General features: G+C 45.5%; 2 protein-coding genes across 2 annotated transcripts in view; both read right to left on the bottom strand.

The window, feature by feature from the left end:
* The window catches only part of LOC146197468 (uncharacterized), a 10,841-nt gene extending 8,170 nt beyond the window's left edge, over nt 1-2,671 (bottom strand). The window contains exon 1 of the mRNA XM_084599299.1: nt 2,515-2,671. Within this exon, the coding sequence (XP_084455425.1) occupies nt 2,515-2,622 (108 nt within the window). The 5' untranslated portion in view covers nt 2,623-2,671. The remainder of the gene's footprint in view (nt 1-2,514) is intronic.
* A 36,617-nt stretch (nt 2,672-39,288) lies between these two features.
* Nucleotides 39,289-62,432, bottom strand: per (period circadian regulator). The gene is made up of 21 exons (XM_084596483.1): nt 62,236-62,432; nt 58,891-58,985; nt 58,631-58,717; nt 57,952-58,063; nt 57,809-57,854; nt 55,621-55,796; nt 54,287-54,365; nt 53,155-53,261; nt 51,786-51,939; nt 50,796-50,925; nt 49,680-49,797; nt 49,531-49,568; nt 49,244-49,362; nt 48,598-48,710; nt 47,958-48,193; nt 47,001-47,322; nt 45,909-46,097; nt 44,577-44,806; nt 43,471-43,800; nt 40,678-41,088; nt 39,289-39,632 (listed from the first exon to the last, which is right to left on the bottom strand). The coding sequence occupies exons 1-21, from the start codon at nt 62,315-62,317 to the stop codon at nt 39,579-39,581; spliced, it is 3,228 nt and encodes a 1,075-aa protein (XP_084452609.1). The 5' UTR covers nt 62,318-62,432; the 3' UTR covers nt 39,289-39,578.
* Between the last annotated feature and the right edge of the window lie 9,657 nt (nt 62,433-72,089).

Genomic DNA, 72,089 nt, shown 5'->3' with positions numbered 1-72,089 from the left:
CACGAGTCGGGGCTGCATTGCCTCACCTCCAACGATGCGACAATAACAAGAGGGCAATGCGGCAGCCGCGTTGTCTGTACTTTCTAACCCAATAAACCACCGATGTGTGCTGCATGCGATCGAGCACGTGATGCAAAGAAAATTAAATTCTCATTTTGTCAGAACTGCATTTCTTCATCGAACTCTCAAACCTCCTTTCAAACGAGGCCGGCTCTGGCAGAGACAGGCAGATTATTTCGAAGCTAGCTTGGGAAATCTCAAAATTACACAGAAATTCCACGAAGCAAAATTGTTTCACGACGATAACACATGTTCAAGCATAACGATGAAGAAGAAGCAAACATGCGTTAACCCAGCCCACATTCAATACACTATGCGCACAAAGATCCTCTTGAAATGAAATCACGGTCAACGCACGGCATATGCAGTCTGACGCTACTATTTCCGATTCCGCAACTTTTTAGCACTCCTGGAACAGTTTGAGATACAGCTGTCATAACAGCGTTGGGCAGTCGTTGCGCTTTCACAAGCACGCGGTTTTCCGCGACGCAAATAAATGCGCGAGCGGGATGCAGATGCCTCACTTACGCAGGAACGGGTGTAGAAAATCAAAAGGAAGCCGGTTTGTTCGCAGGATACGCAACGGTCGAAGCGCGCACCCCCTTCCGCCATCGAAACGAGGGCATCGCGCGGGCAGCAGCGAGTCAACGACATCGGGCCAAGCTCTTCTTAAATGGAATAACTACAGGCGGTCGGAGCAAAAACCTTTCCATACTCGCAGAGAGAACGATTTCGTGCTCTTCTCTCCATGAGATGTGCTCAGGGCAAGCTGTCAGTATACGAGACGGAAGGATGGCATTCACTTAGCTTGTACGGGCATGCGCCTCGCTTCCAAGTTTCTCTCTGCGTACCATTCGCGCTAGTACTGAACGGAGAGACAAGGCATAATGATGAAACTCACGTTACCGCAACCACAACCAAACAAACATAGCAAGAGCGATGATAAAGTCAATGCTTTGTATTCAACAATAAACACGAAAAACCTTCATAAATGAACAATCCGTCACTTTTTCACCTAGCGGTTAAGTCATCCGCCTCGAGGTTGAATTCTGAGTGCCGCCGTGTGCCCGCCAATGATTCCCCGCAGCCTCCCAGATGAGAAGCGCGGATGCGCAATCCATTAGGCCATGCAACCAAGATTACCCGACAAAGAACGCACAGCTGATATAAGAGAACGCTTTTGAAACGAGTAAAACCCCACAATCTCTCTTTGAGTAAACCCCACAATCATTGAGTTTTCTGGATCGGCTGAAACATGGTGCGAGCTCTCTTTTCAAGGAAAGTTAGTGCATTCTTTTTACAGACAGGAACGCATTTGATGAGAAGCAACGCGTCAAAACAGGGCAAAGCTGAGACGATCATGTGTATGCATCTGCGTCGTTTCTTCCTTGGCTTGCTTTTATGCGCTGTATATACATATCTTATTCTGGTGCCACCAGCTCAACTATACACACTGTTGGCCTTTGACATCCACGTGGAAATGCATAGGCCAGAAAGGCAATGTAAACCCCAGTTGTGGTGCCATTTTTACGTTACGTCTTCGATCTGCATGTCCTCGTTGTTATATATGGTTGTATTACTCCGTCAAACGCTTGTGCCTTCTGACATGTTCTGGGAAGAACACAGGAGATTTTCCCGTTTATTGTTTTCCTCGCAGGAAGCAGCTTTGATTGTGCGCAGTCAGCCATATAGGTTAGAAGCAGCACGTTGGATATTAAATCACGTGAAATCTTTCTTGAGCATGAACTGCTACATTCACTGAAATTCACAGAAAAAAAAAGTGGTTTCTGGGACGTAACAGGTTCTTTATATAACAAATGCAGCTCGAAAAGTTGCTTTTTGGACAAGGCAATAGTCGGTAGCCCCGAACTTCGAAGGTAAATCGGCAAATGGTCGTTTCCTGCAGCTGTGTCATATGAATTAATCACATGCAAGCTATGGCTACGGTAAAAAAAGATTAATTTAAGTCATTCTCACTTCTGTGCTGCGGCACTTTTACGATGAACTCAAGGTAATTTGCCTGATAACACTTTGTATTTCTTCCACTCTCTTCTTCCATTCTGCTTTAACAAGGGGACGTTAAAAGCTATTTGTAGACGATTACGCTATGTTAAATTTAAACCACGAAGTTGCTTTATTTGGCTGCGGTATCAAGGTAGACATAAATACCTCTCTGGTACAGGGTTAGATAGCTGCATGCCGCCTTCGCTAAAGGAATATAGTCCAATATCACGAATTTGCCCTAACCACACACAACCGTTTTTCTTATATACACCTCCGGTAGAACTTCGGTATGAATGACCACAGGAGAGATTAAAGAATTAGTTACTACTAATACTAATTGAAACAAAACAAAATAAACAAAAAGCCACGTTGGATTGCGCGCCCAACTGTAATCAACAGAACTGAAAAAATAAAGTGTGAAAACAAATATGCGAGGCAGACGGGGTATACCTCGTAATCGTCATGTAAATCCTCGTGGCGGATTATCTGTCGGGCATACTTGGAGCCGTACTCGTGGAGGTTGCTGTCCCTCAGTTCGGTCCACTCGCGTTGGGGCATCGTGAAGAAAACTTCAACAAACGCACTCCACGACCAATGTCGTAAAACTGATTCCTTTCAAACGGCCTCTCCTTTTTATATATGAGCAGCAAGTGTCAACAGATCTTGGAGATACTGGCTTGTAGGGCAGTTCAGTGGCCACCGATAAAACGTCAGTGGACTGCGCCCTTTCCCTTTACTGTGAAACCTCCACCTGCACCTTTCCGGGGTACGAACACTGTGCTAGAAAAACAAACAAAATGCAGGAGGGGGAGGGGAAAGCGGCACGCTCAAGCTTTCGGATGATGATGAGAAGGAGCACCCTGGTCCCCGCGATCTCTCCGTGACGAAGCATATTCTGACTTCCGTCAGGCGATATCTCGCACTGCTGTCGACGCGTTACCCATGTCCCGTTCCCTCGCACACGGATACATCCGCAGTCATGCACCTTCAAAATGCGTCGTCGTCACTCTTTCGCTTGATAAGAACGACATCCTCGCAGCATGTCTCAGCCTAGTCCAGCAGTCTCTTGCTGACGAAAGAGACAAGAGAGAGAACGAGTCAGAGAAATACAAAAGAGAAATAACAAACAGGCCCTTATCTCTCCTGTCTGGAAATTTCGACGCGTGCCCGCAGTTTGACCTTTACACGCGGCGGGGCTGATAGCGCGATCTGCGCTGCGCCGTCGGAGGAGTGACTAGGCGGGATCTGGTGTACCCTTCCCGCCTTGGCCCCTTTCGCTCCTCGAGTGTCCAAGTTATTGCGTCCAGTTTGTTGCGTAGATACGCAGAAACGATAAGGGCCTAGTGCGCGTCATCGTCTTCGAGTGCCGATGGGGGTTCCCGCTGTCTGCGATAACAAAGGTATACGGCGCTCTTCGCACGAGGAACTGTTTCTGGGACGAGCTTCCTGCATTGAAGCTGCATCTCCGCCGCTATCTCCTCTCTCCTTCTGCTGGAGATTTTTTTTTATTTTAATTCTACCGCTTGCAAAGCACGGTGTGAGAGAATATTGCGAGCCGCACGTGACTTTTGGTGTTTATTGAGCGCTCATTGTGACTCTTGCCGCTGGTGATACTGCCATGAGCTTGTCCATATTGTCTCGACCTTCACGGAGAATGTTTAAGTACTGAACTATATTTGCACAATGTGAATGCGCGTTGCTGATGCGACGCTTCAAAAGGGAAAAGCACCATTCTGAAATAAAGACCGCAGATTTCACGCCGTGGACATTCTTGCTGTGACATTACTTTGTTACATTTTTTCCGGATACACGCTTTTCCTTTTAGGAGGCGAACATTTGGTGTCAGACACCAGAATGTTACTTATTGTATGAGTCTTACCTGCGAGATGTGCTTGTCGGTACCGAAGATTATATATATGGCGTCATTTGTTGATGTTTGCGAGCCGACGGGGGTTCACAGAGGTGTTGCAACCAAGAAATTACGAAGTGAGGCACACGCGCCCTAGCGCTTTATAAACACGTTATGGGCATGCAAACATAGCAGCTGTTGGGACCAGGGGTGATCTTTAAGCTCTAACGTTCAGAAACTTGGATGATTTGAAACAGCGTGACATTGTTGTACAGGTTCTCGTGCTCTCTTTCGTTCGTTCCTTAACCCTTTCATTTAGAGAAAGGCTCTGCAAGTGAACCTTGCATAAGGTTCTTTGGCAGCTAGACGGGGTCAAACTACGCAGTCAGATAACGGGCGACAATGCGAGGGAATACACTAAGAACTAAGGGTCACCCAGGTAGGACAAAGTGGGCTATGAAGGGTGGGCCCCGGTGGGCCCGATGTAGGTAATGCAGGACAGCCCCGGTGGGCTCAATGTGGGTGCTGCAAGAGTGGCTGACGTAGGCCCGAAGCGGGCTGTCGACAAAGCCCCAATGGGCCCCACTAGGGGCCGATGCAGGCAGCCCTTGCGGGGCTGCCCACATTTTTCCGGCATTTTTAAAAGGGCACATCCCGCCAACTCCCCGCGATGGTCCTACTTTGGACCGATTTGGGCAGCCGCTTTGGAGGAACATTTTTTTTTATTTCAGTTAGCCCCTCAGATAACGACATAGGACGAATGCGGGTTATATAGAACTAGCCGCACTTGGGCTTGCCCACATTATTCTCATAGGGGTCCGACGCAGGAAATTGATGGAAAGCCCTAGTCCAAGTTTTCCCAATCAATATTTACGCACATAATTAAGTAATTATTTTATACATGTCTGCACTTTCTAAACAGCCACAATATTAAATTTTACAATAATTCATAACATTCATCTTGTTCAGGCTATGGAGATGTGTGTTCTGAACAGCAATATTGTGCTGGGAGTTGCAGGCTGTCCAAAGCAACCACATAAGAGGCAACAGTTAGCAATCAGTTTGTTTTAGTATTTGTAGCGCAATTTGCATGAGCGCGAGAACTAAAGCCATGTAAATTTCTAATCGAGTAAACATGGCAACAACTGTTATACACATCATCTATAATAGTAATTTAGGGCAACATCTAATGCAAATAAAGGTTGGAAACAATGATTACGCAATTGCACGCACGCCTTCTAGCCCCATTACGGCCGATGTGGGACCTACAGCGGTTTTGTGTGGGCAGCCCCAATTGGGTTGGGTGTTGGTTTTGAACCTAAAGCCCACTTGCTGTTGCGCGTGCCTTCAAATTCCCCACAAGGGACCAATTTTGGTATCATGCGGGCCCTCCCGCCTTCCAGCCCCATTACGGCCCATGTGGGATATAAAGCAGTTTTATTTGGGCAGCCCCAATTGGGCTGGACGTTGTTTTTGAACCTAGAGCCCACCTGCTGTTGCACGGGCCTTCAAAGTCCCCACAAAGGACCGATTTTGGTACCATGCGGGCACGCCCGCCTTCCAGCCCTAAAGCGGTTTACCTAAGGCTGCCTCATTTGGGCTTCACGAGGGCTTGCCCAAATTGAGCCCTTATTCATATTCACCTGCCCTCAAGTAACCTACAAGGGGCCGATTGGGGCAGCATGTGGGTATGTCCGTTTTCTTGCCCCACTACGGCCGATGTTGATCTATGAGGGCTTTCCCATAAAAAGCCCACATTTAGGTTGGATTGCCCTCAAATATCCGGCAAGGGACCCTTGTGGTCTGGAGGCAGGAACGTGCTCTGCATTAGCCCAAGAAACGCCGCTATGGGACCCTGCATCGGGGACCGATGCAGGTTTTATGATGGTTGCCCCAGCCCCACTTGCCTACATCGGACCTACTGGGGCCCCACATTCTGTGCTACCTGGGCACCAGCACAACAATGCAGAAGGGCTGCGACGCTAAATTAATTGCCATCAGTATGACAGTATGACACTGATGCAAAACAAAATGGCCATACGTTTGCGGGGAAAAAAGGAAGACAAAACATTTGTGGCAACGATGGCCGTAAACGGCTCCGGTTTTCGCTTATAAAGATAATAGTTGCAATAAGGGTGAATGTACGCATTCAAGGTTATAAGAAAAAAAAATGGAAAGAAAGTTAGGAATTTGTGGGCTTGCTTATACTCGTCCATAATTTATTCTGGATAGGGAACACCTCCGCATGTGCATGGCTTTGTGTATTTCCAAAGGTTCTTTATATATATTCCGTGCGCGCATGTGTTAATTATACAGCGCGTACTTGAGTACAACCAGAGTCGTAACCTCGGACTCTTCCTGCTTTGCAAATATTTTATGTAGAGCGCCTTGGGTTTTTAGTCTCGAGCTGGTTTGAAATATTTGAAATAACGTCACATTCGCATTGTGGCGAATTCGCTGCAGGTTTCTGGAATAAGAGTTGACTCCCCACTTGTTTTGCCGTGGCTTATCGCCTAGCCATACGTCTGGTCGACATCAGGTCGCCTTTGATGGGGATATCTCCTCCTCTAGCGATCTCGCAAGACGTACACCATTCTTCGCAAGTGGCGACTAACAGAGAAAAACTCTCTGAAAGTCTATTCGCACCATGAGCTCGACATTTCGAATTTAATCACGAAGTTGTTGGCCCCAGCGACCACTTTCTCAGGGGCAAGTGAATGAGTGGTACACAGAGAAATAGGAGACAAAATCGTAGGTTTACGCCATGTGTCCGAGACTCTTTCTGTATAAGACAGGGATCGAAGAAAGAAAAATGGCGAGATTTCAGAAAACAGTTCTTGGAAAAATATGTTAGTGAAAAATAAATTGTCACAAAGCTACGATCTAGCTTAACGAAAAACGTAGCGTTTTGACAGGACAAGAAAGACGCGGACAGTAGTCACAGGACAGAGCTTGTACTCGTGTAGCTCTGTCAAAACGCTACGTTTTTCAGTGAGTTATGTATGTCCAACTACCTCCACAGTATACTCTGTTAAATTAAGGCCTGGGCATATGAAATGGTGAGATATAGAAAATGCACAATTTGGTCACTTCTTGATCAGGTGGGCGAGCCGAGATATATCGGGCGTTTATAGCCAAAATGTAGTATTCTCGAAATAAAGCCCGCTTGTGGTCGGAATCGTTCCGGCCCTTGATGGTATTCGTGAATACAAACGAGATAGAAGCGAAATGTCATAACGTTTGCGTGATACATGTGCCAGCCATACGCGCTTTGAATCAATCCAAAGTTCACATTTCTTTCTTAGAGAAGCTGTCGGGCGTGGCAGAGCGCGTGATCGCATGTGTAACAGGACGAAGACACTGTTCCTTGTCCGCACAGACAATGGGCGCGAGAAATGCGGGAACAGTCCGCCGACCGGTGCATCCGATGCGACCGCAAAACGAACCGACGTCCGAAGGCCACAGCGCGCGGCTGGCTGGCGCGACGGCGCGTGACACGCGCGCTGCTGCTGTTCCCAGAGTGTCCGTACTACGTGCGTGCCGTGTGCAGAGAAGCGCACATTCCGTCGCTGCTTCTTGATCCGTGCGTCGCAGTGGCGTGATCAATATCACATGACTCTGTCGTCCCCTCCCCTTACAGCGTCGCCTGGCCACCGGAAGGAGCCGTCTAGGTTTGCATACGGCTCGTTGCTTTGGCTGTGGTCTTAGAAAGGATATCATGGTTTAATGGCGGCCACGGACTGCGTGGCTCCTGATTACTTGCGACCGGCAACTGCAGCGCAGAGACACGTGTCGAGAAGGAACCAACTGCGCAAGCGCACATGCTGGGCCCGTTTCGTCTGAAAATTTGTATTTTTCAGTGCAGTAACCTTCGGTCATGAATGAGCAACAGAACTAGAAGCAAACTAGTACGTGACGTCGATGGTGACGTAATGGCCGAATAAAGCAACTTTGGCGTTCAGGCTTCTACGCAGTGCATAGCGCCAGATAGGGGAAGCAGTGATGACGTCATGTGCAGCAGTCATATGTTTCCTGCGAAGAAACGACCGTTTGGAGAAAGAAAACGAACTCCACTGGCGGTAAAGAATGCGAAATTGTTGTTTGGTGACATTGGACAAAGCCCGGCAGCATATAGGTAAAGGCAGCGGAAATCTGAAAAGTTGGCTGCAATGACGTCATCATGAGTTTAACCGCACTTGTCCTATGCGGTGAGGAGGAGCCTGAACATTGCAGCAAGGAGTTTAAATGCGTTATCATGTCACAATTTTACTACTTTGGCGTGCTTACCGGGAAGCCTCATAGAATCGAATCTTTTCAGTTTCTCCGAAAATCATTTCAGCCTTCCGAAACATCCGTATGCCGATGTTTCAGCATTTCGCCAGCTTCGATAAGCAACTGCCGCGATTAGGTCGAACCCGCAACATTGTTTTCAAATTTAGAACTCCACAACCTCATAACTACTGCGGCGGTTGGTCTCCTCAAAACGCCGAACAGTCGCTGTCTTCATCTAGACGGCGTTCCAGAATGCCCATGGAATATAATCATCATTGAGGACCGTTTTCATCTAACCTAAGCATATCAGTTAATTTTTTGCGTTGTTACTATCCACGTACAAAACACCGATTTTAGCCATGCAGCACAAATTATCTGACACGCTGTACGTCCAACGAAGAATCACGTTAAGCGAACAGGCCACATGGGCTGACTCAGAGTGTGCAGTGAGGAAAGTGGGTTGCTTGACTTGAAAGCTAATAAAGCGAAAATATTATGTCATCCCCGGTTTTCATTTAATGACCCATACTGGAAAGTTTCGAGAGCTCGTTCTTGTCGCCAGTCATATGCATACACGCATGAAATTACAACGGGGGAGAACAAGACATGTTTCACAATATGACTGGCCTGGTTTCTCTTCCTCTCAACGTTTTCTAAATCAAGCGGCATTCAAAAAGATGCCCAAACTCTATCTGCTACTCTTTGTCTTATTGAGGATAGCGGCAATAAACGGGCTTTTGGTGTCATACTGTGCCAGATAACCTGGTCGCAGGAAACGTCATGGAGGGGCTTAAATTTAGTCCGCGGGCGCGGGTGCCGCAACTAGCCACAGTATTCGACTGCTTGCAGTTCGTGAAGCGTTAGTGTTTTTCGCGTATCGTGGTTAATAATTTAATTCTGTCCAATCTGTGAAAGCTTGCGAGTGAATGTATGCGCGCGTGAACTGGGTGGAACAACAAAAAGTGCGGACAAAAATGTTCGGCTTTGTAAAAAGCCGATTGCGGAAACTGCGTTGTAGTGAGCGGCATACAGGACCAGTGCAATGCGTTAAAATCACCGATACCGATACCTACCTTTTGCACAGCCTAAGTTCCTCGATAGGCGAAGAAAGAAAAGCGTAAAATAAACCTATGAAAGCGCCTAATTTTTTTTTTTTACAAGCGGACGATCCCAGGAGCGGTTCGAGACGATGTTGACGACCAGTGCGTTGTTTCTAGGGGTTATCTAGGGGTTACAAAATTGCAGCACATCCATTTGCGCGAAAGCGCCCATGTGGACACTAGAACCGAAAAAGAATCTTGCAAACGTCGTTGTGCCTGACTCCTGGTTTACCCGCCACACCATGACGTCACAGTCCACGTGTCCTGGCGCGGGCAATTCAAACAGTGTCTTTGAAAGGTGTCATCGGTATAACCAGATTAAATCCCAGAGAATCCTCACTTAGCTAGCACAAATCGTCACCGCCATCGACGTAAATGACGTGTTACAACTGAATACAGGGTAATAACTACGCATCGCGTTACTGCGAACCCAGATTCCTGGTTGTGTCCACCCCAAGCAGCGCTATGCTGCCGCAGCTTAATTTGCAACAAATTCCCGCTGGGCCTGCTTTTAAGCTACCAGTACGTGACAGTGTTTGCTCGGAGATTTTGTGATCCATATGAAAGAACTACGATTTTTCGAACTTCTGCTGAAACAGTGTCTGTGAAAGCTTCAGCAGTTTGACGACTTAAGCCGCTGGAAATGTGCGTATCGGCGGAATTAGTTAGATAATCATGTGACTGCCGCTGCTAGAAGGATCCTGCGTCAGTAGCAAGTAGTTAACGGATTTCAAACGCACCAAGTCCTGTTGTGGGCAGAGCGCAGCCGGCCAGTTTTGCAGTAGAGCTGCTGCATGGGTGACCGCTTAACTGCAACCCTGAACAGGAAGAGTAGTCACGGTCACGACTCAGAAGCATACTGCTGCAGACGTAATGCACACATAGGCTCCTACAAAAGGGCGCGGAATTATTTAACACGAAAAAAAAAAAAAAAAAAACAGAAAATAACTTTACGGATTACTTTCATTACGAGGTGGGTACGTACCTGACAGAGAACGTGACATTGCGACTGCTGAAGCCCGTCGATGCCACCGACGACCAAGGACATGGCGCACTAGCAAAAACGACGCGTCACTGTTTGGTAGCGTGGCTAAAGTGAATATATTTCCTATACCTTTCCCGGTTAGCACACATATCCGACTATTACCATCAAAAACTCTTTGTCGCCTAGAAAAAGGGGCGTGTGTTCGGGTTTAGCGTTTCCAAATTAAGTGAAAGCGCGTTTCTGCTTTGCGAGAACGGGAAAACCATGCAGGGACAGTTCTGTGCTTTCTGGGCGCTCCTGGTTATGTGCAGTGCGAGCTGATTTTGCTATCCAGTGGTTGATGCCTGCTGTGATTAACCGCAACAGCCTCATCAAAATACCACTATGCTGGCGTGGAAAATTTCCAAGTTACTTTTGCGCAATGAAAAAGCGGTTACGACTGTGTTGGGTCATCCTTTCAATCTTTACAATAAGTGTTTTTCAGCCAGTGCTTTTTGTTATGATCCAGTGGGTCACATTCCTCCCAACACTTCATGCGCTGATTAGTTTGATCCGTCACAATGCACATTATTATTCCTGTTAATGCGTACTTTAACAATACCTTAGCAAACTGCCGTATGACAACAAAGCACATGCGTTATTTATGCAGCATTGTTTTAACGAGACAATGTGGATCAGCTTTACCAAATTTTTGTGCTGGGCAAAATCCGATAGTTTAGCTGCTGCTTTTAGGGCAGCAGAAGACGTATTTGTTGCTGATAAGACTTTCGATTTCAAGTTAAAAAGCTTTTTTTTTTTTTTTTTTTTTTTTTCACTACTGTGATTCAAACGCAGTTTTCTCCTAAGAAAAAATAGGAGAAAAATGACGTAAACGCAGATTTTGTGATTGCTGGCTGGCTTGAGCGATGCGATTGGCAACAGCATATATGCTAGCTGCTGCCGGCTGGGCATCGCAAGGATTTGTTATAAACTGTAACATAATATGCACCAACGTTGCTATGGGTGCCGGTTCCGATCCTGATTCCGAATTTCTTGCGAACTGCAGCCGGCTCTTCAGCGACCTCAGCCCGAGCGTGCGATGCTTTTGAGGACTAAAGAGGGAGAACTAGTTGTGCAGCGATGACGAGTCTGCAGTCTCTGCAGTAAGCGAAGCTACTGGATCGGCAGTTGACATCGCTCTGTCACGCTGAAAAGTACAGACTGCTGCATACGACCTTTTTAACAGAAGCATGGCATAAGCCCTGAATTGCGGTAGAAGAAAAAAAGAAGACGAAATATGGGCCTGTTTTGCGCAATATCTCGCGCTTTCTTCGCTGTAGTAGTCATCCACACAGGGTGTCTTTCCCTCAACGCTTCCCTAAGCTCTTAAACATGTAAAAGGCTTACTCGAAAGTGAATTATCGGTTTCATTGCTCCGCAGGCTCCATGTGATGGTATAAATTACGCACCATTGCAATAATTAGCAAGAATTACGTGCGTTTTGAGACGACGAGCGCACATCGACAATTGAGAAGTCAGGGTATTCTGAGGTTTTTTGCAAGCTCCGACGCTTATATAATATACCAAACATCGGCGGCCTTCCTAATAGACAATAAAAAAAAAGCAGCTCTCTTATCAGGCGATCGGTTATCTAAAGGACCGTAACTTCAATGTTTGAGAAAAATATCGGAACTGTGAAAAAGGCACAGCTACGCGACAAGTAAAAAGAGTAATGCTAACAACGGTGAACTGCCGCCTTCGTGATGCTCCAGAAACAACTGATCATTGTTTCATCAATCGCCAGGTTGAAGATTTCGACACATCTTTTAACTATGAGGTAAATGTATATTATAAGATACTGTTATGTACATGCCTATGGGAATGTTATAAGGTTCCGATCCGTAGCAGAAATTTTTCCCGCGCTGTCAGCTAGTAGTTAAAGCTGCCACAAAAGACTAATGAGCTTCGTTTTCGATCATAATCAATCGTATGATTATAATCAATTATATGATTATAATCAATCTGTAGAGCATTGTAAGATACATTTTATGAGTATATAAATGCTCTAAGCATACGTTAAGACAGCAAAATTTTGCTTCTGTGGTTGTGCCTGTGCTCACAAGGTATAACTAAGAATTTCTGCTAAAAACCGATGAGATGCATTCTTGAAAATTATTGACACAAATTGGAAGCCTACTTCATTTCATTTCATTTCATTTATTAATACTGTCAGCCACCAAAAGGGGCTGTAACAGGAGTGGAAAATACAAAACAACACGATGAAAATCAATAGTCAATCAAAAATTGTCTCTGAATACACACACAAACAAGACAAAAATGAATTACACAGAAATCGGAACAACAGCCATCCTACACAACAGCAATAGAACCTCATCACCCTGTGGTAGTGCCATAGATGAAATTTTCTAAATGGCGTACAAATTCAGATAATGATGATGATCGAACAGCAGAATCTGGAAGAGAGTTCCAGTCCTTACAAGTTCGCGGGAAATAACTAAACTTGAAGCAATTATTTTTTATAGCCGGCAATGGAATGAACCTACTATGACGATGCCTTGATGTCTCATTAGTTTTGATCTCAAAGTAGTCTCATTTATTAATTTTTAGATAATTATTAATAATGAGGTAAAGAGTTTTTAGTCTTTCATACCTGGTTCTGCTTTCTAACATTGGTAGTTGGGCTTGTTGGCAGAGGTCTTTTGAAGAATGGTTACGGCGGTATTTATTATATATAAATCTTGCAGCGAGCCGCTGAATTCTATCTAGCTTGTGAATGTTAGTTGCTGCGTGAGGAACCCATACTACTTTGGCATATTCAATAATTGGTCTGACTAGGGTTTTGTAAGCCAGGCACTTTACATCCAGGGTAGCACTGTGCATTGTGCGCCGCAGGTACCATAGTGTTTTAAAAGCTTTGGAGATGACATTTCCAAAGGCTATTCAGTCAAATAAGAAAAAGGCATGTCTAAAAGTTCAGCCAAAAGGTGACAGTAATATATCGAACTGAATTCGATGCGATATAGATGCCGAAATTGCGAACTGAGAATGCAAAATTTATGACAATCACCACATGATACAATGTCGCAAAGCAAATGACTCGAGAGTATACAGGAAAAGAAGACAAGGGCCCGAGCATGCATCGGCGAGCATGCTCGGAAGAGTACGCCCAGACCGATAAGTAACCAGAGTGGCAGTCCCTCTTAGGGCAAACCTGCGGATATATCGATGATGATGTTAAGAAATATGTGAGGAAAACACACGTTCAAACACTTTTTCTTTTCCAGAAAATGTCCAGACTTTTTCGGTAGGAAATTTGCAATGGTCTTGTAAGATATTGCTGTAAACATGCTATCTTTGTCAGCCACTCACAGCGCATGTCTGCCAGCCAAGACCATCCGGCTGCCTGTTGCTGGTGGGACCGCCTATTATTGTTGTGTCTGCTCGCCGATGCATGCTCGGGCCCTTGTCGTCTTCTTTTCCTGTATACTCTCGAGTCATTTGCTTTGCGACATTGTATCATGTGGTGATTGTCATAAAGTTTGCATTCTCAGTTCGCAATTTCGGCATCTATATCGCATCGAATTCAGTTCGATATATCACTGTCACCTTTTGGCTGAACTTTTAGACATGCCTTTTTCTTATTTGACTGAATAGCCTTTGGAAAACATGCATAATATACACCAGAATTGTTAATACCTTGTTTCTGCTAAGAACCGTTCTAGCAGAAAGAATGTTCATCAAAGGGAAGTGTACGCCCAGACCGATAAGTAACCGGAGTGGCAGTCCCTCTCAGGGATGTGCTCTGAATTGCCTCTTTTCTTGTGCTTCTTGGATTAACTGGGTTTTAATAGAATATTTTGCAGCTTCCAGCTTTTTTCTCGCCTTGTTTTTTTTTTTTTTTTTTTTTTCTAGCAACCACAGCTGCTAAATACAAGACCTGGGTGACCTTCCACTCTCTATGACAGCTCCACCCAGATTCATGTAGGTCCATTTGTAAACCGGCAAGCCCTGTTTGGTCTTGGCTTTTCTTGAAAGCAAAACACAGTATCTCTCCCACTTCTAGGGGACACATGAACCTCACCTTAAGGGAGATGGGAAGGACGTGTCAAAGCTTTTGCGCACATATGGAAGTTGATTGTGACGACGATGTGCGAGCAATGCACAGTGCGAGGGCATGTTGCAGTCCTGCACGCTTCGCGATCGGCTTCAAAAACCCAGGGACTTGACGACCTCTTATGGGAATTTCTCAAGACATTCAAACTATTTTATTCCCCTTTCAGCTCCAAACATTTGAAACCAGTATCGATGTTGGAGTTTTAGCATATTTACGAAAAGCGATATGGCAGTAATATCAAAAACTGATGATACAGGGGAATTCTGCTTTGTAAATGGCTACATGTCCTACCAAGCTTTGGGATGTTGATTATACAATTTTGGCTAAAGTCTTCTCAAATAGGCTACAGCTTGCCAAGTCTACACTCATTGGAATTCATCAAATATGTGGCCCAAGTGGCTGGTTAATGCAATCTAACCTATATAGGGTGCGTACGATTTTGCGCTACTGTCGTGACTCTCGTAATAAATTAGCAATGCCTCAAATCGGTCTTGCAAAGGCATTTAATTGAGTGTGCCATTCATTTCTATTTCCTATTTTAAACCATGCCAATCCACTTCAGTCATGTATACTGCTTTCTACAGAGATGCGCCTCCGCTAAAAAATCGTTCCACAGGCTTGATTGCGAATGGCTGTCTCTAACAAGTCTCTATTCAGTCCTCTGTTAAACAAGGTTGCCCATTGTCCCCGCTATTGTGTGCTCTACACATGAAGCCACTTTGAATAAGTGTTAGAAACAGTAGGATCATTAATGGCTTTCGTATCATCGGTAACAAACTGAAGGTATTAGATCATGTAAATTACCTCGCGTTTTTCCGCTCTGATAAGCCAAGCATCGACGAGGTTATTCGCTTAACGGATGAATTTAGAGCTTAGTGTCAGGGGCTCGGACGCATCTATCCAAGAGTTGCGGTCTCTGGTTTGGTACGTGGGCATCGACACTTGCTGAATATGTTAGTGTGCTATGGACATGTAGGCCCCCTCAAATACTTTGGAGTTCCCTTCGAGCGCCTATAAGCGTAGTGCGCATTACTATAAATATTGTGTGCCACTCTTCATCCTTACGCCCACACTTTTATCCCCGACAGTCTCTGTATTTTTGGCACGGCGACGGCCAGCAATCTATTTCTCGCCGCTTAACTTTATTATGTACTCCAAATTATTCATTGCACAAGCTTTATATCCACCCTATCAACAGTGTTCGCTACTTGTGTGTGGGACTCGTCTGTTCAAGCTATGAGGCGTGATTATCTTTTCCTGCCTCTAAGCGCTGGCGGCCTTGGTTTAAGACCACCTGTTTGTCCCACAGATAGTTTCACGATTCATTTTGTTTGTTTCGCGAAACTCACACTCTCTAGGATGTGCACTCTTGCTGGCTTATTTAGTTAATGTTTTGAAGGCCCCCATTTTGCTTTACGTTTCTGGCCTTCCGTGTTTTTGCGGTGTAACGCAGGAAGTGTATTTTGCTGTTTAGTTTCGTGCTGATTCGTCTCTCCTTTAGTTTGTGTTTACTCTCAAGAAGACAGTTATAGAAGAGATTAATCTGTGTGCTTTTCCCTCCGCCGATGCATCGCCTAGGGTATTTTGGCTTACATGAGCATGACCTAGTCCAAAGAGTATGGAAAATGCCTCTGTCATCACGTACAAATATGTTGTTTTTTTTTTTTTTACGTCATATCTTTTCCAAACGATATGACGTAAGAGCGGCTCTTTCTGCCCCGTTAAGATTAAGCAAACTTTGTCCACTTGTGGAAAGAAAGCCGAAAATGGATTGCACAATTTCCCTTTCTTGCAAATTGAAGCACAGAACGAAATTTGTATGCTGTGCAACTGGTGTGGTCTATAAAATTTCTTTTCTTTGTGGAATGGCATACATTGTAAAAAAAAAAAAAAAAATTGTTGAAAAATACATTTTCTGTTCTGCTATGTCTTCTGTTTCTAATTTTTTTTGTGATTTTACAGTTCTTTTTTCTGTTTACAATTTTTCTCTCGCAGTTCCCAGTAGGAAAAAAACTACAGAAAATTTTCTGATGTTACGACAGAATTTCTGTGCGGTTTTTGACGGGAAACCTGTTATGACAACAGAAATTTCTGTAGTTACAACAGAAAAGTACTACAGAACTACAGACAACAGAAATATACTACAGAAAAACTACAAAACTACAGAAAAGTACTACAGAACTACAGAAAAATCTGATGGTTACGACAGAACTACAGGATATTTTGTCGTATTGTTGACAAAGTTCTGTAATTTTTTTCGACTGGGTAACCACAATGATGCAAATATATCTTTTTTTTTTTTCTCGTATCTTGTTTCACGTGTTTTTCTGCCTGTAGCAATAATAAAACTGTGTTAAGCGCCAGTTCCTTCTTCGAACACCATTTTTAAAGCGAAAGTCTTGCTAACGCCGTCTCGCGAACATCTCTCGGCGCCGGCAATGCTCGATGGAACCTATAAACTTGGCCGCGCAACAGCCATTGTCCAGCTACCGAAAAGAGGTAAGTGGAAAAATGCACGACAGATACCACTGTAGCAGGGAGCCAACCAACAACGTACCTCAATGTGGCGCCGCTAGTTACCTTCTTTCGAATCGAAATTGTTACGCAGCCGATCGTCGGACAGCGCATTCGGTGTTGTCATACCATTTCGCTTTCTATTCAGCATTTACCTACTATTCGAGTAAAAATCAGTTTGTGATAGAAAATAGAACAGACTGCAAGAATATATCGAATTGTTTGCCTTCCAGTCAAGGTTTCGACTGGAAAACAGAAATTTTTTTTTTTTTCGTGAACGTGTTTCGATCAATGAAGTAGAACAGATATTCTCTGTACGATAACGGAAATTTTCTTTAATAATACCTGTAATTTCACACACATTTTTTACAGTGTAGGACAAACTGGGTGTTGTTTGAACATTCGCAACAAAGAGCACAATAATGACAAATCTTCAGGGGTGAATGAACACCTCTGGGAATGCAACAATTGCCGACCCATCTTTTATGCGACACAGGTGTTGTATCGGCATCCACAGCAAATATTTAGAGATTTGATGGCAGCATTCCATATTGCCTCGTATGGAAATTGTGTCAGCAAGCCTTCGCTTTTGTTATCGAAGAGGGAAATCGGCTACCTTCGCAGATTTTGATTTTCGTTTTCTTTTTCTTCTTGCACCAATTTTATCATTCTTATTAAGCTTCGTTTTCTTTCCAATAAATCAGTTGGGAAAAAGTCTCCAGTCCCATGTTTTCTTCTTTTTGTATTCTATTCCGGGAGTAAAAAAGAAAACGGGCGTACCATTGCCTGCCTTGAAGCAAATGACGTTGGGTCACCTGTATTCTATGCACAATAATCGTGAACACGTCTACACCGATGGCTCAGTTGCTTCAACAAGCTCCGCGGGGTCCGTAGTGATACCGTCGAGGTCCATCGTGCTGAGGATCAAGACGACGTACTCCACCTCTTCAACTGGTGCGGAACTGGCTGCCTTACGTGCAGCTATTGAATACATCGGCCAGGAACTTCCAGGTGTTTGGTCCATTTTTACGGACTCGAAAGCAGCGCTTCAAGGCGTTCAAGCTGCGCTACGTCGTGGATCACATGAACAACTAACTGCAGAGATCCGCGTGCTATACCACGACGCTACATCAAAAGGTCATGATATAATTTTCCAGTGGCTACCTGGACATTGCGGTATTGAGGGAAACCACCAAGCAGACCAAGTTGCCCGTTCTGCACACAACGACGGAACTACAGTGAACATTCCTATCTAGAGTTGACGCAGCTTGTCGACTTCGTTCCTTAGCGGCGGAGCTAACGCTTTCAACCTGGAACAAAGGAGAATTTTCCAATCGACGCCTCAGGGAACTAGACCCTGGTCTGCGTCTTCGTGTTCCCCCTAACAAAGGGCGGCGCGCAACAACACTGATGTGCGTATGTGGCTCGGTGTTGCATTCACCAAAAAATACGCTTATGTGATGAGAATGGCGGATAGCCCTAACTGTGAAAGATGCAGCTGCGAAGAGACCACACAGAATCTCCTTTGCGAGTGCCCTGCTTTTTCAAGCGAAAGATATGCGCTGCGTTCGGCTCTGGACCATCTTGACAGCCGTCCTTTCACAGAGGAGAAAATTCTCGGCCCATGGCCACAGAAGGCGTCTAACGGCAAAGCCTTCAAAGCACTTATGTGTTTTATGAGAGACACAAACTTGATTGAGAAACTGTGACTGCTCCTCGCCGCCTTACCTTTCCTATCATTCTCTTCTTTCTCCTTTAAACTCCTCATTCCCCTTCCCCAGTGCAGGGTAGCAAACCGGAAGCTTTCCTGGTCAACCTCTCTGCCTTCTCTCTCTTTCTCTCTCTCTCTCTCTTTTTGTATCTGCGTTAAACAGCGCCAACCAAACCATCATGAACAACCAACTACTCGCCCAACTTTCCCTTCTATTGAACGAATACGATTGTTCCACAATAGCGGTCTTCATATTTCAAAATGCACATTTTAAAAATTAGTAGCAGCTTTCCTGAAACTCCTAGTATATCCCTTTTTATCAGGATCCACCCTATTACGCTGTTATGTTACATGTCTCTACGTTTACGTCTGCCTGCCGCATTACAATCGCCCCGCCGAGGTGGCGCAGTGGCTAGGGTTCTCAAATACTGTGCCAAGGACGCGGGATCGAATCCCGACCGCGGCGGGAGGCGAAAAGCAAGGCGCCAGTGTGCTGTGCGATATCAGTGCACGTTAAAGAACCACGGGTAGTCGACATTTCCGGAGCCCTCCACTAAGGGGTCTCCATAGCCTGAGTTGCTTTGGGACGTTAAACCCCTAAACCAAACCAGCATTAGATTCCCCGGCAGCCAACACTGTATACGGTATATCGTCCTGTATTGACATGCACTCAGAACGATCGCACAGAGGTTATTATTCGTTAATCTGCAACCGCTAGCGTCGAGTGATAACCACTGCGCATTTTATACACTTTAAAGAAATAAAATATTGTTTTGATTTGAGAATTGGTAGTGAGGGAGAGAAAAGTGCTTCGCCATAGGAGCTCCGACGTTGGGGCGGGCATCGTTGGAGCGGCTGGGAAGCAGTGGTCTTCCCCGTAGCGCACTTGATTGCTCCGGGGCTCTCCCGTGGGCCATGCTCGGTGCGCGCTCGCTCGCCGTGATGGCCGGTGACATTTGATTCCCTGTTTCCGCACCAACTCCTGCGGCGCTCTCAGAGCGTGTGGGTTTCGCTCGCGTCTGTTCGTGCGTGAGCAACGCTAGCGCGTGCGCAGACGTTTCCGAGTAGGCCTGTTTGTAAACCCCGCCGGCTACGGTCCAATGAACGTCGGTTTCCGGGAAACGCCGAGCCTTTTATCGTCATCCTATGCGTACTTTGCCCACGGGCCGCTCGCGTAAATTTGATCATTGATCCATGTGTTTTCAGCCGCCGTCATGGAGTAATGGACTTTTCGTTACATTTTTGTGCCTCTCATTTCCTTCTCTCCTCAGCCACTCCTTATTCGCTGCGGTGGGCTATGATCCCAAGGTCATACGATGACTACGCTTCACTAGCAATCGCAGTTCCCGCCCTTTGAATTCAGCTCTCTAACTGTTTGCTCTTAATAAGCTTGAGTAGAACTGCGCCGTAAATGAGGGCTTCGCAAAACGGTGTGTGTCGTGCGCATTTTGCACGATCTCCGTCAGTTTTGTTCATGTCTTTATGCTTGTTGATGTGGTCTTACAATTACACTGCCAATTCTAGCGCGATTGCATTAAATGTCCCGTTTTTCAGGACACCCGGCTTCGGCGTTGTTAGCGGAAACCACGGTAATGGCTTTCGCAGGTGGGAGCTGATAGGTTGTATAGCCGTGCCCGAGTGGCCGTCCGATATTGTCCGTTCCCATTTTTTTTTCTTTTTTTTGAAAGGAAAGCTTCACTACGTCACGTAAAGCTAAGGTCGTCGTATGGGGCAGGAGCCGCTACTGTGTATGTGCCGTAACCATGGCAACAAGCCGCGCCGTTCCACGGGTGTTCCGGCGCTGCGCATACGCGCACCGGCGCGGGCATGAAAATGGTTTCTGCCTAAAACGCCTGTGAACTTCGATACGTTTAACAGAACGCTGGCTGTGTTCGATGCAACGCTCCGTCGCCCGCAGCCAAAGCTTTCGCTGCACGTTCGGTTCAGCAGCGTTGAACCCTTCTAATTTTTTATCCTACCTTACCTAGCAATGAGCGTCTCATCGCTGAAACTTATCAGGAAATATCAGCCAAATGCGATTTTTCGAAGATTTTAACTCTACCTGTATCAACATATATCCAGGTATGGAAAGATCCACAGCCATAATTTCACTACTTACGTCCATCCACTGAAACACTAAATTTACCCAGAACAGCGGCGCTACGAAGACAAGCAAAAATAGAGAAACACTCGCACACTATCAACTGTAAGACAAAACAGAAACCGAACTTCCTCTTTCATACCCAAGCACAACTTCCTCCTCAACACTCAAGTACATCACACTCGCACACCTCTTCTTTCCCATGTAGATATATCCGGCCAACAATAAATGTTAGCAACCCTCACATCGAAGGTGGCGTGCAAGCAACGAATATGACGTGAGTGGTAGACTTGGTCTTATACTCGTTCCTAGCAGTAGTTCTTGCTCTGCGCAAGCTCCCAAATTCTTTTTTCAACTGTTTTAATACTTACAGACTAGTTATCTGTGCACTTCCCTATCTGCGTCTAATGAGTCGCATTTAGTTCCCACATTTAAATTTCTCATTCCTCTTCATGGCTAATCGAATAGGATTGTTTGGGTTCCTGGTAACGGGAGCCTTCCTTTCCATGAGTCTGCCGATTCTTTAGCGAAAGCAGCTCTGAGTGATCCGATCTTTGACCTCCTTCCAATCTGTGCGACCGTCGTGGAAGTATGTTTTCGTACTTATATTTTATTGCGAGAATTTGGCACCTTTGCGCTTACTTCTCTGGATGATTTTCATCACCTTTTATTCGTTTGGAGGAGCTAAGCCTGGCGCGCTCGCAAACTTGGGCTAAGGAGGCGGTTTATAGAAATGCCACTACAGAAAGATAGCTTGCGCTGGTCGTCAGCGGTTGTTCTGTCTCTTGGCGCTTCTATGCCGGGACGTGCCGATAGGAATGTATGCTCTGCCGTACAAAATTTGCTTCTAGAATCAAAACGTTATTCACCATAGCTGGTTGCTATAATTCATTGTCCTTATTTATTTGTTATTATTAATATTTTTTTAATCACAAATTTTAATTTCAGCAAGTCCATGCACCACACTCAACCATCACTGTCAGTCTCATAAAAATGGTGCATACCCACAACTGTGATTGGCCACGACCAGGCAGAGATTAGTTTCTGAGATTCCATTCTGCAGAACTGAGATTAGAAATTTAAGCAAATCCCGTTGGTTTGGTTTGGTTTGTGGGATTTAACGTCCCAAAGCAACTCAGGCTATGAGAGACGCCGTAGTGGAGGACTCCGGAAATTTCGACCACCTGGGGTCCGTGCAAGTTAAAGAACCCCAGGTGGTCGAAATTTCCGGAGTCCTCCACTACAGCGTCTCTCATAGCCTCAGTCGCTTTGGGACGTTGAACCCCACAAACCAAACCAAGCCAACGGGATTTGCTTAAATTTCTAATCTCAGTTCTGCAGAATGGAATCTCACAAACTAATCTCTGCCTGGTCGTGGCCAATCACAGTTGTGGGTATGCACCATTTTTATGAGGACAACAACAACAGCAACAACATCAAGATATTTGCTTGTTTGCATAGAGCTGCGACGCAGTTGGACGACGAATATTTGAAATAAAAAAAAATATGTATAATAAGAATTAAGCGCCACCTTTAAGGTTAAGACGCGAATGGCTCCCGTCTTCTCCACTTCTTGTGGGTCTTCGTTCGCGTACAAGCGCCGACATATATACGAAGTCTTTAAACAGCGCCGTTCGAACGTGCCCACGTGGCCTGAGATTATAGCCCCAGGCAGCGCAAACACTTGGCCCAATATTGGTACTGTGCTATCAATATCTGGACCAACATATGACCAGTGCATTGCCGCCAATACAGTACCAATACTGGACCGATGATTTGGGCTGTTTGGGTCGTGTCTTACTCTGGATACAATTAAGGGTCCCGGAGGGCTCGTTTCCTAAGTGACCCTTCCATCCCACAGGAGCTCCCGAGTTGACCCTGCCACCTTTGTGTCACGTGGTCCCATCGCATAAGTTTGACTATGCATCTCAAAACCCAACACAATACGCCGCGCAACTCGCTGCCTATTCAATGCCAGCAGCCTTGTCACCTGGAAACCCTTGCAGAGGTTCGCGATTATTCGGTCACAATACGCTGGATTTTCCCAATAACTAGCCCTCTAACGCGCAGCTTTAAATGCTGTTCTATACGGTCGACAACGAATCACCTTAACATGTGAGCCTTAACGTTAAAATCTGCTTGGACCGGAGCGCAATCCGCGTGCGCTAAAGAAAAAATCGACAATTTACAACAACTTTCATTAATGGGGCTGAAATTTTGTCAAAAATGCTAAAACAAAGTCAGTTTGTTTGTTCTCATTATGGGACAGTCCCTCTCGTCATGCTTGTTTGCCAAACACACGCTTCGTTAATCTATGTCTTAATATATTCCGGTATAGTTGATACCATGGCACTGTTATAAGCGACGCCTGAATAAGGAGAACGAATACACGAACGCGCTGCTGTCTTCGCTGGATTCTGCGGCGCATGCGTGTATTGCTGTCAGAGCTTCCTTATTGTCTTGTACTTGGCGGTCGCACGTCACAGCCGACGAAGCGATACGAGAGTGCTGGTGGCACGGACTGACGTAGGTCATATCGACGCCAGCGAAGCGACGAATACTCGCATCCGGAAGGGGACTCGAGCTCTAGCGTAACCGCTGCATCGACGCGCTTGGCTGATCTGTCGGAAACGGTATATGTTTAATCACTCGAATCAGGGACCTTGGCGGGACCAGAAAGCGCGTACATGTTGTAAACAAAGTTTTAATGCGAGAACTTTAGCACTCTTTGTCGAAAAAAAAAAAAAAAAATATCCGTCGGCGTTGGTGTCTATAACGGCAGCCGTTTGAAGTCTGGCAGCCTTGCAAATCACGAGCACGCAAGGCCCCATATGAGGAAAGATTGTCCGACGGCGTTGACCCTATGAAGCCTCGTAGTCACGAAAAATATCACAAGCATGCCTATGGAAGGGAGTAGCTCCCAGGTGACATGGTCGGGAACAGATTGATAGAGAAAGTTTCACAACAGGAAATTGACACAGCACAATAAATTATCCCGAAACGAGCGTTAGTAGTGCGGTGATTTATTTACGCAGACGATAAAAAATCATCTAGCATGCTGTAGAAAAGTAACGCTTCCGACCATATGCCGCATGAATCCCATTAGTCGCCTGGAAATGCTTTTCATCGTGTTTACAGAGTTCAGCGCTATTGATAACTTCGGTCTGCCTGTTTATTCTGCAATGAGTAAAAGGTGCGGCTGTTATTTAAACCAACAACTTTCACCGCCTGTATAAAATTATGCGTATAATTATTTGGAAATAAGGAATGCTACTTTCGCTTGTTTCGGGAGACTCGATAATGTGAAGTAGAGCTCAAATAGGATAATAATTTGATGTACCAGAACTTTACTTTGGGCTACTTGGATTAAGATCCAACAGAAGGGGGGGGGGGGGGGGGGACGCCTAAATTCGCCTTTAAAAATTTAATGCGATAGTAATGTATACCGTCTGCAGCCCCATTTTCGGTTACACAGAGCCTCTGCTCGCATAATCAGGAATTCCTTAATTTGTGCTTCGCACATCACACATCACACACACTATATTAGCCTACACTCTTAAGCTGCCTCGTCCACCGAACATAGATATAGAGTCCCTGTTAAACCAAACCAAACCGAACCTCCCATGCTTGCCCTAGCATGCAACACGCCTCACCTGACTCGTCAAACAAGGGCCCTTGCTGGCGTTTATATACGCTATTATTCCCATCCTTAATAGCCTTGAATTTTATTCCCCATTGTCATTTTGTTACTTTCAAACCACATGCCTTTTTTTAGCTTGGGAGCCTTGTAGAGTGCTGTTTTATCGTTATTTTTACTGGATTATGATTTTACCTTGCTTGTTCGTTTTAGCAGCCTTTGTCATTTTGTCTCTTTTGTGCCTCATGTTTAGTTCTGCATGCGAATATATTCAGGTATTCTACACACTGTTCATCTGGTTGTGCATTTCTTTAACGCGCACGCTCACTGACTCGAATTTTGCATAATCGGTATAGTAGACTTCAGAAATAAAGTTACGAATTAGTCCCCGAGCCATCTGCCTCTGTGTCGTGCTTTTTCTTTTTATTGCGCTATATATTTTCTAGAAAAGATAATTATTACACCTAACCTGAATTTAAATGCAATCAGTGCAGTTGAGCGCAATTCTCATCCTCAGTTATATGCATTCATTTCCTCATCTGTATACAGAAAAGTAGCCGCAAGACTAAATTTGCATGCTTTATGAAAGTAGGAACAGTGGCAGGGCTTGCTATTTTGGCCTTTAACGATGGTCTATAGGGTCTGGTACATCTCATCGCTGCTCGCTCCTGAAACGCAACATATGAAGCGTATGATGTGAACTCCAATGGATGCCTGTCCCGTGTGCGAACGCAATCAGGGCTGCTATAAAAAGCTGCCAAGAAGAAGATGATGGACGCTGTAGCCTCATAGCAACGCCACTTGAGCAAGGAATGTCCTACACACGCTCCAAGGAGCTCTTTTTTTTTTTTTTTTTGTTTCAGTTCAGGTGCATTTAATTTAGACAACCGGGTTTCGAAAACCTCGAATCGCGTATTCTCATTTTTTTTTCTGGTAAGTTGAGACGTAGGAGAACCTCGTGTCAAACAGGCCATATCATCCTAATTCGTACCCCTTTTGCAGAGCCAAATTATTTAAGATGGTAGGATTGGGGGGGGGGGGGGGGGGGCGATAGGAGCAGGGGTTCGATATTATAATATGTATGTTTTTCTTAGTGAAAAGGATAAAAACATAATGACTAGCGATATCAAAGAAAGCATCACTCATGTTCATACATGAACTAATGTGGTCTGTTTCTTGAGCGTGTTATGCTCTATTTTCTTCCACACCTTCCTTTTCTATTCTCCCGCCGAGGTGGCGCAGTGGTTAGGGCGCTCGACGTCTTTGCCCAAGAATGCGGGATCGAATCGCGGCCTCTGCGACCGCTTTTCGATTGCGGCGAAAAGCAAGGCTCCCTTGTGTTGTGCGATGTCACTGCACGTTGAAGAAAACTCAGGTGGTTGACATTCCCGGAGCTCTCCACTATACGGTGTCTCTCATAGCCTGGGTCGCTTTGGGAGGTTAAATCTCATAAACCAAACCAAACCTATTCTATTCTAACGCGACCACGTTAAAGGCCCTTTTCTCCACAAAATCCGACGTCGGCATCAGCGTTAGCGTTGCAAGCGAATACATTGCAAGCATACATCCGACAGATACTAGCGGGCAAGCCAAGCACTGACTGGTCGAAGGTTTGTGTGGTGTGAGGAAAGCAGCAGGCTCTGCCCAGCTCGGGCTACTCCTTTAGATAGATGGCGGGATAGGAGTCGAACCCAGCACCCTTGGGTCCAGAGTCGCACTACCATGGTTGGTCACGCGCACACGTTCTCATGGCTTGGTTAAAACTGGGCTCGTGTTGGGCCCTGTTTCCCATAAAGTGGTATCTTACGGGTGTATGCTGATGAGTATTTGCGAGATACTAGAGGCAGAAATTAAATGAGTAGAGATTAACCGAATGACAAAGGCTCCATAAGAGGACCAGCGCAGACTGCACTGTCGCGTCATGCTCCTTGTCGGAGCTTACCCAATTCAGTGCCGTCATTCTCCTTGTTTAACCTGCCCACAACTTCCTCTGAGGCAATTTTGTGCATTATCCCAAATCTTTCAAACATCATGCTCTCCTTTTCGATGTTGCAGGAGCGCAGCGATCACTGAAAAGGAAAAAGTTCTATACCGGTTGCTGACTGACACTGTTGCATCTGCAGTAATTGAATGCGCGTTCCGAATTCGCGAGAAAAAAGAATATTTTTGTGCTGTTTCGCTATACAGTGAGCTTTTCTTTATGAATAGGGCATGCATGTCACTTCGTGCTTCAGCACATTTTATCGAGCTGATTTATTCCGCGCAGAAATAATATTATTTTTTTTTTCCGCGAACCCGCATCCCACAAACTTCGACCGAGTATTTTCGTCTGGAGACTCAGGAAACGCATTAATTGGGTCAACATTCCACGTGGAGGGAGTAAATTTAACAGGATGAGTCGGGTGGGCCGTATGCGGAGCAATACAGGGCTAAAATTGGAGACACTAGCAGGAGAGGCCTTTATACTGGTTTGTGCGCAATCTGCATGTTGATGGTCAATATATTTAGCGTGGGTGTCATGGCAACAAGAATGCAATGAAAACTGCCTTACACTTTAAGAACAAAAGAACGAAAGACAAGGAGTTATCGAGGAGTCAGGGGGTGAAGATTTCAGAGAGTTGGGAAATATAACAGTTGTTGTCGAGCATATTTGGCGTTGTAGGACCTTGAAGAAAGAGGCAGTGAGAAATGTTAATGGCAGACGCGTCCATGTGCCAAGCAAGAACTTGCACCTTTACAATGCATAGGGACTCGAGATCCCCCTTGTAGTTAACGCCTTAAGCTCAAACGAGAGTTGGGAACACAGAGCTTGGCCGGCCAAGCCGTGCTGCACGGCGTCATTTTAAGGTTAATAAATGAGTTCGCGAAGGCTCATTTGCTGCGAGACAGTATACAATAATATAATAAGTAGTCAGATTTCATTTTATTTTATTTCATTCTTGCTTCCTTAAAGATCCCCTTTCTTGGGGTATTACATAAGGGGTGGGGTTAACACAAATGCATAAAACATATTTTCTTGTTGACAAGTGCGATGTGACTTTGTGGGTGGGGTTAACACAAATGCATAAAACATATTTTCTTGGTGACAAGTGTGATGTGACTTTGTCTGGGAAGGTGGATGGCCAGGTGATGGCTGCAATTCAGTGGGGAAGATCGTTCCAGTGACTTGCTGTCTCCAGTGACGCATGTCTAATCGCATCGGTCATCCGTTTAAAGTTTCCCGCCAACGTGCTCGTACGACTACTCTCTCGAAGCTCTAAAAAAGAGCTTCGAAAGAGTAGTCGTACGAGCACGTTGGCGGGAAACTTTAAACGGATGACCGATGCCATGAGACATACGTGATGAAGGTACACCTATGTACGGTTCCTGCTTCAAAAGGGAACAATAAAATTTGTGAAACAGGTACAGGCTAAAAATGTGGCGATGGACGGACACCACTATGAAGGGTTTAAAATGAACAAGACCGAAACACAAGAAAAACGATAGAGACACAGGATCGCAGCCCCATATGCACAACTACAGATAAGAAAATTACTACACACTAGCTCAAAAGTTATCGACGCAAAGTTACAGGGATTGCAAGTTTGAAGTTACAAGATAGCTACAATGTGTGCTCACTATTGACAAGGGCGGAAATATTCTTGAGGCAGCTAGTTTGGGGCGAAAGTTATCTCCCGACTTAGATGTTCCAGCGACCCTGCACGGTCTGCGAGGAAGACGATCGGCAGCGCGGCGGGCCTACGCAGGAACGGCCGGAGGTTCGCATCTCTTCGCAAAATTTACTTAGCAACTCCCCTTTCGAGATTAGGCCTTCCACTAACCCTTTCAGTTCTCCTCTCCTTCGGAGCAAGCGTCAAGGGATATGCCTTAAAACCAGTTTGTGATTTCATTCATGATTACATAATTTCAACAGGTAGATTCCTATGCTAGGTAAGATTTCATTACCTTTTCTTTTCCTTTTTATTTTTTCCAAATTCTAGTTAAGGATCCATATTTATCTGAATACTCTAGTCCTTGAACATAAAAATTTACAATCTACAATGCACACTGGCGAATCCTCCGCCGTGGGTATGTGCCATTTTGTCTCAGGTCATCATCATTATCATCATCATCAACGGCATTGGAGCAGCCATCTGCTTGGGAGATGACCGAAAGAGTAAGTTTTCCCCAATTTTGATACCCCGTTGGCTGGTATTTTTAATAAACCCACTTCCAATTGCCCGATGCCAGTTCTTATCTCCTTGAAGTAAGTATCCCCAGAAAGATGGCGCGTGTACGTATAGTGATACTTTAATAATATTAAGAAGCCTTTGCAAGCTGCTAGTGACACCATGCCTTGGGCCCCGCCTTTCACTGTTTCAGCTTTTCTTATCGCCCTGATTACCAGCACGTAGGTTATCCTTACCGGCGGAGTTTAAAAGGTACCGCTTTGTTACACCAATGACGGAACCACGGCTGCCAAGTAATGGAATTCGTTATATCTGTGAAACAATGCCATGGGTAATATTGCGACCCACTAGACATGTAGCTGGTTGAAAGCTCTCTTCATAGCAAGTGATGACTGGACCAACCTTTCGCTAAATCTGGGTGACCGTGAACAGTTTTCTTTTTCACTTGGGCTATTATTTTTTACGTAGCGCCGGGCTTTACTTCCCCAGGTCATAGCTGGAGCCTCCTTCTCCAGGGTATAAGGACTGAAGTGGGACACCGGCCGTTCGAGACGTCTCATGCGACATCGTGAAAAGGTATGAAAACGAAACAAAACAAAAACAATATTTTGATTAGCAAGCTATTTGAAGTTCTGATCGTCTTCATTCACCTCATCGCGTTTTATATTCCGTCTTTTTTGTTTTTGTGTGTGCTTTTTGACCCTATTGTGGTCCTAAAAGGTGTGTTCGTACCCACACATAATAAGCAACCAAAAAGCGTTAGAGGCTATAAAAATGTAAGGTGATCACAAACCTGCTGAATAAATGCAAAACACTGTACTCTCTATGGTTCTTTAAGGCCAGGAATAGTTGACCGCACCGGATTATTTTGGAGTAGTTTAAGTATTCTTCACATCCTTGATAATTGTTGTTATCGCAAAGTTCCTGTTTTAGATGGCGTCAGGACCATCAAGAACAAAAATAGAAAAACTTATTTGGCATACGCATTACCGACATCATGTCATGCACGTGAGAAACACATGTTCGCCCTCGGTGTTATGCATGAGTGACTGCCGGCGCCGCGGCCGCCTCCGGCGCATTTCCATTTGTCTCTACACTTGGGCCGATTTGCTCCGGTCACTATGCTGCGGGCGCGATCGGTAGTCGGCCTCCTCGCTTATAGTTGGCGAGATCTGCGTAAACAAGCTATCGTTTCCTGTCGCACATGTGAGGAACATGCGCTTTTCACGTGCTCGTCTGCAGCTCACGCTACGGCATCTTGACGGGCGTCGAAGACCTATCTTTGCCGGTGTGATTATTTACAATGAGTCGAAAAAGAAAAAAAAAAGAAAAAAGAAAATGAGATTGCTGTGCGGAATAAAGAGTATTCTCAAAATCTAGTCTTTGTCAAAAGTATACAGCCCAAAGCACTTGCTTCTGGACTCTGTAAAAGGACTCGTACCGCACTTCCAGTTACATATAGCTGCAGATTTTGGTCATTTTCAGAGAAAGAGTTTTCAGTGTTATTTTTATTCATATATTCTTTAGCATCGCGATAGTAATCAATGTATCCACAGGTCCTCGCTTGGTAGGCTTCCAGTTTTGTTTTTTTGCTATTAATTTCAAAAACACCCCTCATTAGTTTTCAATGGTAGCATGACTTCATTGTTGTTAGCGCAGGTCTAATTTCGGATGCAAAATTTTGGCAGGCATCGTGAGCCCAGATCATTTCCATCAATATTCTCAAGAAAGTATATTACAATATTCCAAGCCTGCTTCATAATTTTCATTAAAAAAAACACCACCTTGGATTTTTATGGAAAGTTTCTACGCATGATAAGTTTAAATAAATATCTTCATAAAAGATGAATTACAATGTATTATAAATGCCCCAATTATTTTCAAAAAAGGCAACCCATTCACTCTATGTGAGAGTTTTAATAACAATTTTATGCCTTGCGTAGAAACCTTAGACCATTTCTGTCAAATCGGGCGTATTAGTATCTTAAAATATCAATCACCCTCATAACTTCATTCTCCAGAATTCTCGATTTGTCAATCCTGCAGGTGACGAGAAATCTCGTACTCATCTTTCTCGAACCTACGTATTTCAGGCGTGTTTCCAGAAGCCCCATTACAGAGTTTAAAAGCAAGTCCCTTCTGCTATATATTTTTGACAAATGATATACATATGTTACAAAATGTCGTCGCTCATGTCTCTATCATGGTGAGTTGTCTTCTATATTTTGTTACTTCACCATATACAGCCTAAATAAATATAATAAACATTTTCTAATAGTAAATAAACAGCACTTTTTGAACGTTTTCTTTAGATGGATTGACTGGTGGCATTTTTGGAGGCTGTAGTTAACGTGCCCCTCATTTGCTCAATTAACTGGAAAACGCACCTTTTCTTCCTAACCTCTGTATTCTAAAACAATCATAAACAGGAGTTAAATTTGACCTTCTAAGTAGCGCGAGTCAGTTCTTGATGCCGTGCCTTTAATATAAAAGCTTATTTTCGAGTCGAGCTGTCTATCACCCACAATAACGAGTCACGGGGAAAATATATAAAAGTTAGGGAGCAAAGTACGGTCCTCCTTAAGGTTATAACGCGACAGCTCCTTATATTGGGCCTCTAGGGACTTCCGCATTGAGAAACGATCGACGTAGACGCGCATTTTTCACCCAGGAAGCCGCTTTCATGCGTCAAACGTGGCAGCGCCATCTGTCTTGACAAAGCCGTATCAAGTCTGATTTGTTCCGATAGCCGCCGCATGCTGGCGCCAATTTTTCTGACGCTTTTTTCCTAATTATAGGTTACAGCGATTGCAACGACGACGCCTTTTTCTCCAAACGAGTATATATGCTATCTCGTCATAATACGGTGTATTAAAGTCTGCTTTTGCTCAGAGCGATGTCTAGGAGAGTTTAATTGAATTACACACAATTTTGGGGGCTGCAAGGTTGGTGCCATATACCATACCATACCATACCATACCATACCATACCATACCATACCATACCATACCGCACCGTACCGTACCGTACCGTACCGTACCATACCATACCATACCATACCATACCATACCATACCGACACATACCATACCATACCATACCATACCATACCATACCATACCATACCATACCATACCATACCATACCATACCATACCATACCATACCGTACCATACCGTACCTTACCATACCATACCGACACATACCATACCATACCATACCATACCATACCATACCATACCATACCATACCATACCATACCATACCATACCATACCGTACCGTACAGTACCACACCCTTCTATACCGCATCAATGATAGTGGCGTGTTACTGCGACGGCAGGTATAGTACGAGCGCGGCTCATTAAAGCTCTTTAATATAAAAGGAAACACTTTGATGCATTTGAAATCCGTTTGCCTAGCTTAGAACTGTCAACTCCATTTATTTAAAAACGCTAAATTAAAATTTGTTCAATGAAGTGAAGAGTAAAACATTTGGCTAAATTATCATTTAAATGTTTAACGTGAACAATTAAGTCGCCTGGTTTATTCACGCAGACAAGGCACTGCAAAACCCTGTATTAAAGCAACACCTTTAAATTAGTTTGCTGCAACGCCTAACAAAAATTTATTAGCGAAAGCTGACATTAAAACAGCGTCAGTCATTTGTATGTATATATTTAATTTCTTCAATAAATATAACGAAGAAAACCGGTATCAAACCTTGAACAGAGGGCCCAAACCGAAAGCACGACCGCAGCTAATTAGCACCTACAGGTGAAAACTCGAATAAGGCCATGAGAGTTACACAAACTTGTGCACGAACAAGAGAAAATGTCTGCCATTCACTGCGGAAACGATGCGAGCGTCTGCGTAAACACACAGAAAAAAAAAAAAAAAAGTCCGTCAACTGTTTCTGGGGCCAAGCCAAGTTCCAGCCCTTGACCTAGACACAGGAGTTCCTGCCCGCTCAACTTCCTTCTTAGCCGTCCTTAAGTCAAATATCCAGGCTAACATTCGAAGGCAAGTAATCATTAACATTCACTTGTCATTCAAGTAAATGAACAGCACGGAAGAGAGTAAAGCACAAAAGAACGAGCGAGCGAAGGTCGTAGCCCAAATTTCAATAAACTTTTTATTCAAATCGCACGCATACCTATGTCATTATCTTCGCAAAACAGCAAGAATTAGCGCCATTTTAATGTTTCATTTACTCACGCCCTTACACTTTTCATCGTTGTAAAAACAGACAAAGTAGCTCGCAACTTTCTCGGACGGCGTCTAACGAAAATTTGGTCCATGCAGGCTGTTTACAATTCGAAGACAGCTCAAATCAGTCCAAGTGCAAACGTTTCGTCCTAAAAAGTTACAGCGGCAGCAGCAGGTGCATTTATACTGTTCGAAGGCAAAGTGCCGACAATGGATTCAAATCTATATGCACGCACCCAGCCAACATGCCCCACACGCTATCCTATAGGTGATACAAGGTTGCAGCCCTTGGCGTAAAGCCGGACAGACTTGCCCGCCTCACTCGTATAGGTTCCGTCTTGATAAAACTGAAAGTCGACAGCCTGTGTGATGGTGACAAATGTGGCAGTAAATCGCGTGACAAGCAGAAAAGACAAAGCGTCAAACGGTACCTCCTTCGGCTCCCCGAATTCATGGGCGCAATAGCAGCAGCTCATCAAATGTCCTCGGTGTGACCACTGCAGCCGCGAGAAGCATCTACGCCGCCGTGTTCGCCACCGCTGTTTGGACGCGCGCCCGCGCCGCGTTACCAAAATACATGGTCCCCGCCACGTGCATGCGTCGGTAAGCGGACGCATGTTGGAGTGTGTCTGTCTGCGCGGGACCTTTCGCATAAAAACACACTTTCTCGTAGCTATTTGCGAAGGGATGCATATTCGGTAACTTGCGAGTCTGTTAAATATGCTCCGTTGCTCTTCACCCGGTTGTTTTCCAAAGAAACTGGAAGGATGGAGAGAAAAAGATGATAAGAATAACGTTCAGCTTGGCTGCTTTGCAGCGAGCGAATGGGAGCAGGGCATATGTATATTTGGGATGAAATGAGTTTGTTTCGAACAGTATTTCCAGACACGTTCTGTGGGAACTGCGTTGCGCACGTTTGTATTCTTGGAAAGCCGTGTTATATGCGCTTTTGAAAGTTTCTAATGCGAACACGTGTGCCTTATTAGTATAGAATTCACCATTGTACGGCATTCCTGGCAGAAAATTATCCCTATATAGCTTCTACCAACATGAGCCATGCAGGCGCCTTGGGCGTGATGTAGAGCTCACGGCAACAACATCACGGTCCTTGTCGCGAGCGTGCCTTTGGAAGGGGGTAGTTGGACATCGTATCTGGTGGTCTTAATCTGGGATTTTAACCTCATAATGAATTATGCGGACAAGCAGGTATCATGTCGTATTATAAAAGCCTACCATTTTGTTACCAACCTATTCCCCGTTTTATATATTATTGAGATATTTAGCTCAGTTCATTAAAACCTCTCGTTGTTGGTTTTGTGTAGGCCGGGAAGGGGTCACTTGATCGAAGTTCTTGCTCTGTATTTCATTCACTTGAGATTTCCCTGTGCTTGAATTTTCACCAGTGTTGCGCGGCCACTGTTGAATATTATCGGTATGCATTTTTGACACTGGCATTTGGTGAGTGCTGTAATGCTTTGCCTGTGAATATGCATGTGACTGTTGTGGGTAAGGGTTTGAACTATTGAGATAGGTGGGTGTCATACGATGGTAATGTCGTTTTTCAGCAAAATGCCACTTAACACTGTGGTGTGAACACTGTTCTAATTACAAATGTGTTCTGGCGTTTAATGATGATGCAACCTATTACACTAAAGGGGTCTGTCCTCCGTGCTAAAAGTAAGCACGCTTGGTGTGTTTGGCATGGCTATTCATATTTAGTACAACACCAGGAAGTGTAAACCTGTCATGGGGAAAACTTGTGTGTTATTCTGTGGCTTATAATAAAAATAATTAATCTATAGTATATGTGACCATGCTTATTTATAGAAACACGTCAACGTTCTTCCTCACTGCAGGCTGATCATAGCAATCATCATCATCAGCCTGACTATACCCACTGCAAGGCAAAGGCCTCTCCCATATTTCTCCAGTTAACCCGATCATAGCAATGCTGGGCCCGTATTCCGAGTTTGCGTCGTTATCGAAGTGTCGCTATCTCACATGACTTCGAGTCATCTGATTGGTCGAAACGCCGGAACCGGATGTTGCCACTACGGAACCGGAAGAGGTGGCAACATCATGTTACGGCGTTTCCACCAATCAGATGACTCGAGGCCGGGGAGATACCGACACTTCGATAACGACGCAAACTTGGAATACGGCTCCTGGGGTTGTAGCGGGAGAGCACTGCTACAAAATTTACAGATTCAAAAATGTGTATGTATTATGTTTAAGAGTAAGTATAAACAAGACATGTAACGCTAGTGACTGTGGAAACACGGTATGTATTAGCCAAGGACCGTGTTAATTACTTTGTGTGCGCGGTTAGCAATTTTGCCTTTAATTAAAGCTCCACTGCAGAACAACTAATTATGCATACATATATGCACAGCTGCCATACTTAACTTTCTTTATTTTCATGAAACTGTTTCATGACTTTGCACAACTAGCACAACGACACACTTGCTACCGTTGCTCACTTAGCCTCAAAAGGGTAAACGCAGGAAAGGGAAAAACAGTGCAGAAAACGATATCATTCAAGAGAAGCCTGTCAGCCGCAGGGATGTCATCATGTGCAATATGTCCCTATCATGTAGACACTGGTAATTTAGTGTTAGGAAGTAGAAAAAAAAAAACAGCCTTAATCTTAAAGAGCCTTAGCTTAACGAGGGCTTCGAACCTAGCAGCCGTGACGTCATAGGTATAACCATGGTTATCACAGCTCTCACCGTTCTGTTTAGATCACGCCCTATATGTGACAGTCGCTGTATAACAGGGCGTTCCACGTCCGCCGTTATAGAGGAATATGGGGCTGGCGAACAGTCTCAAGGATAGGTTACACCCAATGTAAATGCCTAAGAATGTGGAAGACTAAACAGTCGTCGCCCTAGCTCATTCCGCGGAGCACCGGAAGCGAAATTCGTAGGTCATTGGTTGAAGTCCCGCCGGAGACTTTATTTCTGGCCAATTATCTCCAGGATTAATTATTACTTGATTTTCATCAGCACGCAGAAAAAAATTCCTATGCTTTCTTTGTGTCAGTGGCTGCCGGCACTTTTCTTACATATCTCATATCTCATAACGAAGTTCTTCATTTCCCCTTCATTTGTTTGCTAATAGATCATTAGAAGAGCGACAGATGATAGTGCTGGTTATCCAGGGAATAATTACTGAACACATACAACGCTACCGTGCACCCGACACGCAAAAAAAAAAAAAAAGTACTCCCAATAAGGTATCGAATTAATTGATAAAAGGCTGCTCTGTAAAAAGGTATCAGCTTTGATAGTGTGCCATGATTCAATGAAACACGAAAAAAAAAAAAAGTGATGTAAGTGTTGGCTTTCTTCTACAGCTGATAGGCCTCGTCATATCAAACTACACTTGACAGCCGTTCTGTGGTTCACAGCCTCTAGTGCAGTTGAAAATCATAGTTCATAATTAACTTCCAGGTCTGCGGGGACGCATGCAGTAATAATTTCCGAGCAAAGAAAAGTTGTGTGCATCAGTTTTGTACTGCCAATCTCCGAGTACTTTTGCCTCACTAAGGTATGCATAGTGTCATATGATGGTAGCTCATAAGCTGGTATATGAATATGTGCTTAAAATTATTATTTTTTTGCTTTTGCTTCAGCATATACCAAATGTATCCGTCTATGCACTGCTATTGCGGTAGTGTATGAGGTGTGAACCGCAAATAAGCAATTGACCAAATGAGCATGCATTTGCAATCGGGTATCGTCACCGGCTTATATCACAATTTTTCTATGAATAATGAAAAAAAAAAAAAAAGAGAGAGAGTCTGGCAATGGCTAATTGCACCTCCAGCCGTCACTGATCAGTCGCCTACAAAACAATCCATATGAAGATCATGCTTCAGTTGCGATAAATTTCTATGCGGAAAGTGAGCGGCCGAAACCCTTGCGAATTACGAATGAAAAAAAAAAAAAAAAAAAATCAACAACAATCCTTACAATTCAATTACGAAAATGCGGAACGCACATTAGAAAGCGTCCACAAATTCAAGTACCATAGTGTAGTATTATCGCCTAACCTAAAATGGCATAACCATGTTGACACTATAAGCGCAAAATCATTGGAAAAGATCGGCTACCTAAGAAGAACATTTTAGGCCTCTCTCTGAACACGCTTCAGTCGCGTGGTCATCTCATCTTGTGTATCACAATGATAAACTTGAGTCGGGGCAGAAAAAAAAAAAAGCGATCAGGTTCATTTTTAACCGCCATGATCGCAATAGTTTCTCTTCAAAGCATTATCAAGATTTAAAACTTAATTCCTTCGAACAATGACGAAAACTGTAATCGGCTAATCATGCTACACAAAATTGTACACATGTACGTTTCTTTAGCTGTCCCTTTGCTCTAACTGGTCATTCAGTAGTGCGACCCGCCGGACCGATTCTATAAACATTACACAATTCAGGTCCTTCCTTGATTTCCATAATTTTTTTTTCTCGTATACAGTTGAGACGTGTATTAGACGATGTTTCGTAGCGGAAGCTACGCAGCTTCGTAGCAGCTACTACCTGAGCAGCTTGTTAAACAAGTGCCTATTTTTTTATGTATTGGAATATTCATTTTCTATGTGACCGCTCATGCAATGTCTCAAGCCTGAGAGAGCAGTATCTGTCATTAAAGAGCCACTCTCCAAGATTGAACCCAGTGCCTCTGGCCCGTTAAGACGCGGTTATAACACGGCAATTTCAGCCAATCGTCGTAGAGTGCTCCCTTAAATGTATTTCATGATGACGTTATCAGCACGAGCTTAAAATGCTCTATGATCAAGCTGTCACGGGGATTAATTGCTTTTGCTCGCCGGCATTTCTACGGCAAACGCGACGTAGGTGCGAGCAAGACATGTGTAGGTGTTCCTCTTCTTTGGAAGGTTATCGAAAATATTTGATACCAGGAAATAAATCGTGCATTAAAAACTGACGAGAATAGATACAGATTGCCAGGATTATATACTTTCATCACATTCAACCCCCCCCCCCCCCCCCCTCATATCGGTACGTCTTGGTAACTCTTGGTAACATCCTCTTGATTTCAATTTGAATGCTCGTTTCGGCTTCTTTATTTAAATTTTGGTACATAGTAGCACTTCGCCACTATGGCTCTCTGGTTAGACGCTCGACTGCTAATGCCGAAGACCCGTGATCGGTGCCGGCCATGGTGGCCGCGTTTTGATGGGGGCGAAAACAAGGCGTCCGTGCCCTCTGCGATGTGAGGGAACGCCTATAAGAGCCTCAGGAGGTCGAATTTCCTGCCGAACACTGCATTGCGGCGTGCCTCATAATTACAGTAATTAGGACGCACTTAAACCCCTATAGCATACCACATATTGCAGCAATCGCTCTGCATCAGCGTCCTTATCTATCGCAGCTCTCCGGTTGCGTTCAATTGTAGTTGTTTTCGCTATATAGAAAGTCTGCGATTGTTTTCGGGCACTAGCACTGCGCCAAAGTGTCGGTTTCGATTGCTTTAGCGACAAAAAACCGAGTGTAATGTGTCATTTAGATACTGTTTTACAAGGGAGGAATTGCATTCAAACATAGCTTATTTTGCTATACACAATTTGGCACACCCGCTACTTGAGGCCTCGATCAGTTCCTGGTTTATCATGTGTCAGCGGCTCACCGAGGACAACTCTGTATTTTTTTTTCTCTGTAAGAAAATTAGTTCAATATAAATGTTCTTTTTGGCTACGAAAACTCTATACAGAAACTGAAAAAGTTTTTACGTGCCGCTTGGTTCAAATTTGTGACTTTAATGTCAAAAGTGTTTCTATGATCTGCATTTCAATGTAATGTGGATAAACTGGAGGCCTCTGCGCGAAAACTCTCCCTGAGGTAGCCGAATTTGCTTCACAAGCGGAGGTGAAGTAGGGGTCGTTCTAGCTCGACAGGGCACTGCTGGTGGCCTATTGGTTTGATCATACGCTTCGCTTGAGAGAGGTTTGGTGCTAAGTGCCACTAATGAGCATGCACTGATGATGCAGTAGATACAAGCATTCCCTTGACATGGTGCGTGGCATAACAGGGGTGAACTGCTTTCTAAATGGCTCTCTGACCCAACCTGGAGTAGACGAGCATATGGTGTCATGCCGCTTATTGGCGAAAGAGGCCAGGAAAAGTCAGCACCATCAATCAAATACGAACAAAAAAGAATCTGTTTGTCGCCATCACCAGCCGATAGCGGAAGTGAAATGCATATGCTGACCCCGACTTTCTGGAGGGTTCCCAGAGGCTGCAACACACCGCTGTTCACTTCAGTCCAGTAGCATCCACCAGTGTCAGCCGACTCGCGAGATCCCAGAGTTCGAATTTATCGCCGATATATGGGTTTTTCCTTGCCGGACGACAGATAACCAATTTTCACCGAGTTTTTACCGAGAACTATAATAATTGGGTGGAGTTGCCATGAGTTGTATAACCCACGAAAGCTCCGTTTTTAGGGTTAGTGGCGCTTTCGCGGCGTATACACTGCAGCGACATCTGCCGATAAAAACCGACTCCAGTGTATGTATGAGAAGCATATGAGGGGCTCTTGCACCCCAGACTAATAGCTCACTTTATTCAGCACATAAGAGCGGGGTGGGAGCACGGACAAACGTACAAAGGTGATGAACATATGCGCATTCGCATTTTGGGGCACAGCACGGTTCGCGGGCGGCCAGCAATCACATCCGCTTTCCGTCCGCGGACCGTACACGCTTGTGCGATGCGTGATTGAGGAGTTGGCGCCGCCACCCCCGCTGCCCCTTGTCTTTCGACAGCTGAGCCGTTGCGCGATGGGCTCGGGGGTCCAGTGGAGGAGGATCCGCGCGACTGCTTGATCAGAAGTCGGAGTCAATGGAAAGAAGGATGCGTCCCTCCTTCTCTTCCATCTCCTGCGAGGCGAAATTGAATGGGTTGTCACCGTGTGTCCTGTGGAGACTGGAGATATATAAAACAAAAATAAAGTCAACACACTCTAAAGGCAGCTGCTGTAGAAGCGCATCATTCCACTTGGTAACAAAATCTCTTTTATCCTTTTCTTTTTTTTTTAATTCGGCGATTGCATTTTCCTCATATTCACCTCCCTCTAGTCTGACTGAGTCGACAGAACTTGCGGTTCTTTTCAGCCTGCTCAATGCTATTCTGTACGTTTAATACAGGGAGGGCACTCAGTATAGCGAAGTTGATTGCGTCAATGAAAGAAAGTAACTCCCACCTTTGGGCCACACGAATCGTTGGAACGCCTATGCATTCAGATAACCGTTATCATTTCTGTGCACGCTTTGCGGGGAGGACGTGCTGAACGCTCTTTCCGCTGACGAAAACTCGTAGTCATAGGAAAAAGCCCGTGTCACGTGCAAGTGAAAACTGGTGACGATTTCTGCCGCGGCGACGCAAAAACATTTTTCGAACTGTCGCAGCGGGTCGTGTGACGACCCAGTTCCAACAAGTTGGAAATTTTTAGCTGCGTCGCTGCTGTTAGCCGCCGAGTTCTCTCAATCGCTTGCATGTGAACCAGCCTTAAAAGGGGCATAGTACGCCTTGTGGTGCCCTCCTAAACCTGAAAATGTTTTCTTTTGTGCACGTGCACATTCAGGGTAGAATGTAAACTAACAAACGCGCAGAACTTTCCTGGTTGTCAGCAAACCGCTGTATTGTCTTTCATCGTGCCAATTGGTAAGTGTGGCCCTCTGAAAATTCCCTTGCGGACATATACGTCCTGGCCCGACAAGCCACGCCTCTTAAGACAGCGAATACCATTTCTATGATTATATATATATATATATATATATATATATATATATATATATATATTCTCTGCAACACGGGTGAGAGTAGTAACAAAGCTCAGGACTTGTGACATTTCCGCCACTTGCACAGTACAAGGTTATACACTGCATATGTAGGCCGCATCTGAAAGAGCGTGTGCCTGCGTACTTGAGTGAGGTCGTCCTCTTCCATAGCGTACATGGCGTAGCTCTGTGCCGCCGCGGCCGAGGCGTCCGCGTGCAGGCCCTGGGCTTCGGGTGAGCTCCTGGCCCCCGCCGCTGCGTTGGCGGCTGATGCGGAAGAGGCCTTGGCCATGGGCTCGTCCTCTTGGGGTTCGTCGAAAGCGTCCTCGAGCTCCAGTTGTAGCACTGAGAGCTGCTCGTTGACGAGCCTCGGCTGCTGCAGGCGCTGCAGCTTGTCCCTGTCGCTGCGCAGCACGTCGGCCACGTCAAGTGCGCGCATTTGGTACCGGTAGACCAGGTCGGCTGTCAGCGAAACACCCTCTGTCCAGTGCGGCTCGCGCAGCGCCGCCCGCGTGGGCTGCTTGCGCCGGCGTTCCTTCATCTCGGAGTCCGTGTCCTGGTGAAAGAGCGGGAAGTAAGGGAAATAGTTACGAGAATCAGAGCAAAATGGACAGTATTCGATAAGTGCTCTCGTATCATGAAGGGTAGCTAACCGATGACCCTCAAGAGGAATGTATATGCCAGGTGTATATCTTAAAGGTACTCACATATAGGGCAGAAATGTGAAAGGTAACGAAAAGGGATGAACATAAATTGAGGACATCGCAGAGAGCTATGGAACGGAAAACGGTAGATGTAACTGACAGGAAGCGCACCGAATTGCTCAGGGAACGTAAGAGCAATGATTGCATTCTAGGCGAAATCAAGAAGAAATGAGCATGGGCAGTGCATTCAGAGCGAAGGCTGGATAATCGATAGTCGCCAAGAGCAACTAACTGGTTTCCAAGGAGAGGCAAGTGTAGCAGAGGGCTGCATAATGTTAGGTGCACGGTTGAGATAAGGAGGTCTGCGGGGACTATGCGGATGCAGCTGACACAGCATCTCGTTAATTGGAGGAATACGGGAGCGGTCTTTGACCTGCAGTTGGTGTGTTCAGGCTGATGACGACTAATACAATCGAGTTATGCTTTTCGCCTGAATGAGCAGGTATGACATGAGGACACCGTATACACTGATGGGCTTCCTGGGAAATATTTGCGGTCAATAAGATGACATCACTTACGGTTGCCTTCGTTCATGTAGTCATCGGAATAACAAGCCAAACCTGCGGTATCTCGGCCAGCATCCTAGCTGGCTAGTACTTTACCCAACTTACGCTGACCACAGCTGCTCTTGCACATGTTGAAATCGTTGCAATTAAGAGAAAGTTGTAATCTGTCCTGATTTTCGGAATATATATACGCGTATCTGTATTATTTTGGGCTACAAAGCCATCGTGGGAATATGAAGCATGCAGTAAAAATTTTGGAGACTCTGCGGAGATATGGAGCGCCGCATGCCTTGCATTACGGTCTATTGTGACTTAAAATGGTGTTGTTGGATGTTACTTTTTTATGACAGTCTGAAATCATTCGGACGAATAGCTACAGAATAAAAACAGAATCCTGTTTTCCGCATATCTCAAGTACGTGCAGTTAACACAAGAGAAAGAGTGTACATGTTTTAAATATTCCGCCAACGTACGAACTGCTTCTGCGTGTCATTGCGCGTGGGATTTCCGGAACGGAAAGAAATCGAAGAAGCCAACAGCTTTAACAATAAAGATTACAGCCTCATGTTTCATTTGCATATCTCACAGCCACAGAGCTAATGCTCAGGCGGTGTTCCAGGGTATAGATAGCTGCCCTATAAGTCATGTTATGCCTGCAATAGGCATCCGCCTTCCTAGCATCACATTACTGCAGTGAAGGAAAGGGACTGTAATCGTATATCTCTGTCGCAGACAGTTTACCTCCACAGGATGAAGCATTTCATCGTGCCTATTTCTTCGTTTGGTGGCCACTCGGTAAACAAATGCAAGTTAAATGAGGAGCTCGTCATGAGATACACGCCAAGGGAGGCGACAGCCACTAAGAATTACGAAAGAAAGGGGATTTCTTTGTGAGTGAGTGAGTGAGTGAGTGAGTGAGTGAGTGAGTGAGTGAGTGAGTGAGTGAGTGAGTGAGTGAGTGAGTGAGTGAGTGAGTGAGTGAGTGAGTGAGTGAGTGAGTGAGTGAGTGAGTGAGTGTGCGTGCGTGCGTGTGTGCGTGCGTGTGAATGTTTTATCAGTGTGAAATAATAATGTTATCATTGAGATAGTTGACCAGAAAGTAGAATAAAAAATACCACATGCCGCCGAGCTCATGACCTTGGAATTTCACGTCCGGGGCTCTACCAACTGAGTTACGGCAACGGCTGTTCGATCTTCTACTTTCCTAAATGTTTGCCTTGTGTGTAACATGTCTTTGAGAGAGTACCAGTGCCGCCCTCGTTCATAGCTACGAACGCGGAACGTCCTGTGTATCCCGAGAGTCGCATTCAACGTAATGTAACGCTGAGGATAGGAGCACTGCGATAACTCTTTTACGCTACCAGTGACATCAAGGCTGCCAATTTCGAGGCCCCCGTTAAGCTAAACAGCAAAAAAAAAAAAAAAAAAAAAAAAAAAAAAAAAAAAAAATGCAGGGAAAATGAATGACTCGTTATGAGATACGAAGATGGCCAATGGCGCCCAGTAAAGCATAAGGGATGTTTTTGGCGTTACCAGCATGAATAGTAATTCATTTATGAAGATCATTGGTTTGAAAATAAAACAAAAACGACCCCATGCTAGTGTTGGGATCTGAACTCACGACCACCGTTTATCTTGCACACGCCTTTGCGAGTCCAATTCTTTGAAGAAGCTGAAAAATAAACTTCTCAAGGGTGGTCGCAAAGAAGCACAGCGGGGGCTCCTCACCTCAGAGGACTTCTCAGATGAGAACTGGCTCTCCGAGTTCTCGGACTTCTCGAAGAAGGACGACTCGAAGGAGAGCGAGACTGAGTCATCCTGGTGCGTGTCCTTGTCGGTGCTCTGGCTGTGGCGGCGGTCATCAGCGTCGGCATTCGCCTTGGCCCCGAGGGCGCCCACTCCGCCTGGACCGCTGAACTTGGTCGCGTACTGCTTGAAGGCTCGCGTTGGTCCACCATCCAGGTCGGCTTCCGCTCCGCCGGCGCCTCCTCCGGGGCCGTCCTTGAGACCCGAAATGGTCGACGGACGGCCTGCCTTATCGGCCGACTCTTTCTGCGACTAGAGGAAGACGGCGCGTGAGTTTTCGAAGCTCTGTTCCTTTTTATCTCGTGCATGATATTTTCAGACAATCAGAATATTCTTTCCAACACATATGTAATACACTCCTGGTGTACATAAAACAGAGACGATGAAATGTTGGAAAGTATTTCAGCAAAGGGCAGGTGGAAAGTTTAAGTCCACTGAGCAACGTTTAGATCAACTTTTCAGACAAAGACAAGCCATTCAGCGTATTGTGACTTTTATTTTGCTCTTTTGTGCCAGCTCATGTGAAATCATATCGCCAGTGGTACGCGACTGCGACGTTCCTGATAGCGAAATGAGTTCTGGTGAACGTGCTTTTAGTTAAACATTGAGAAAAAAAGGAGACGGAGAAAGGGGGGGCAGGTGTAAGCAAAATATGATTTCATTTCCAGTAATGCAGAAACAACCAGGTGCTTAGCGCTGCTTCCTATCTGAAATTGGGGCGACCATATATGTGCCATCATCAGCCTGGTGTATCCTGGAAAGCGAAATGGTATTGTAGACCCACACCACTGCGCCCCCGTTTGAACTGCAGTCATGATGCTAACTTATGCGGATGGCGTCAAACGGGTGGAGTGCACCAAAAGAAAGGGGTCATCCTATTGTCTCCATCGACGGGTCCGTACTATTCACAGAGTAGCGAGAGCCTGAACGTGTCACAACATGATGAGCGAAGCCACCCTGCGACTAAGTTGACCTATATGGTGTCCAGAAGACGGCAAGTTGAAATGCTGCCGGCAGCGTTGACCTACCTTCCTTAGTGCATCATCGGAGACCATGTCCGTGGAGGCGCCTGTTGGGGCACCGGGTGTCTTGGTGTCCGCCATGGAGGCCTCCAGTCCGCCTGCCGTGCCTCCGCCAACGGGGGGCTGCTGCCAGAGCGGCATGAGCGGTAGGGCACCGCACTGCCACATGCCTTTGGATTGCGGCCCGTCACCCGTCGGCATTGAGGGGTACAGAGGCACACCGCCCACGTACATCACTGCGGAGAAAGTGGAAAAGCGACACAACTCAATAAGGTAGGCATTTTTAAGGGACGTTATAAGAGCCAGCACCGGAAAGGTTCATGTGGCTGTTGCCAAGAATTCGTAACTCGTACTCTCTAATCAAAATTTGTCAGCTCATTTATTGGCGTTGAACACTTGAATTAGCAGCACGGCACTTTCAACCTGCTGCGGCATTGGCGGAAGCAACCGTGAATTGTTGCTTTTTTTTTTCTTTAGAAAGCCGTCATGATGCGCATCATTCGTGACGGAAGCTTTCCTTACGGATTCCAACGGCTTGCAAACACGGTTTGAGACCCTAAGAAATGTCGCTGATGTGGATATTTGCACTTATACCATAGTTGGTGACACTGATACAGGTAAATGGCCCGGGCGTCATAAGGTTCCCGCGTGTGCTTTGCTCCGTTCCAACATTCTAAGAGCACATTGTGCTGTCCACTGCATGCTACACGAACTGCTCAGCAGAGCGGTAGATACGAGAAGCGCGTTCAAAATGTGGACTTAAAGAAAAAAGAAAAAAAAAGGGGGGGGGTGGGGGGGGTTCGTCTCTTTTGTCCTGCAGCACTGCATTCCTCCCTAATCCCGGCTCATCGCTTTGAGACTGCTTCTGGCGGAGTAAAATTCTTCGTACTACCCACTAAAATAGCAAGACAATAATACGGGGACAGTTAAGTTCCGTGTACGAGGTGATAGCGTGGGCTATCGCTGACATATTAAGCCCGGGCCGCTTCAAGTAAGACGTATAAATGTGACTGCTTGGCCTAGGGGTAACGTGAATGCAAGGGCACTCGCAAGCTGATTCTGTTTTCACCCTCTTACATGGAAGGAGAGGCCGTGTTGGCAGCTCCTGTCAAACGCATAACGTCAGGCAACCCTACGTCCAGTCAGTGCTCGGCCATGTCTGCTGCCAGCTACCGCCTGCCAGCACCATGCTGATGATGTTTTGCTCACAACGCCAAAGCCGACGTCGGATTTCTAGTGAACGGAACTTCTAGCGCTGCCGTGTTAAAAACTCGCCTGACAAATAAAAAAAGATGTTTGCGAGGAAGAGAGCAAACAGGTCCAATGAAGTGTCCTTACCGGGTATGAGGAAGGGCGCCGTGCCCGCTGGTGAATGGCCGCCCCCCAGCGGCACGTAGGTGTAAGTGGGGATGGCTAGGTTCGGCACGAACGCTGCTAAGTTGTCCGGCTGCGAGTTGACCAGGGAAGCAGCAGCATGCAGCAGCGGTGGGAACGGGGACGCCGACGTAGCGCCTAGGGCCGCCGAGCCTGTGTAGCAGAAGGAGTCACGTGTGAGACGACTTCCTCTAGAAGTTGAGAGCAAAACGGTAAACAAGGAGACCCTTTTCGGCACTGGATCATACTTGATAGACAAAGGAGGGTAAAGAACAAAAAATAATTAAAACACTTGCTCAGCATTCCTTCCTTCGGAATGAGAGAGTGAGTGAGCTACGGTAACGATCGAAGGCACCAGCGCATATTTCATAAAGACGGCACATTTTTTTTTCCTCTCAATTGCCGCGCTCCGACTTTCAGATTTGCAGAAGCACAGCCTTCTAGAATGAAGTCATTGTGAGATTCTGAGACAGTATTTTTCAGCCTCGGACCAGCATCGTATTCAGGCTATCTAAGCATTTGGGAGTTAGTTTCCCAGCTAAAGGCGATGACTCCCTAAACGAAGTTAGATCGAGCCTGTAGACAACGTTGGGCTCTGACAACCAGTCGAAGCACAACACCTCGTTGCCGCACGGCATGCCATGGTCTATTTTATTTTACCTTCATAGTAGAGAGATGTATCATGCCTAAGACATACTAGTGTAGACGTCCTGCGCATACGCATTGACAGGGGTGGGTGCAATCACGGCCAGTGCGCCTGCGTGGGAGGTTACCAGTAGGGCCGTTACGTCGACAATAGTAAGTCTCTGGCAAGCTAAATATCTCTCGTATAGCAGCACTGCCATTCCATTACGGGTCAGTGATCGAAATCAGCCCATTCGCATTCATTAAAAAAAAAAAAAAAAGGAGAATGTAACAATGGCTAGGGCGTTTGCCTCAGCACAAATTTAGTGACGCCCGCCCCCAATCCTTTCCGTTTTCCTCGCATAATCGATCGTTAGAGACCATCCGTGTGGCATGTCGGAAACATCCGGTCCTTAGTATTTTCTAGCTTACCGTCGGCTGCAGTGCTCTCTCTGCTAGGCTTGTTGTGCTTGTGCAGGTTGGAGTTGACTGGCGGGGAGCCGCTGCGCTTGAATCGGTGGCCGTCTTTGGCGGCGCTGCTGCAGAAGTCGTCGGGCGTAGCACTGCTCACGGGCTGCTGCTGCTGCTGGTGTTGTTGCTGTTGCTGCTTCATGTGCTTGTGTGCGAGCCGGTTGTGCTGCAGCAGCACTTCCTCGGTGAGTGGCGGGCAGGGCGGGTACTTGTCGTCCGCGCTGCCTCCGCCCGCGCTGCCGTTGCGACTGCTGCCGCTGCTGCTGGCTCGCATTTGCTGCTCCTGCGCACGTGCAACATATAATAAGGCCAAGAAACACTGCGCGAGAACTCTTCTCGGCAGTAGTTCGCTCAATGCCAGAACGCACGTCTTCTTCCGAAACTACTGCGTTACGAAATCGTACTGCTCTGATGCGATAAAGTAAACCGACTTGGGTTATTCGGTATTTTGTACAGTGTGCAATGCGAGTTCAGAGTTCGAAAGGAGGTCACAAAAACGCGGTAACGCAATGATTCTATTCTCACTCTGTCCAATAACAATGGTGATATAATGGATAAGCGAAAAACAACTGGGGTCTTGGTCGAGTTCTGAATGTTGCTGTAGAAGTGGGACACCAAGCCAGGGAATTAATGAGAATTTATGAACTATGCTTGTCACATTTGCTGCGGGTGTAAATACTTGTTAACACGTGACGGTTCGACGATAAGCAGAACGGGGCGATCGATGTATGACGTTTAGTCTTTTATTAGTCGCACTGTATTTTACCAGAAAATACTTAGCCCTAAAATTGCGTAATAAATGAGAACAGCAGGCATTGTAGATAGCTAGACACTTGGCACAAAAAGCGAAATTTCCGAGTATCCTATCTGGAACATTTTATTCATTGAGAAGCGGAAAGGAAAACAGGTTATACGCACCTTCACCGTGAGGGATTCGTTTCCAGAGTCACCCGTGGTGACCGAAGAATGCTTTCTCTTGGAGTCTGAGCTGCGACCTCCGCCGCCGCTGCCTCCACCGCCACTTCCGGACCCACTTCCTCCGCTTCCCCCGCTGCCACTGCCACCACTTCCTCCACTTCCACCGCCGCTTCCGTAGTTACTGTCGTTGAGCGCGAAGTCCGAAGCCGACTTGCCTTCGGAGGATTCCGGAGACGCTGCGTCAGGCAAAAAAGTTGCTCATTGTCAAGAGGTTAAGGTGTTTGTTCGCTGCTGTCATCGTTGAGATTATCCGGCCCACATTTGCTCTATTGTAGGGACACTTAAACATTGATTAAATACAAAAGGTCGTGACACGGTTCGATGACGTAGCTTATCCCTGTCAGCTGGCACAGAAGCATATCACAGTAGTCGTTAAAATGCCGCTCTCCCCACTTGAATTCCATGTCAATGTCATGAAGAAATGTTAGAAGCAAGCGGGAACCCTCCCGTCTAATTGTCTGGTATCTACGTGGACAAACAGTGCCTCTCAACGCGCCCGTACTGGGCGTTCTTTAGGTGTTACCAATTAATTTACAGTCGTGATTTAAAAACAAAAATGAATCACTGTCGTAGTATTCACCTGTGGCTTTGCACGCTTCTTCGTCGCGATTCTCGTGCGTGATCTGAACGTTGTCGATCTTCATTTCCGCCGGCTCATCGGACGAGTTTGTCTTGGGCTGACTTGCGAAGAACCTGCGTGAATTCATCCCGTTTACTTCATTGTTGTGAAGAGTATGACCCACAGGTATAAACTATCAACACCGTGTGATAACGAATGATGGTGAATAAGATTAGGCACAATAACAGACTGGCAAATGAATAGCAACACCAATTTTGTTCCATTATTTCTTGCCAGCACGTCTAATTGAAAGGTGTCATGGCTGAATTACACATCTTACTGTCAAATCACGAAATCGATGCCATGCTGCCGCTGCCATAAGAATTTGTCCACAATGGACCGGCAGAGCGCGGAGCCATTTGTCTGCTGCCCTGAGCTCGAATGGTAACGTTCAAAAGGGTTTCGTTACAAACCAACTAACCGTTGATACTACATGTTTAAGCCTCACGAGGCATCGGCTGCCATTGCAGATGAAAGAATCTCACAGGCAATTCCTGAATACTCAACGACTGTGAAGAACAAAAACAAGCTAAAATGTTAATGAAACTACAATTATTATTGTGCAGAAAGCGTAGCAAGTGCTTGTTGAAGTAGGTATTGACCTCACCTTTCGATGTTTTCCTGGTATCGAATTTCCTGAATGTTTGGTGGTGACTCGCTAGACGGGTCCGAGTCGTGAAGCTCTTGGTGTGGTGAAATCTCTCCCATTACCACAGATCCTTGGTCCTGCGATAATAAAAGATATATAAGAAAAACCGAATTTTACCCGCTCATAAATGGGGTTATTTTCCCTCGTTATATATATATATATATATATATATATATATATATATATATATATATATACAACGACAGCAGTGCGAAAAGAACATGCGAGCAGTGGACGCAACTTACGGAACACGTGCAGCCTTCCACAGGTATCTGCTCTTCTCCTGGGTTTGTGAAATAAGAAAAGGTGCATTAGTCTCGTGGCGAGAAGGGAGTAGTCTCTCGCATGGCATATAGACATGCACGGTCAGGAGTATGCCACAGCTAAGCGTTACCTTTGTCGATGCGTTTCTGCGCCATTTCATCCACGAGGGTGCTAACGAAAGAAGCGAGCTCCTTGCGCCTCTTGTTGGACCGCTGCCGCAGATGGTTGCTTTCCCTGGGTTTCACGGGCTGCGTGGACACGATGTTTTGTTTTACACTGTCGTAATACAAGGACAGGCTAGAACGATGCAACGCGGGCCACCAATTAGTAGATTGCAATTTAAGTCTCATAAAAACCAAAAAGCACAACAAACATTTGCTACCAATTACATATTATTGGTCTTACTCCGCTGCATAAGATGTCGTTACTTGCTTTCTTCAGTATAATTTGCCCAGTTATATTCGCCTACGGTTTTGCTTCTGTCTCTCTGGTACCATACCTTATCCGGAGCACACAAAATTTGGACAGCTGTATCTCATGATATATGTGCAGACTGACGGCGAGATTTTTTCGTGTTGTTAATAAATGCTGTTATTCTTTGCAGAGCCGTAGGAAATATTTTGGAAAAATTTTAGCTTCGAAAGAAAGTTTGGAAAATGATTGTCCCATAGGCTGCGGCCATTGAATACTGACATTTTCTGCATCGCTTTATTCTAGGAACTGCCTCGCTTCGCAGCGGGGGTCGCCTGATCCAGCAGCAATCGACGAAACCAGGCAGTGAGAGTTTATAGTAATGATATGTAATAATTATTATACCCAAACCTTCTACTTCGCGGTCGTAATCCTTCGACGATATGACGGGCAGCGCACCCAGATCACTGCTCTCTCCGCGTGCCGTACTGACCTCACGATTACGCCAAGTGAACTCGTTGACCCCCCTTGCCCCCGCCACTTGGCGCTCGTGGCTGTGGTGTCCTCAGTTTAATTCATTGGTGAATTTCATTCTACTTAACAAAAAAATGTACGGAACGCTAAGTGGACAGCGTGCTCATGATGCAGAACTTCTAAATCACTCAACACAATGTGCCTATGAGCAAGTTATGTTTTGAGCACGCGTCCCCTTTTCTTTTGACTTGGTCAGTATTCGCTTCACTAGATGATATGCACACACTGCCAAGCCCTCAGATCGAGCAAGCAATTTACCCGCATTGCCAGCTTGCGTTCAGGGTGAGCATTTGTGGCGCACCTGAGAGAGGATGTCTTTGATCTGCTCCTGTATGTGCCTGCAGTTGTTCAGCGCCTCGCCGGTGGGAGGCTGGGCCTCGGTGATGTCGCCGGGGGACGCCTCCGTGAACACGTTGGGGATCTTGGGACCCCTGCGTTGCACGATTAGAGTACAATTGAACATCCGTTACTTAAATGAGGGAAGAGAGTAAAACGCTAAGCACCGAGTGCTGCAAACAGAAGTGTCAGGAGCGCTAATAACGAGAAATGACAATTTTTGACTAGCGGTCGTTTCCACCTATATTCAGACAGCAAGAGCCAGGAACAAAAACAAAGAAAGAAGAATGGAGAGGTCGGAAAGGTCAGCGTGTGCCGTTTTCACGTGTGCACTTTATAAGGAGTGAAGATGCTTGCCGCAAGTTGGCACTTCGCAAAACCGCGCTTTGTGATATTCATTAAAATAAAACTAGCGATCAGCTCTGTGCTTACGACTTGAACACGTTCAGGCCACTCTGGCTCTTTTTCTCTCAACTGAGGGGCAGACATTCGCACACAGCATACACTAGCCTCACAAAGTGTATACAAATTCAAGGAATTTCTCAAAATGAAAAAAAAAATGAAAGCTATCACAATTCAGAAAACAAATCATCGCTTTTCAGACACATGTGGCTTACTAAAGGCACAAATTGAGTTTACCAGTTAAGGTTGTTTCAATATATGGAGCAAGCATTGCAACTACATAAGACTAAACAGTTTTTACGGGGCAGGAAACCCGGACATTGGGTCCCTCAAGGAGTACTTATTATCAGATGACTATTTCTCCTTGAAAATGTTTTAATCGTCATAATTTCTTGGTAACTAAATGCAATTTCCCATATCTGGTGCATCTTAGTCGAAGTAATGAGACTGATCGTGAACTATTATTCGGTCGGAATTTGCAATTGCAATTTGCTTTGCTGGTGAATGTTCGGACTCATGTGCTCAGTAAGAGGATAGTGGTGTCACTGCTTACTTGAGCACTCGATGCTGTCCGACTACGAATTCCAGCTTGCGCGTCCAAGGATCAATAAAGCAGGACCATTCAGTTTCGAGTATCACGTAGCATCCGTTGAACGCCCTGAAACGGTACGGCTTGCTTCGGAACGAGTGGCCTTGTTCTTTCATCACTGCAAGCAATGGGAAAAGAAACGATGAGTACGGCTCCATATATCTTTCTTTTTTTTTGCTTTGCTGACACACCAAAAGCAAAGAACAATGCGGCGTTTTGAGTCGACAAAGCAAAACATTTCGCACATCTTTACTTTTCTGAAAGCAGCGAGACACTGCTTTGCTTTCCTTAACCTGGCCTTCGGCTCACCGCTTGCGCAGCGGTATGTTCTTTTCATTTTTGTCATGGAGTTCGGGATCCTAATCTTTGTTTTCTCTCTGATGTATTTATGACAGTTGTTTATATTAACAAAATAGTTATGTAATTCGTATATATTGACGCTGAAAGTTATAGTAGTTCCCTTCGCAGAACATCAAGAATACTTCTTAACAGTCTAGTTCACTTATCAAGCTCTATAAAAGCTTAAACATATGGTTAAAATGCCTTGCAAATGATCTAAGTTGATCACATTTCAACGAGATAGCGTGAAGAGGACCCTTTGTTCAGTAAATTCGACGTCGGCATTGAGATCGAAAAATAGCGGGTATCGCTTTGACATGTTGTGTCTCTCAGGTGACACGAGCTGCCAGAGATTGGTGGTAGGGTTGAGCGACACCGCGCGACGATGTGACATAGCCTGATTGGCAGCCGCCGCCAACTCGGTCTTCTCAACTCAGATGGGAGGGTGGCGGAAATCGAACCCTCCGGGACCATTGTATTGCGAGTCAGAACTCTCCTCTACCTCTGCCCTACCTCTAGGGTACCTCTACTGATACCTCTAGGGTACGCACGTGCGTTTCTTGTTTAAGCAGGGCTTTATATCTAAGTCGGCTGGTCTTGCAGACTATGTGGTAGCCTACGGCTGTATGCATATGAGTATGTGTTGCAAAGTTCCTGTACGCGAAAGAGGATCCCCAACGGGAGCCGGCAAACGAGAGCCGTTAACCCTGTCACCGCATACTCTTTATAAGAAAGTGCAATGAAAAAGCCAGCTGCCCTCCAGAAAAACCACCCTCTACCCACCTTCGCGTCCCCAGAGGGGGGGGAAAAAAAATCTCGCGTGTTTGAAGCGTCGGCTTAGAAAACAAAAAAAGAAAACATTCAGCACAGCCAATGTATCTGTGTATTAGGGTAAACCCAACTGGTTTCTTAGAATTATCGCATCATATATAGAATCGTCCGGTGGATGTATTACCTCCGCTGAACCATTCGAGAGCATTGTGAGTGTACTTACCGAGTTCGTAGATATCCTTCAGCTGGCTCATGTCCTCCGCGCAGTAGAAGTCGAAGACCGAATGGCCGAGCATATCTTGAGGCAGGTATCCAAGGTACACAGCAGCGCTGAAAAACAACGTGCATCATTTTGCTGTAGACAGACTACGAGTACTACCATGATTCCAACCTGTCTCTTCTTACGACCCGGGCATAACACCTGTCGTTATTCGTTCGATATGTTTATTCGCACCGGCTACCTTCGAACGCGATCCTGGTGTAGCTCAGTGGCTGGAACGAGCGATTGTTTATCGCGAGGTCAAGGGATCATATCCCAGCCGAGTTTTTAGGAGGAGGGGGGGGGGGGGGGGGGGGGGGGGGGGGGGGAGAGACTAAAATCAACATGGAGGAGTCCCCACACCCCGGCGCATGTTTCTTTATTTCTTCTTCTACTTCCTCCTACATCATTTCGCTCAGGGCACTGTTGGAGAGCCCACGGTAAGTAGGACCGTTACTTCATCACTCCTTTTCTCATAATCAATTTATTACCATACGGTGCGCTGTAGTTAATACGTGCAACAGATAAACCACAAGGCGCCGTCGCTCAAAAGCAGCTTGCTTCCTGAATGGAAATCTCCCTTGCAGTATTCCCGAATTCCTTTCCGTAAAAGAAAACCATCGATAATGCTAAATTTGTCAGAGTGTATAGTTTTACACTGTGCGACTGCCGTGATTAATGCTGAAATTTGACATCTGCAGAGATCCTGTCACTTCGCCAACGGGGGATGTCGAAGACGACGGGTACCCGCAGCTTCTGGGGTTCTTATGTGCGCTCGGCGCAGCATTCGAACGATGGGAGGAATAGATATCACCATGAAGCGAATATCTATCCTCCCCTAGCTGCATGGCTGGTCATCAATGTCCCATTGCTTTGATATTTACTTTTATTATATGACCCTCATCCCATCATCCCCGATCTCTCCATCCCACACTCTTCTTCTTTTTTTTTTTCTCTCTTATCATATCATTCATCTTAATGTCTTATTCGAAGTGAGCTTGAGACGGGAGGCAGCATAAATAGAAAGACATCGCCTGTACTCCGTGTTTTGCGGTTGCATGTTCTTTTGGCCATAGTGAAACGTGCTATTTCTTACCTAAGGTCGACGTGGCTGTAATGGCAGGAGGCAGTGTGGCGGGTTGAAAAGCAGGTCATGGCGGGGATTTCGTGGGGAACTGTAAGGTCAAAAAACCGTGAGCGGCAAGGTTAGTGCGCTTTTTTTTTTTTTTTTGCATTGAACATAACACATTCTCAAATAAGTCAGAAAGTGTTACATAATAAATTCAGAAAGTTATTCGATTAACATCAACCTACAAGCGGTCAAAAGGAAATTGCAAGAAATAAAAATTTGTTCAAACATTTTCTAAATTGAGAACTGTATTCTATTCTTTGGACTGCCACCAGAATGGGGCAGCCTTTTTGAGATGTTTAGGATGCATGGTTAGCAGAAGCCAGAGAAAATCCTCCTGTAAAAGCCTGCATGGACTGAGAGTATTAATAAATGATGAATGAAATGAAATGAAATGTTCGCAGACAATTCCTCGGGATGCTGCCATCTTTAGCTATGTATTATCAAAAATGCACCCAATGTTTTTCACTACAGTAGCCTTACTACTTGGTGCGATTAAAGGTCGAACTATAAAAGCAATATTTTTCTACCAATCGAAATGTTAGACGATTCCAGTAACAATGTTCATTACAGTATCGTGCAGTGCTCCGAAGTTGTCTCAGAATTAAAAGTGATCTTCCAGAAAGCTGAACTTGCTAAGCCAAAAAGATGCAAGCCCAATGAGTCAAGAGAAATCTCCAAAGAAGATCAAATTATTTCGAACTAAAAAGAAATAACAAGTGATTTGCATTTGAGTTATTAAACTGGTTATAGTGCCGCGGCCATGGGAATGCCACTTGTGACAACAGTGGTTTTGCAAGTATTCAGCCCCTTAGTCCGTTCAACCCCATAACGTTGATCTAATAGGCTCTCAATGACAGTAATTGAGAAATTCAGGCCCGGCCAGCTCGCCAAACCAGTTCTGTCCAAGAGCTGTGGTCTGAACAGGCGGCACCCCTCCGAATTGACAGAATGCGTATGGTGGTATCAGAAAGAATTTACTTTTGATCGCACGAAAATTTTCGTGATCAATGCAAGACCAGTATCAGACCCATGGTCTTATTCCGAGCTATTCTTTTGATCCTTCACCTTTAGGCGCACGCACCTAGCCGATGCCTAAAGCAGCGTGTTTCTCCTGTACCGTCATCGCGGCAATACTGATCAGTTATAAAAAACTGGTCAGAAAAAGGGTCGACACATCTTTCCTTTTACAGCAGCGCGGTTACTTCGATGCTGTTCGCCCCCTCTCTTTGCTCTCCTTTATCAACACAATATTCAGACAACTCCAAATCCAGTGGTGACGGAGGACGTCGTCTGCTCACCCCTGTACGCCGTCTGTATGGAGACTGCGGTGACGATGAGGCACATGGCGGTGGAGGCGTTCTCTACGCTGACGTCGTCCACTATGACGTCTTTGATGTAGACGGACATTTGGAAGGGCTTGTACTGCACCCTCTTGTCCGAGATTCCGTAGCCGAATTTCAGGCTCTGGTATTGCCTGCTCGACGTCAGTGTTCATGTGCGCGCCAGATGGAAGAGAAAAGCAGAGGAAGTAAACACCGTTCTGGCAACGATGTAGTTAGTAAGGCGGCGCCACGGACGACATTTTCGCTCCACCGTATTGTTGGTGGTACACAGATACAGTTGGTGCAGCGCTTCGGGGAAACCTCCAACGTGAAGCAGAATTTGTAATACGCGAGTAATTTTTCGTTACCGCCCACCCAAGCGCTAGCGTACAGCTACAAGGGAAAGCTCTACAGCTTTCACAGAACTTTCTAAATTGCTCCTGATCTGGGTGTTTCGGGGTGAATGGCGTTGCAGTTTACACTATCATTGTGTCCCGGACCAAGACGAATATTTTTTCAGTCAAGGTTTCCGGGAAAGCTTTTCTTTGCAGTCATATGGCAGCGTTTGGGTGGACGTTGATGAGTAATCACTACCGCATACAGACACAGTGAGAATTGTAGATAATGCGTTTTCCGTAATGACACGTATTTATGTATTATTTCGATAGTTGGCAATGGCATCATGCATGTCGACTGCTTTATTTTCGCTCGCTTCTTAACCGCGACCACTCTCCTATAATTTAAGCACGCAAGTAAGAATAGTCTAGCTTGAGTGCCAAACTGTGTTTGGCAGCAAATAGCTCAGGGCCCGTATTCTGAGTTTGCGTCGTCATCGAAGTGTCGCTATCTCACGTGACCTCGAGTCATCTGATTGGTCGAAACACCGGAACCGAGTGTTGCCACTACGGAACCGGAAGAGGTGGCAACATCATGCATGTTCCGGCGTTTCCACCAATCAGATGACTCGAGGTCGGGGAGATAGCGACACTTTCGATAACGACGCAAACTCAGAATACGGGCCCAGGTCATGGTTCGGCATTTTCGGTTCTTGCTTATGCAGCTTGTACTTCTGTACTCACACAGCAGCAAATAAACCAAACCAAGCACTTACACTGATTTGTACTCTGAGCTAACGGATTTATACATGCAAGCGAAAGTAAAAATAAGGCGTGGGAGCCCAAGTGTATCACTGAACTACGCGGTACCACAAGCAGTGTAAGCTACTGGCATGGCAAACTAAAATAATCTTTTTTTCAGGCATGTTCTACGCTCGCGAGCTTCCGGTTAAAAATGGTTGCTTTAAATGGAGACAAAACAAGACGAGGCATATCTAATCAATGCTGTTTCGAAGTTACACCGCAAGGGTGACACTTCTTTGAAGTGTGCGCTCCTTAATATGGCGAAGCGTTGGGCGTGCATGCTTCAGAGCTGTGATGCAAATGAGTCGAGTTGAGTTGAAAATGAATGCAAAAGAGAGCGAAAAAGATGAGAAGTAAGCTGACCTTTTTCGGTGTAGAATGCCACATTATACGCACCCTTACATGAGCGTTGAACGCTTTACAAATACTGCTGAAAGAGGAGCTCAAATCGAAGATTTGGTTAGCTGTGTACGGCTGATTTGTCACTAAACCAAAATTAAGCCTTGCTTTGGCACTTAAGCAAGACAAAAAATTCTCTATAGGTCATAGATTTTCCAGATATAATTTATAGTTGAGCATAGCCTAATGCAGAAAGCAGCTGATGTCGCCTGTAAGTCTAATACGTGAAACTTGGCATACCTTGAGTTTCTAAGCAGAACTTTTTGTTCTTTACTTGAAATATGATTGAAAACTCAAATAAATATGCAATTGATTCCTGCCCATACTGTCTTCACAAGAAATATTTTAAAGAATAAACAGCTACAAGAGAAACCACTGTTTGATCCGGTTACTTTTTTCGCAATGGGAAGAAAAAAACAACGTTGATCACCTCATTTGCCACGACAAAGCGACTATCACGCAAGTGGTGACATAAAAGTGCATTCACATGTTAACTGCTGCTTTTGAACTGCGCTTGGGTGTTCTCGCTATCACACAGAGAAAACACCCTTTCTATCTTATTGCGTATTAATGAACTTGAGCGCAATTTAGAAAAAGTCTCGCAGTTGCATGCGACGCACGGTTACCTGAGTCTGCATAGGAAGGTGCTCTGGCTGCGGTTGTGGCAGATACCTGAAGCGGGAGGGAGAAGAAACATAAGTATTATATCGCCGTTTATGATGGTAGCTCAAGGAATGAGAGCAGCGTTAGTACTGACATCATCGCATACCTTTGGCATCCTCATTGAACCTGGAGTTGAGGCCCTGGCTGAGGTGGTTGGCGAAAGTGATGCGGTCGCGAGGGTACAGGAAGTTCATAATGCACTGGCCATGGAGCATATCCTGCGAAGAAGCGAATAGGGAAATCAGAGAATGCTTAAACACGAAACGACGCTAAGTGCGGGAAAAAGTTCGCATCCCAGGGCCCGGCGAGTGATAAAGGCGCAAAGCGTGCGCTAAGCCGCGGATGATAGCCGTTGTTTAAAGCTGGAAGTGGGCAGGCAAAGGCCATGCATTTCTTTCAAGCGGACACCTTAATGGAAAATAGGACCGTACAAGGAAAATTTGTGTTGCAATGATTAAAATAGCATGCAATGCCGGTACCGGCGCAAAAAAAAGTGAGGTACATGATGTCACTTGTACTACATCGTGCATGGCTAGGTGTTAACACTGACATAACAGCGACTGTAGTTTTTGAATCATTGTTGAAATTAAATCCTGTTTGGCTACTGGGGCGCTCATGTTACTGGATCAACGAGCCACTCGTTTAACATTTTGCCTGCTTTGAAAACTGACTCGGTTTCGATAGTTCACCGAAAACGCTAGTTCTGTCCTAATTAGAAAAAAATACTTCAAACACGTGTGGTTTCCATAGCATAGGCGCACAAAAGGTTCGACTCTCGTGAGCACCTTTGAGTAGCCAAGGATGGGTGTGATGGTGCTAGACACGTAGATGATCGTTCCGTCTTGGAGGGACACCGCCAAGCAGAATCCTTCCTGTGAATGATGCATACACAGAAATATGGAATTAAATAAGCGATTGCTTTCTCTCGAGTAAAAGAAACAAAACCAAAGCAACGAACTATATCATGATTAAAGCAAGGGTATAAAAAAAAACAAGAAAAGAAGGAATGATGTAAAAAATATGGGCGAAAAGCTCTTGGACTTACCCCATTTCTGACGCAACTTTCATTTTTCAAGTCCTTGAATGCGCTTGACCTAATGTGGGGTTTTTTGCTGGTGTTGGAGGTATCGTCGGGTTGATCTGAGTGAGCAAAGAAGAAATATTTAGCACGAATACAATTACAAGCAACGACTGTATTGCGAAAACAGAAAACCGCCGGTATTTCCCTGTTCGTGTTTGTCACTGTCAATTCAGTAAAACCTGACCGGACATCGAGATTGATTCGGTAAATGCCTTTGAGCTCACAACAGACACCTAAAAGCATCTATGAGAGTTCGGTTTTCAGAAAACACATTATGACGAAGCTCTCATTGCAAGAAAAAAGCTAGTAAGACAGACTGTACGTTCTACGAAGTCACCAGAGGAACTGATGCGTTTCTTCTAGACGATGAGTGGTAGAAACAGGAAGTATTTTCATCGCACATGGGACACACCGGGCGTTTGGAGAAATAGGCTCGGACCAGAAGACTGCTTTCAAGTTCACATTATTTTAAAATAGAGCACTACAAAAAAGGCGTCACTTTCTAACTCACGCTCGTCTGCAAACCATTGCACCATGACGAAGCGAATATAAAACGACGTGCCGTAGTGGTCATTTTTCACGAACGGCATATTTCGGGGCTTTCGACAGTACACAGAAGTTCCCGGGAATCTAAATGGCCTTTCTGGGGCTAAGAACTTGGCCTCAAGTGTACACTGAATTGAAGCGCATGAATAGAGAATGATTGCAACAGTATTTCAGTTATGTTATCCAATAGTGAGACAAAGTAACTTACTTTTCTTTCTGCGCTTACACATCAGTTTTGCACGATTAAGAAGACTTAAAACTCTCAGGCAGTGCGTAAAGTTGGCCTGCATATTGCTTGCGAGTTGTAGCCGTCCAAAAATGATCAACTCAGTGCTTTGTCGAAAGCGTGCAGTCTTTCAGGAATGTAAGAGCACAAAATGCATTCCTATAAAAGGGTTAGTGAACATCGCCTCTGTTTATACCGGGCCTAGGGAATCCGCCTCCGCGCGTACTCGCCTAAATCATTTAAGCCGGTAGCGCATGTGCTATCCAGTGAGCGAGACCAAGAAGGAGCGTCCCGCGCCTTTCTCCTAGCAACCGTAACGTCAAATTCGGCGCGCACGTCGTCTTCGGTCACCGGGCGTATACCGAATCATCTTTCGCGCCCAGGTGCGAAAGCGACACCAAGACATCTTTTTTCTCTCTTTCATTCCCAACTCGCTCTTTTTATTTTGCATGCCCTGATTCCTTTCCCTCGGAAACAGGTGCTCTCGAAATTTGTCACGTTCCGCGGGGTAGCCGCACGTAACGTCACCTGCTAGAGCAAGCAAGTTTCGTCGCGTTTTTGTTTTCGCTTTCCGATCACTCGCATACGCAACTCTGCAGCCTAGCTATCAGCTGTCCAAGGGCCGACGACGCACGGACAGAGCGCTCCCCGGGTGAGGTTTCGGTGCCCCCATGACGTCACGTTCTGAGTGGCACCGTAACAGGTGCGCACGCCAAACGGCTTTTGCGACAACCCGGCATCATCGCAGGGGTTTCGCCATCGTAGACCTAATCGCTGTCGCGACGTCAGCACCTTTAACTGATGGCTCAAGCCAAATTGCTTTGGATAAGCCGATTTTGAGCTTTAAGAATATGCGGCTCAGCTTGTCCGTAAGTAATGGAGTGCACCGATGAAATTAGTTGTGACGCTGGTGAGCGCAGCTATGACAGTGCACCCAGGCATCGTTTTATGCGTGGATTTGCCTGTATTCTCGTTTAATACTATATCGACAAGCTACATTATTTGGCATATTTTTATTGGATTGGTTATTTATGCTTAGTGTGGGTAGTTATCTCTTGCGCGCTATGACTTCATGCGCAAAAATATCTTATGTAAAATATTTTTCTCGTTCCTCTAACATGCCGGCTTTCTCACTCAGCAATTCTACCTACAGGCAAAGCACGCTTTACAGGCATTGGAAACAATTTGGTCTGTGCTACTCTCAAGCAAATACATTATCGAAACGAAGTGGCGTCCGTGTGCTGTGCGATGTCAGCGCACGTAAAAGATCCCCAGGTGGTCGAAATTACTCCGTAGCCCTCCACTACGGCTCCCCTTTCTCTCTTTCCACTTTCACTCCCACTTTGTTCCCTTCCCTTACGGCGCGGTTCAGGTGTCCACAGAGCAAGTGTGACAGATACTGCGCCTTTCCCTTCCTGTGAACCAATTATTATTATTATTAAATTTAATTATTGTAATTCCAAATTATTTCTAATTATTTATATTACTTGTATTATTACTAATTATAATATTATAATAATTATGTTATTATTAATTTCATTCATCGAAGTTCGCATATTAACAGAGGTCCTGTAAAACGATAATGTTCTGCGGAGTCAACTTTACTTTCCTATGATGCGTGTTTTTATGATGCGCAATTGTTCTTTTTCGTCAACCTCGTAGACGTAATTGATTTTCTTGACTTCGCTCTGTATTAAAGATTCCTTCAATCTTCTCTTCCTCAAAAACTTATAACACGCATCATATATTTTTCATTGTTACATACCGTCTGACTAGATTGTTCTTATCATTAAATGTTGCGCTCTGCAAGCGTCCTTTTGGTGTGGTGTGAGGGATGGTATATAAGGTTTACTGTTCTAAAGTGGCATGGACCATTGGAGACTACGCAGTCGACGGCTCCGGAATAGATTTCGGCCACCTAAGGTTCTTTAACATGCTCCGGCATCACACAGTACATGGCCGTCTCACTTTTCACCTCCATCGAAGAGAGGTCGTTGCAACAAGAATGAGCACGCGCTCTCAGGCTCGGCCATCACGATGGGGAGCGTACTTCCTTTTTCGCGCTGTTTGTTTTCGCTAAGTCTTGAGTTTTTATCGCCGTTAATTTATTTGTACCTTGTCGTAATCGTCATAATGGTTCAATAACGAAGACGGAAGCGGAGGTAGGACAGTTAGCAGTATTCGTCCTAACACTGCTAACGAAACTTTTCACCATACCAACCACCAACCCCTCCCTATAAACTATGCATTCAAGCCAGAAGCAAACTTTCCTCTATTACGTCCATTCTCTTGAGATTTAGGGTGAGCGATTGTTCTTGCAAATAACAAATCACCACTCCTCTTTGCCGCGCGAAATATGTTTTCAGCGCTCATCCTTTCCAAACGCATTGACAGCCTTACCTTTTTCATTTTTCCCCCATTTCCAACCATCCTTCTGCATTTAGAAAGTAAGACTAAAAGAGACTTGTGATATCACAAAGATAGAGGCTATGGAGAGATAGGAGCGGGCATCGCAGGAAAGGGTGCCCAGCACTGACCGCGCAGGCTCTGCACGTAGCAGATGATGGGGCTGAGCTCCCGCAGCGGGTCAGGGCACACCTCGGGAAGCAGGGATTTCATGTTCCGCGTGCCCGGGGCGGCGGAGGGCGAGCTGCCCCCGCCGCAGCGGCAGGGCGCCCGGTCCTCGCGGGCCGGCTCCTCCGTGGACGTTGCGGGAATTGCTTGGGCTCGCGGCAAGTTCACGCCGGATGAAGGCTCAGCACTGCGCAAGCACATCCGAGCTGGCTTCTAGATGTGCTCTCTTTACACACTTTTCGCCACGGCCTGTAGGCTCGGAGCGAACCATATCGCACACAAACACACACGATGCTTTGCAAAGCGTGGCCCGCCCGTGTTTGCGGTTAACCCGATCTCTTTCCTCTAGTGGTTGCTTGTCACGTCCGAGCAGGAGCGGATGTAATGGCAACTTTCGGAGGGTTGGTTGGTAAAAGAGAGACCAACACATAAAGCAAAGCAGAAAACTAATGGCGCTAGTGTTCTGCCACTTTAACTCAAGTGCACAAGTAAAACAACACCATAGTTTTTCCTTTCTTAATTTAAAATGACGCAGTTATTTCTCTTGGTGCATCAATAGGTAGAAAAAGGACAAAAGCGTTCTTCATCGTTTCTTTCCTTATAAGTTCCAATGACGAAAGAATAATGTCATTCCTTCCGAAGTAAGCCGAACAATTCTGTAGCGTTCCTAATACTCGAAACTGAATGGTCCTGGTTGATCGATTCTTGTAAGCGCCATTGAGAATTCGGAGACAGTCAACACCAAGTGCTCAAGTAAACTAGCAGTATTCTGTTGTACTGTGCGCATGAATCCGTAACTTCATTATAAATACAGTGTAACATGTAATTAGAAATTTTAGCCTAATGTATTGTTAACGATGCGCCATGTATGTCCAGGATAAATTATATTTGGTTATCCACTAGGCAGGCAGTCATGACCCCTGGGTACTGGCTCGAGGCTCGCAAAGATCCATGTGCGAGAACTAGTACAAAATTGCTGTCAAAGGTTCCTAACGTACCATGCACGTACGACTTGACTTTTTCTTCTTCAGAGCGATTAATTAAACGTGACAAGCCCCACGTTATAACAGAGTCGTTAGCTCTGCCGTCAATAATGTCGTCACCAGTTTTGCTTTATAGTGTTAGCACTATTTCATATTATCGTGGTCGTCTAGTCTTACGCGTAATGTTACGCTTTTCATCCACGGTGATACACAGGAGGCGTATAAGCCCAAAACCACCTGCATCGTGCTGCAAATGACAGAAAATTATCTCTTCGGCAGTGAACAATGAGCCACTTATTGTTTTGCTGGCCTGAGGCAGCTCAAACGAGGACAACAAAGCAACCATACAAAGCTCTGACCGCAGCCTGACGTCACCGCACCCGCGAATCACATGACTCTAAGTGTGCGGTGACGTCCAGTCGCTGAGCTGTCACGTGCACTGCTTCACTCGTTGTTGAGTGTAACAGCTGGAGAGACAGGCTGTTTCCTCTGGTTTCACCTCTGCACAGGCAGCCGACAAAAGAAAAGGCTGTTACGAAAGCGCCATCACATCTCTCTAGACACGGGGCGCTGCAGAAATGCGCACTGGCCTGCCGGCACTGACGCCATTCGTGACGTCATGGAAGACTCCTGCACATTTGTTGGCCCGGATCTCTAAAGTAGGGTGCAGAGGGCGAAAAGAAAGAAAGAAAGAAAGAAAGAAAGAAAGAAAGAAAGAAAGAAAGAAAGAAAGAAAGAAAGAAAGAAAGAAAGAAAGAAAGAAAGAAAGAAAGAAAGAAAGAAAGAAAGAAAGAAAGAAAGAAAGAAAGAAAGAAAGTGACGGTTTTCATTAGTGCGCTTTTACCAGTGCATGCATGCAGGTGGGCGCCGCACTTCATGGCACGTGCTCGCGAACAGGCGGTGGATATGCATACAATGGCGAAAACATGCTTGTGGGGTCAGGCTATAGCCTTAGACTTCGCATTCGAAGAAAGACCTTGTGTCAGTTGGACGATAATTCCCATTTTCTGAAAGAGTCGGTGACGTCACACTGCTCGCAGCTCACGTCAAAAGTATATTGTGACCGTTATGAAAGTGAATTAAATTGATTACGCTATGAGTAAAACTGGTCAGCTAGTGGAAGTGGAAAATGGTGAATGAACTTGAGTTGCTTGTATAGCGAAGCTGGCGCTCTACTTCTATACCAAGTGGACGCACACGTGCACCAGCTATGAAAGCAGGCAGCGGGATTGCCGACCGAAAGGGTGTCATGAGAGTGATTGATGTGGCGGCGTTTAGTCGCGTCTAGCCCGGTTCCAGCTGCGCGATGGCTAATAGAAGGGATGAGGTTCCATCGAGCAAAGTAATCAGCTGAAACGACGATAATCAATGGCTTGCAAAGGCAGACCACTAAGCGGTTTTCGACAGAGCGGTCCCCGCTTGCTATCATGTTAAGCTCGCAGTGAAGTTATTAATACGGTTTAAAAAAGTATTTTTTTTTGTTTTTTGGGCGTATGTAAGACTTCGAGTGGCAGCCCCAGCCAGAACGGCAGCTTTGCTTATGCACAGATGTTGTTTAAGATTAGATTTCGATTTATTTGAGATGCTCATGGCGAGCTTTCCACATAGGTCGACCCCCGTGCTTTTGCAACCAAGTGAAATTGCGCTATACTTGAAATGCATGAACTAATGTTGACTTTTAAGCTTACGAGGAGCCGCTGTGTCCGCGCCATAACTTTCATCGTATAAAACCCCCAATTATTCTGATGAAAATAGGTTTGTTCGCAAATGTATTACAAGGGTTCAACGCTGTTTAACCAAATATTGAGCGAAATCATTAGCTGCGGGTGACCGAGCGTTCTTTTTCTTCTCTTTTTCTTCTTCCACAGCCCACACATAAAGCCCCTCTTTAACCAAGCCGTATGAACGTGCCTTAGTGGCCTATAGGGGTGACGTGAATGCTAGGGTCCTAGCAGGCTGATTCTGACATAAGCGTCTCGTGTGAAACGAGAGACTCAAGTTGGCAGCTCCTGCCAGCCCGTGTGTCACGTGGGGTGTGACTTCACAGCGTCACGTGGGTAAGACATAACTGCAGTCGGGAAAGGGCGCAGCTGTAGCCCCACACATCTTACCATTGCAACGTGTGTTAGCGGAGCTCATCGTCAGAATGTCGCTGTCAGCGCCGAGCCATTGCTTCTGACGCGTCCCGGGGCAGGACGACTACTGTCACATTACCGCTGGTTGGGGGTGAACACTGCCAGGACCATTGCCGCAGGTGAAGTGCCTACTGTTGAGTGCGACTTGTATAAGGTGCCCTGTCGCATGTGGGGGGGGGGACTATTTCCAGAAACATTGCCACTGGTTAGGCTAACAATTGTAAGAAGCATTGACAGTAGTTTGACTTCTGTCAGAAGCGTTAGTACTTGCATGGCCGGCCACTACTGTCACACGCATGTCCTCTGTTGACGACGCCTTCTGCCGGCAGGTGGGGCAACTGCTGTCAGAAGCACTGCCCCTTGTGGGGGTCAGTAATACCAGAATCACTGCCACTGGTGGCAATAGATTGTGCAATATATGTTTCTCATTTTTATCTTTACATGGCCGACCATCAGGCGTTGGGACAGCGCCGTCTGGCAAAGCGATGACCGCTCGCTTTTGCCGCTTCCCGCGGCAGGCGCAAGGTAAAACTCGTTGCACACCGCTTCCTGGTTCCGGGCAGCGAAGCGAGCAAGTGCTTCGGTATGGCTGCGCCCAAACATTGTGGCGCGCTTGCAAAGTCTCGCCGAGCACGGTCACCATCCTCGACGCGGGCAAAAGTTGGCCACTGAATCCGCGCCTCTAGCACAGCCAACAAGTCAGAAACATTCCTTACGTAGCTTCCTAGAATCACCTCGATTATGTTTTGTAATTAGCAGGACCATTTCATGAATTATTTGCAGGTGCAATAAATGACATCTGATAGTACGCGTCTTGTCGTAGCCCTTTGTGATCTTGAGCACGGAGCCCTCCGCGTTTAGCGGGCGAGGCATGCCGCATCCACGTAGCTTGGTGTAACACTGCCCACATATCGTCGCAAACTACCTTTAGAAACGCTGCCAGTTAATATTTAGAAACGCTGCCAGTAATATTTACATTATTATACGATGCTTTGCAAATAGTGCGGGTGACTTGTGCAAGAAGCCTTGCCAATGGTGGCGGTTCCCGCCAGAACCATTGCTACTAGTGGGGATAGTTACTGTCAGAAGCATTTCCGCTGGTGAGGTGGGCTATATATACATATCAAATGCATTACATCTGGTGGGGATGACTATTGCCACAAGCGTTGAAGGCCCGTGTAAGCGTGACAGTTGTGACTTCTCGTTCTGTGCAGCGCTACCGCTCTTCTCCACTCAAAGGCTGAGGGTTCGAATGCATGCAGCTCACTACAGCAGGCGTGGCGACGCTAAATCAATGTCATTGAGCTCGCATTGATTTCAAACTTTCGGCGTTAGGTCTCCACTAGCGCACGAAATAAACCACTAAACATGGACAAAATTAACATTATGAAACAAAAAATCAAGTCGTTCGAAGTACATTGGTTTCTATTATTTAGAAATAAAATCACTGATTCAAGATTTTTTTTTACTGAACCCATTACACTGTCATAATTCAGTGACGGAGCATAACTAAAGTGCAACAAAATTCATTCCTTAATGACTCCATACTTACATTAAATTTCACGATATAGAAAATTTATATGCCAAACTGGAATTTCATGCCCTTGTCATATGGTGAAATTCACTGATGTCGTAGCTTTAAACACATTTGAGACCATGTTCGAGAGTCACATTGAAAAAGAAGAATAGGAAAAAAAGAAGGAGACTTAACTATTCATACTTGATCATTTAAGCAATCGCCGAAGAAAACTAGCGGTAAAAAGGACAGTCCCGATACCCTTGAGCCCATCGAGAATATAATGGCACACGCAAACTAGAGGGGTGGATTTTATTTGTGTACTATCAGAAAGTTACATGAACTGCTCTTGCAGAAGGGAGAGTTTCAGAAACGTTTCAAAAAGGTCATAAATAGCAAATAAATACAAGCCAATATTTATATACCCCCCCCCCTCCCCCCTTGCCTCCACCACGAAGAAAAAGAAAAAGACACATTTCCAACGCTCTACCATGTGAAAATACGCCTTCACCCTTGTTATGTGTGACTGGAGGTTGTAAATCTTCTGACTCACCTCCGAAAATATGAATCATGCATATGCCTATCTATATATGAATAGGCATAAAAACGATAAGACTGAGAAAAGTGCGCCTTTTTATTAATGCTCACTCTTCGATCGTCTGCTTAGCTCGTCTCAAAAGAAGGTTGCAGATTTGCACTCCCAAAGACGTACTACACGCTCTCACTGAAGCGTCGTCTGAAAACTAACTATTCGGCAGTTTCGAGGTGTCAAGTGCAAGGACGTATTAATTTAAGCTAAACAGCTAACAGCCGACTTCTCCTTTGCCATTATGACAATTCATATCTAATTATTTTTGATGTGAATAAAATCATTCAGTTTGTAGAACAAGTAAAAATATACATTCACGCTGCCAATTTGGCCCTCGGTCTTCTGGCGTTCCTTGGCGCAATTCTTCTAAAGTCACTGCAACTTAGTGACTTTAAATCCTTCAGATGACAAGCGCCCCCTGTCCTCAATGAAGAAAGCTATGGGCTCGTCGGGACGACAGCAAGGCGCCGTTAAAGATCAATGCCTCCGAGATGCGAAATACTTCTGTGGGCACAACACCGAGGCCACTAGTGAGTTATGAAGCCGAAAGATGGCGACTGAGTAAACCGCGTTCAGCGATTGGCTGAGGTTTTAGCGCGTAGTTCATGTACGGATGCGAGTATTCAACAGCGAGTCCGGGGAAATATCGAGTCACTGAACCAGCATACGAAAACAATATTCAAAGTATGGATTGGAAATGCAGTCATTTCTTCATTGGACAGTTTTTAATAACAGCAGTGAAAGAGATGATCAGCAAGTTATTCCAGGATACCTGGATACTTTCGGATTTTAAGACAAATATTGTAAATGTGCAAACTTGAAGAGTTCCTAAGCTGCAACGTTTAACGTGTTATGATAAACAAATGCCAGGAACTCGCGCAATATATGTAAGTACAGTGCCACTTTCCATCTATGCAAAACATAATCTCCCACGCAAAAACATTTAAATTAATCCAATGAAACGTACAACGGAAGCTTAAGGTACGAAGTCCACCGTATTGCCTTGGCTATTTATTAGTATCTGTGAGGCCGACTGTTGCTCTAAGCACTGCAACACTGCAGGGTGGTGTGGACCTTGGAGCAGCCTAGGCCGTTTTTAGGAGCCAGTTTGGCGAAACATACTCAGAGAAAGCCAGCACTAAAAACCTTGTTTTCGAAAAATGCTAATAGCATTCTAGAGAACGAAAAACATATATAACATTTATTTTTGTTAACAAACGTACCTAGACGTTGCGCCAACAAATACGGACACAGCGTCCGAGGAACAGCAAAATACAGCATTGCTGGACGCAATGCGTTAGGTGCGATAGCTAAGGTTTGTTCACGGATATCACGCTTAAAGCGACGACATGAAATAGGAACTATACCGCAAGCTTATGCACCCCAGAAGCCTATAGGTAAGCAAAAATTGTTCTCCCTATATCAAAATAAGAGAAAGCAAGTGGTTAAAATTTCCTAAAGGCAACATTCGCATCGTGCGGTAGACGCCTGAGTGCAACACAGAAACTGTAACGTTGCTAAAACGGCAATTAAATTGAAATTAAAGTGAAACCAAGAATTTAACCTGGTCTTCCTGGTCCTCTAAGAATGAACGAGAAATAAGTGGCAAGATGGATTAGCGAGGGATGGTATCCAAATCAAAATAAAGAAACTTCTGTTGTAAGGCTGCCCAAGTCGACAAAAATAATGAAGGCCTGCGATCCAAAGCGACTGCAAGCGAAAACAAGAATAACGGATGAATTTAAGAAACTACGAAGTCAAATGTCTTCGTGTCTTCAACAAGACGTACAACGAAACGGATTAGGCGAGCGAGCTTCAATTAATGTAAGTCAGTAGCACTTTAAAGTAAGAATGCATAGACCTTTGTAAATTTCCCAGGCCGATGTGTTAGCTTCTATAAAAGTTCTGCAGCCCGGACCGGATAACAATCTTAGTACTCCATGTAATGGAAAGATACGAATAAATCTATTTCTATGTTCTTCAATTTTATTTTCTTAAAGTAGAGCGGTGCTTCATTTCAGTAGCTGGAGCATACGCGATGGCCTGAGAAGTTTCCAAAACAGCGTTACATGAAGACTACCGGTTCTGCTTACTTCTCGACTTGGCGCAATAATGCGCTAATGCCGCAGTTTCAGGATAGCATAATGCTTTTAAACGCTCTGTGTACAAACCTAAGTGAAAGTATTAGCGAAGACTTATGCCAAAAGTTGAAAGTCCTATACACTTATCTGTATATCAAAGCCTAAAGTTATATTCGATCAAAGGAGCATGCGGTGCCTTAGACTCGGCCGCGTTTTTAATCCAGCAACTGCATATATTGCTCGCAACGCACCCTTACGACGCTTAGTTAAAGAGAGAACCAAGCGAACACCACATTTTCAAACCGCGCGGGGGTTCTAAAATATATCCTCTCGCCAGTGCAATATTTTCAATCATGTCTCTGTACCAACTCGACCAATTCGACCAACTTTCTACATTACTACTTTAGTGCGATCTTTGGCACCTCCCTGCATAAGAGCTGGAACTACTGGCACTGGAAAAGTTATACCTTACGTCAGTGACTCGGTTTTAAGAAATGACGACTAATTCGAGCATACTTAGACTTTATTTGGTAAGCATATTTCTTACAACCGCTACAGCGCATCTCATGAACATCTTGCACCGGATTGCGACCGCTGTTATGAAAGATTCTACGGTAATATTCTGTCAAACATCGTCATAAAATGTCGCATCTTAATCTAAAGACGCTTATTCCAAGTAAAAAGAGATGATCACGACTTGCGAGAGTTCATTCAAAACCCAACCGCTTCCTTTGGGAATACTTATTTTCTGCGCATGTATATACTGCAGATCATTCGAGCCGATCCTCAACTCCTACCTGTGCTCCACTAAAAGCGCCGAAACTCGTTTCTCCGGATGACAAGTTGCGGCGCGATATGAGACAAAACTTAAAAAGCTCACCTTGGGCAGGACGCAGAGGATTGTCACTTCGGAGTTGCTGTGTCGGCGGCGACACGGAAAAATCCAAGAGAAGGGCCAAGCTCATCACAGCGGCGTCTTCGTCGGGGTACATCCCGGGCCCGTCGGAGGCGGCCTCAACTTTTTCACGCGCACACCGGCCAAGCTCTTGCTCCTCTCTGCGCTCCCTACAGCCCTGCTACCTGCCCCGTCCCGCCACCGCCGCCGCTGCTGCTGATGCTGCGTCATCAGCGCGCTCCCTCGGCACCGGATCGATGCCGGTCACGTTTCGGACGTATTTCCTCCTCTCCTGGCGGCTGGCCTTGCGGAGTAATTGAAGCACGCAGGAAGGGGGAGGATGCAGAGACGGGAACACACACTTCGAGGCACGCGGACGGTGGGGTTCACATTTAGAAGCGATCGCTCAGTCACGAGTTCGCTTCGTCCCTACAAAGCTGCTGCTGTTAGTGATGCTGCTGAGTTCGCCTCTTTCATCATCATCTGCCTCACTTCGTCGTGGGGATGTTGGGAATGGAAGAGGGGAAACGAGTAGGAACGACGACCCATGCTGTTAGGGAGATTGGGGGTGAATGACGCGTCTACTAAGAAGGGCTGCTGCGGAAGACAGTGAACGCTGTAGGAGAAGTTGGTGCAGTGGCAATGATCGCGGGAGGCCATTTTGTGCCACGAGAGGCGCGGTGGAGGGGGTAAGAAATGAGGATAGGAAGTATTCTTCCACTCACGCGTACGCCGTCCTTATTGCCTTGTGTAAGCGAGCTGGACTGTTGATATGGACGAAAACAGCCATGGTTATAAGGATGCTACTTACACGGCGAACTATTAGCACGAGTTGATCGTGCCGGGCAAGTAATTTGGGAACGTTCCGAACGGTTTAGGTGAATTAACTGACAGATTGGCATTTTATTTTATTTTTGCATGCACCTATAGTAGGAGGTTGGTGCTAGTTGGTACGGCTACTTCTTGCTTTCTTCCAATTTTACTATACTACTCTAACACACTATTCCTTCTTCACTACCTTTACTGCGAGTTCCTCCGGCTGCTTCTTCCCTTCTCGAAAGGAAGAAAAGAACGGAACGGAAGGAGCGGAAAGGAAGGAAGGAAGGAAGGAAGGAAGGAAGGAAGGAAGGAAGGAAGGAAGGAAGGAAGGAAGGAAGGAAGGAAGGAAGGAAGGAGAGAGGGAGGGAGGGAGGAAGGAAGGAAGGAAGGAGAGAGGGAGGAAGGAAGGAAGGAAGGAAGGAAGGAAGGAAGGAAGGAAGGAAGGAAGGAAGGAAGGAAGGAAGGAAGGAGGAAGGAAGGAAGGAAGGAAGGAAGGAGAGAGGGAGGGAGGAAGGAAGGAAGGAAGGAAGGAAGGAAGGAAGGAAGGAAGGAAGGAAGGAAGGAAGGAAGGAAGGAAGGAAGGAAGGAAGGAAGGAAGGAAGGAAGGAAGGAAGGAAGGAAGGAAGGAGGGAGGGAGGGAGGGAGGGAGGGAGGGAGGAAAACAAATTATGGAGAAGGCACTGTCATGATTCAAATAAAAGTGGGGAAACATTGCCACCATTTCAAAGGTAAATGCGACGAAATGAGTGATGCGAATTGTATGAAACAGCTAAAATACAAAAACAAACAAAAAAACCAT

This window comes from Amblyomma maculatum, chromosome 3, assembly GCF_055883805.1.
Source record: "Amblyomma maculatum isolate TAMU_Amacu chromosome 3, ASM5588380v1, whole genome shotgun sequence".
NCBI classification, from domain to species: Eukaryota; Metazoa; Arthropoda; class Arachnida; order Ixodida; family Ixodidae; genus Amblyomma; species Amblyomma maculatum.
This window is presented reverse-complemented; position numbering and strand designations above follow the sequence as displayed.

Bases quoted from the DNA above. Each gene is read 5' to 3' on its own strand.
- per (XM_084596483.1), bottom strand. From the start codon at position 62,317: ATGAAATCCCTGCTTCCCGAGGTGTGCCCTGACCCGCTGCGGGAGCTC. The intron at 49,363-49,530 runs GTAAGTTGCGTC...TTATTATCGCAG, and splicing joins TGGAAGGCTGCACGTGTTCC to GACCAAGGATCTGTGGTAAT. The intron at 48,194-48,597 runs GTGAATACTACG...TGCCTGACGCAG, and splicing joins AGAAGCGTGCAAAGCCACAG to CGTCTCCGGAATCCTCCGAA.